Consider the following 72089-nt stretch of genomic DNA (forward strand, 5'->3'; position numbering starts at 1 on the left):
CCGTGGGTGTCCAGTAAGGCATGCAGGGCTACCGAGAGGAGCACAATAATTTTTTATCATTCCGTGGAAGCACAGCATGTACAGAAGCAGGATTTTTCATTACCTTGATGCCCTCCTTCCATATGTAGTCTATAATAGGAATGGCCCTGGACACCTTCCTAGTTTCTTCTTTAAAATCGTGAAGAAAACACTCTGACTGTTCCACTGTTACCGACAGTTGAAATCTACTCACAGCTTACTGCATAAGATTATGAAACCCACCTATGTCTTCAGGTGGTGAATCTGAAGGTTGTGGAGTTGGTGGAGACCGCATGGGGATAACATAATCATCCCACGAATCCAAAGGAGGATTATCTGGCAATTCGCCTTCTTCTACTTCTTTGTCCAAAGAAGTATCTGGAGTTTGAGTAGACAAAGTAGGTTGCTGAGGTTCCGTGACCGGGGACACAGGTGCTGGAATCTCAGGTTGAGGAATAGGGTCCGGAACGGCTGCAGGCTGAAGTGGAGAAATTACCTGCTGCGGTGGAAAGTGTTGTCTATAGTCTGCCAACATGGCCTGTAAGTACTGGATGAGGCTCGGTGGCAGATGGCTGGTCTCTGAAGCCCGCCGCTGCCTCTGGTATGCTGCACAATGAGGAACTACAATGTCCTCTTGATAGTAATGTACTCATCATCCTCCTCATCATCCTGACATTTAATGTTCAATTCCAAAGGATGGTGAGCTATTCCAAATGCTCCTTCATTGTCATGATCATCATAGTCATCCTCCTCTTCACGAGCATAAGTCTCGAGGAGGTGAGATGGCGTAAGCAGTGAGATATAAGAACATCTTTGCCTGTGGAAAGATGTTGGCTGGAAAGTCTTTGATGAAAGAGGCGTAGAAGCAGTGTCTATTGATATCGGTGGCATCGTAGACAATGGAGACAATGGAGATTGAATTGCTGCCATAGGACTCTTGATGGCAGACGTTGTTCCTGGCTTCATCGACGGAGCCATCGTCGACGGATTCAAAGTCGTCAGAATTATCGTCGGCGGATTGGACGTCGACAGAGCTCTCGTCGACAGACTCGACGTCCACAGGACTACCGTCGACGAGATTGTCGTCAGACTCGTCGTCGATGGATTCGTCGTCGACAGACTTGGCTTCTTCGTCAACGAGACGGTCATCGACGGCACCGTAAATGTCTTCGTCAACGTCGATGATGGAGGCTTCGTCGACGGTACCTTTGTTGACGAGTGATTTGACCTCGACGACGAGTCTGTCGTCATCGGATCATCGGCGATTATTTTCTTCGCCACAATAGAAATCCTAGTTGACAGGATAGGAGAGGTGATAGCTGTAGTAGAAATTGTCGCAGTCGACGAAGGAGCTGAAGACGTAATAGAGATGGTAGTCATAGGAAAAGTTGAGGAGACAGAGCAGCTTTTACTCACATTTTATGCTTTTTAGAGTCCTTGAGAACTGAAGCTTCAGAGGAAGATGATGAAGATCACTGCGAAGAGTGTGAGGTTTTGACATGTTTTCTCCCCTCACTTGAAGAACCATCTTGTGATCTTGCTCTTTTACTGGAGGTTGAAGCTCTGTCATCATCATCATCAGCAGAAGAAGATTTAAGCCATAATAGGACTCTGACCTCCCTATCCCATAAGGTCTTAGAAGGGAAGGTGCGGCAGATCTTTCAATTTTTTGCCTCATGCTTTGGATAGAGGCAATAAATACAGTCCTTATATTGATCATCAACATTGACTCTTTTCTTGTCGCATGTTCTGCAAGGACTAAACAAGGCATTCTTGTAAGACATCCTAAAGTAGAGAAAAAACTGAGTAGAGACTCAGGGAGACTCCCTTCCACACGACGTGCGGTGAAAATCTGAGAACTGGCTCTGCAGAGAGGGTTCTAGAGGGTGCTGTAAGATGATTGGCTGGGACAAGGTTCTTGGTCCTTTTAGCATAAGGAGGTAGATAGGCTACTGCAGTTTAGGCCTCAGGCCTTTTTCTTAGGCCTACTACTATAGTTTACTTTTGGCACTGCTCTTTTATATACCGTGGGACTACCGCCTCGGCGACGGGGAATGATTCATGCATGTGAATCTATGAAAGATACCCCAATACTGGATAACTCGGCCTTTTTTTAACGTTTGCAAAGTCCATGCAAACTGCATAACAGAACGCAATTGACTTTGCCCATGATACAATACGGCAACATCTTCCTGCACAATATCAACCACAGATGCTACAATATTATCCAAAGAGTAAATTCGGGAAGAAAGGGTGTTAATGCTATTATCTACAACGGCAAGCACTATTTCTAAGTTGGCCTGATCAATAGCTCTAAGTCTAGAAGCAGCTTCAATTTGTGACAGTTTCCAAATCTCATTGTAAGCAGCATATATCCATCTTTTAGATCTGCCAGCTGCTGGACCTTTCACAAAATCATTCAAGTCGGCAGTGTCAGTGAGTTTGGATAAATGTAGCTTAACAGACGCCAAGGATGAATGTCTGAGCCAACTCTGGCATAATTTGCCTACAGAATAGGTGGTGACTGAATGATGAGTCTGAAAACGGGGATCAACTCTGACCTCTGTATAGCCAGGGGTCTGCACTTTTCTGCCATAGCAACCAGCCTTCAGGATTAATGCTGGAAACATTAAAAGAGGAATTAACAGGGCTTGTGAGTCACTCAGGGAAGTATTGGTATAATTATTCCAATTGGGGGTATTCACCCAAATCAGGAAATGAAGGAGCATTTAATTGTTTAGAAGTAGCCAATCCAAAGCAAGTGGTTTGAGAAATAGTGTCATTCAGAAACAACATATGGTTTGGGATGAGACATGCACGATGCAAAGCCTCAGTGCCTTGCACTTGCCAACTTTTAGAACCCCAAACAGATTTAAGATCAATAGTATCTGTCCATAGTTCATAGCCCCCAACAGTCAACTGGTCAATAAAGGACTTTGAATATAGTAATTTAGTGTGGGTAAGTCTAACCTTGGAAGAGGACTTCTCAGTTATCCTAAAATAAAATGCATCAGGGTTTGATTGATCAAAATCAGTAAAATAGAAAATCTTTTTCAAAAGTATTTTTGAGCTGCCTTCCACTGGGGCGGGATATTGCTCCCACTGTGTGAAATTAACCATATGTCTTAATTAATTTGTCTTATGCAGAAAGTGATTGCCAAAATGCTGGTAACAGTACAAATCACCATAATTCCCAGACTCCAAATACAAATCTTCAGCATCAAAAGCAGCATTGTATTTAAAATCAGAAAATAAAACCTCTGCGGCTTTAACGTCATCAGAGCGAATATTTTGCTTAAACACATCACCCATAGAAACACAGAGTACTTTGGCAACATTAATAACCTCTGTGGGACCACGAATCTGGAACTTTACAGCATCCCATACAATCCCATCTAAAACGGGGCAAGCAGTTATATTCACAAATGTCTGGTCCCTCTTCATGATGTGCGAAGAGGAGTGGGGAGCTAAAGTTCCATCAATCCTTCTAATTGAAGTTCTTTCTTGAACGTAGTGGCCATTGATAAAACTGAAAAAATACACCACAAATCCTATGGACTGAACAATAAAATTGCAATAAGTGCCAGCCAAATGTAAGTCCAAGGAGGAATCAAAAAATGTTTTTTAAACCAGGTAGCAAAAAATAAGAAACTTTTGAAGAGGACTTAGATGTGGAAGAGCCAGTGTCAAATGAAAAACAGGATTGATTAGCCACACGGGTCTCCAAATTAGGCATAGACAAGTCAGTGGGGTAAGTATATTCAGTGTCATGAAGAGGATCACCAGCAGGTAGATTCAGTAAAGGGTTCGTAAGTGGACTAATTTCAATGACAACATCAGGCCCGATGGCAGGATCCGGGGCCAAAACAGAGTGTTGCACCATCGTTGGACATGAAACCGCCGGCGTCATACTATAGAGAATCGGCCACCCTGTGTGGTGTGACATTGTCAATGGAAATGTACCTGTTCCCCTTTCGCCCTGTACCCTGCACACCAAGCACGGCAGCTGGAACTCGATAGGAAGGACTAAATTCTTTCTTGTTGTCGATCTTCTCTCGGACCAGGTCGCCAACTTGGGGTAGCCAGCAGACTACCGGAATCTGCAACGCAACTTCAGAAGTGGAGTGCAAATAATCCTTTGCAAGATTGTCTCTGGTCTTTTGTAGGTTCTGCAAATCATTAGATTGTTGATCTACGTCAAAGGATGCGGCTCCCGCCGCCATGTCTAGAACATCAAGGTCCGGAACAAACACCTTGATGCCAAAGAGCATTTCATATGGGCGTCGCCCACCCAGAGACCTTCTAGGGAGATTATTTAGTGCAGGTTGAACGCAATTGAGTTGGGATAGCCAGTCTCTGCCAGCACCTAAAACCTTTGTTATCTAGGATTGCTTTAAGTCACGGTTCATTTGCTCCACAACACTATTACCCTCAGGCCCGTATGGAGACGAAAATTTGACCTGGACCCCCAATGAAGCCATGGCATCCTTGTACGCCTTAGAGGCAAACGCTGGACCCTGGTCCGAATGGAAGGTACCATGCGCAAAAAATTCTCACAAAGACACGCAAATCCCTTATGACAGTTCTAGAATCAGCTCTCCTTTGAGGTCACACCCAGACAAAGCGCGTCGTGCAAGAGTCTACTGCTACTAAGATGTACTTATACTCAGTATCAGAGGAGAAAGGACCGCAGTGATCCAAATAAACACCCGCAAGTGGTTTATTAGATATATATAATATATAAACTTCTTTATTCTGCTTTTTCACAAAGAAAAACCATAAAAGAACGATTTAAAAAATACAACATACATTTTTACACTAGTATACAAATTTAAAACATCAAATTCTGAGATTTCATACAAAAGCAAAGACCATTTCATTTCATCAGAAGTAAGGTTACGCGATTGTTAATTATACATTTTGTCTATGCTTCATAGTACATTTTAGAAAGTTAAGAACAATGTAGCAAACAGTTTCAGATTCAAGCATTTGAAGTCTAAGAAATGCCGGTCTACATTGTCTAAAACCCCAAGGGGCCGATTCACAGAACTAACTTAAGACAAAATCCTAAACTTGCTACTTTTGGTATTCACAGAAGTTAGGATTTTGTCTTAAGTTTGTCTTAAGACAGACTTAAGACAGACTTAAGACAAAATCCTAACTTAAGTCTGTCTTAAGTCTGTCTTAAGACAAACTTAAGACAAAATCCTAACTTCTGTGAATACCAAAAGTAGTAAGTTTAGGATTCTGTCTTAAGTTAGTTCTGTGAATCGGGCCCCAACTCCTCATTGTTGGAAGTAGCCAAATTTTTCTATGTGAGTGGTGAAATTTGCAGAACATGATCACATGTAAATTAGACTGATTTGATTTTTCGTCGCAGGGGTATGGGGGAAGACTTAAATCCCATGCGTTTTTCAAGGGAAACGCGACCAATCTAAAAAATGTGTTCAGCCTAAATCTTGTCATCAGCATTCTCTCATAGGTTGTTATCTGCAAAGTTAGATACGGGTGAATGCCATATGTTGTTTGGACCATGTTTGCGTGAATGACCGAGGTTTTTGAGGACTAGGATGCCAGTCTCAAGGTCTCTAAATGGCGGAGGGCTTGTTGTTTTAATTCATTCTTCGGGAAGTCGATTATGGACTCTGGATGAAGATAATATTTCTCAAGCCCAAGGTCTTTGAGAAAATTTCTAATATAGGAGAGCCATCTTACTTTAGAAGACTTGTCAAGAGTCATTGTATCCAGTACAATGGACTGGGTCAGCGAGTTTTTGTCGGATATCCAAATGCGCCGCCACAGCATCAGTGGTTGAATACTAATCAAGTCCTCCAGGTAAGGGATTCCTAATTCCAGGTGGGAGGCGTAGGTAGAAGTGCCTTTTGGGGTAGCTAAAAGAAATCTTAGGAAGGCATTTTCTGCTACCTGGATAAGGCTGGTATCCGTGTGTCCCCAGACTCCTGCTCCATACAACGCAATGGCCTGACATTTGGCGCTGTAAATTTTCAATAACTCCACTGGGGCCCTTCTCCCCAGTCTCTGAGAGAAACTCATTAAGGCCGCTATTGATCTTTTAAAAAGATGGCATCTTATCTCTACAGCTGGTTTCCATGTCAATCGATCGTCTATCATGATGCCAAGGTACGGATACTGGGCAGTAACCTCGAGTTTTTGTTTATCGAGGTAGATTTCTTTTACTCCTTTTTTCCTGTTACCTGATATCATGACAAACGTCTTCTTGACGTTTACCTGTAGGTCAAGACCACCCATAAAGGTAGTGTATCTATTCAGGGAGTTCTGAAGCTCTCGCGGGGTACGCGCGAGGAGGACAGCATCATCTGCGTAAAGCAGAGCGGGAATCAGGTGCTGTTTTATATGTGGGAGGTCCTGGGCCCCCCTCAACAACCCCATCTCCAAACCGTTGGCGTAAAGTGAGAAAAGGAAGGGGGCCAGGACACATCCTTATTAGATATGTACAACTGGGTTTGGAACGGGCGTGCAGCAGAGGAAGGTTTAATTTGCTGACATATGCCACATTGAAGGACAAACTCACGTGTCTGGTTGTACAAACCCCACCACCAATATCGTTGCTGGAGAAAAGATACAGTAGCTGACACGCCGGCATGCGCCGAAGCCATCCGGGCGTGGGCTGCTGTAATCAAAGCCTGTCTGCGGTCCGCGTTGGGAATCAACCTGTCTCCAACGTCGTTAATTCTCATATAAGGAACTTTATCAGGACTTAAATGATAAGAGTATTTTGAATGGAAACCCTTAGGGTAATTACCTCCCTTCTCTGTTGCGGCAATAGCTGGCAAGATGTCATCATCAATCTTACTTTTAGAACGTGTAACCACTGCCACTGCATATGTTGCAACTGCTGTCTTCGCGGCCTCATCAGCGAGACAGGTCCCAATAGCGTGAACTCCAACACGCTGGTGACCCAGAGTATGAATTACAAAGACGAGTGGGAGTCGTTCTTTAAGCTCAGCCACTCGAATCCAGATCATTTTATGTTTTATTTTGCGACCCTTGGAGTCACGATAATCATTTTGAGTCCAAAAGGGTAGATTGTCATTGTAAGACTGAACACAGTAATAAGAGTCACTCACAATAAGAGTAGTCACACTGGGATCGACGTACTCCAATCCAAGCATCAGAGCACGGAGTTCTGCCAACTGGGCGGTACAGTCCCCTAATGTCTGCGTGTGCACGACATTGGATTTCATTCACCATCCACCATTGTACCAACCACTTTTGCTCAGGCCGAATAATATGCGTTCCTTGAACCCGTAGCAGCTTGCGCGCTTCCGTCAGTGTAAATGATACAATGGAAATCCTCAAGTGGGCACATCGTCAGAGGGGCAGGATGAACAAATTCATACTGCAAAAACTCTAGAGTCTTCAATAAGGAGTCAAAAATGAATGTTACATCCGGGGAAGTCAAGGATATAGCCCATTGTATCCACCGAGGGTTCAAAGATTTGGAATTCGGTACACTGGCTTTTGTCAGTGCCTCCAAGGCAGGATACGGAGTAACAACCAAAATGCGTTTTCCCTGCGACAGTGCACGTTCCTTAAGAATCACCATTTGCAATGCTGTCAAAACTTTTTCCACAGTGGAAAACCGCAACTCAGAAGAAATGTACAAGTGTGACTTGTAAGCGATAGGGACTGTGTCACCTTCATTAAAAGTGAGGTACTTGAAACACACCGCCCCTGGTACGATTCTTATCACCAGGTTAGTGTGGTTGTCACAAGTCGACAAGAATTTAGATTCAAGTAGGTCAGCCTGCAAATATTACAAGATGGCTGAATGTTCTGGCAGTAGGCACGATTTGGAAAAAGTAGGTTGTATCAACGCATAAAGCGGCTTGATACGCTGGGCATATTCTGGAATGTATGTACGACCAAAATACAAAAAGCCCAGTAAAGATTGCAACTTCTTCAGTGTCGTCGGAGCCCACAAAAGTGCACCTTTCTCTAGGAAAGGAGGAGCCAAACCTTGACCTTCGGTGTTAAGCTCGTAGCCCAGAAACAACACTGTATACTCTGCAATGTGACTCTTCGCAAAGTTAAATTTATAGCCTACGTCCGCAAAACGGCAAATTACGCGGTCTACACGGCACAGATGCGGCCATAACTCATCGTCTGTGAGATAAATATCATCCACATACAAACATGCATCTGCCACGAGTCTCTCCAAGAGAGAAACAATGCGGGCGGCCAAAACGCCTGGACTATTCTTGTATCCCATAGCCAAACGAAGGCAATGGCCCTGTTTGCCACCGCTAGTAAAAGTTGTCCATTGACTACTAAGAGAGGACAGATTGTGGGCAAAAAATACATTGGATATATCAAGTGTGGTTTTAAACCGTTTACGCATGAGACTATCCACTAGAGGAGAACTGTGATTATTCTGCACAGCACACGAACGACAATATGAGTTTAAGTAGCGGTAATCCAATACCGAACGGTACGAGCCATTCGGCTTGGTCACAGTAAAAAGTGGGTTATTCATCGGAGACACAGACGATATTCTAATTGTTTAAGGATTTCGGCAACGGAGGCTTTTGCCTCACGTCACATGGGGTATTGGGGTTGAGGCTGTGGCATCGACCGCAAGGAAATCTCATGTCGAGGGAAAAGTTTGTCCCATCCACAGTGAGTATGGTACAACGCCGGCGCAAGCGCCTTAGCCCAATCTTCTGCATACTGCAGAGTCTGCTCCTTTGGCACTGTGTGCGCGAAAGCGGGGATGATCACCTCCTCCCCCTGAGGAGCAGCTTAGCGAAAGGGTGGGGGCCAATCAACCTCCGCCAACAAAATATCATAGGTAGTTGTAAGATTTTCCCGCAAAAAAACTTTTGTGGTTCGTTCAATGTCACCTTCAATCATTAGGACTATTTCATAAAATCTATCAGGGGGAGCCACTCTGGTGTCAGCTGTCTCGACTACAACAAAAATGTCAGTCGCTGTCACCTTCAGTAGTGGATGCAATGCCTCTCAAATGATGGTAATCTCCGCCGTGCTGTTCAGCAGCGTCAGCGCCCATGTCAGATTCCGAAGCTGCGTTCTCACTATCTGTGGCACATCTCGCTGTTACTGCAGCAACTTTCTTCTTTTGAAACAGGGGTCTTTGACGCGGTGTCTTGTTCTGCTTGCCTTTCCAGTCAGCCTTACGAAGCTGCTCATGGCTATGTTGGGCATCTCGACCTCTGCCGCCGCCTCCTCCACCGGTGGTAGTTACCGATGATTCCTGCGAAGAGTGAGGAGAACGTTGTTCAGGAACCTGAAACCTATCAGGTGACTTAATAGTACTGCGGATGTGCAACTCATAAGTACGCTCAGCAGGGGCAGGTGTAGGTGAAGCAGACCCGGAACACCGTTTCTGTTGCAGTTTACCATGTTTTTTGTTCTTACTCCAATTTTGTTTCTGAACTTTTGGGCGGTCATCTTTATCAGATGATGCTTGTTGAGTTTGCTGCTGTTTTTCTTTTTTAGCGAAAGGCTTAACACCCATACTATTACAGCCAACGGTCTTATAAGCTTCCGTAATAATTGTTCGGTAACTGAAAGGGGTTTGTCGGCATCTGGGACATCGCGCAGAGCATTAGAGACCTGGAAACTTACCGCATCCCCCTTGCATTAGCAAGGACGAGATCGCGTACCATGTTAAACGCTACCACAAGCCACATTCCCAACTCCACAGCTGCCTCTGGTCCGTGTTCATCCTCAACAAGCTTGATCACAGATGGCAGGACAGTCATTGATGGGGTGCCAAAGCACCTAGTATAGACTGCCGCAAAAATTACACCCCAAGCGGAACATTCATTTATGTCTGGCACCAAGTCTTTTAGCAAACTAACGGTGAGGATCCTGTGTTTCTCTACAGGACTAGTATTCGGGAATACTGCTTCCAGTTGGTCAAATTTCTCGCAAGCCAAAAAGGCATTTCTTCCTTATCCTGGGGACGCTTGCCCATGACCGCATTTACCATGACGGGACTAAGCTTCAGCCTGCCACCCCCAACTGGATGCACCGCACCACCTGGGGTCCCTCCTGGGAGGTTGCGGGAAATGTAATGAACAAGACCCCTACTAACCGACACTGCGGAGTCATATAGGGGTCTCAGTTGAATAGCTGTTAATACACCCGCCCGAGGATGCGGGGTGTATGCAGCTAAAACAGGCCAAGTCGCGCCTGGAATCGGCAACGGCCCTTGTCTGACCGCTGTTATAACGTGTGGGAGGGCGTCATTAAACCAAACGGCATGCTGCCAAGCAGAAATCGGAATTTCCACTTTCTGATATGGAGCGTACGCAGCAGGAGTATCAGCAGGGGTGTAAGAATGAAACACACCCGAAACAGCAGACACAGCAGGAAACGTAACCCAGGAGTAGAATAACTCAAACGGGTACTGTGAAAAAGTGGCTCTATATATACTGGACTAGAAGGAAGTACAGGGTGTATAGAGTCCACCAACCCCAGAGGTATAACAGAGGTTAAAGTCAGAACTGACCTTACTCTTCAAAGTGGTAGCTTAGTCGAGCAGTAAGGCAGTACCAGAGGACAGTGTAAAGCATTTGATGTACACACTCAGTCAGCAAAAGGTTTCACACACTCAAGGACTGACCTCCAGGCCAATTGTTTGTATATCCAGAGATATGATTGTTTTATTTTTAGAACCAACAGTTATAAAAATATACTTTTCACATTACGAGTACTCTCATGTAAATACTTTGCAGAGGAGCAATAAGTTTGTACACACATTAATCACAGGTTAGCTAATAAGCAATACAGTTCTGAAACACACTCTAGCATTGAGCTCAATGGGTTTTCATAGGAAAGCACAGTTGATTACTTTATGGATTACTTTGGTAGTCCCAGGACTAGATCTTGGATTCAGTCCTGGGGTCTAAGCTGAAACCAGATTAGCAAAAACGTTTTAGTTACAGTGATGATTTTTCCTGAACATAAAGCTGTTTTAAAAGTTCACACTTAGAAACTTTTCGAGGTCGTTCTCACAATGTTATTCAATGGGAGGAAATTCAGGTTACAGGTAAAGTACAATCGCGTTACTTTTGTAACCCAGCACTAGTCTCCTAGGGCCAGCACTGGGGGATTAACTCAAAACAGGTAGGTAATGGGGTTTCAGTATTTCGTACGATTTTTAAAGACTATTTGCAGTTTTCAAAAGTAGGCACTTAGAAGAATGTTCATAGAAAAGCAGACAATGGGTTCCTATGGAGAAAATACAGGTTACTAGTAAACCCGCGAGGGATTACTTTTGCAGTTCAGTACTGGGTTGAAAGGTACAGTACTGGCTTCTCTCCTGATCACAGCTGAGTGTTTTCGAATTCGGACTTTGGCTGATTTTATAGGAATATTTTCAGTTTTCAAAACTTCACACTGGGTCAATGTTATCCAATGGCAGGTAAGAGAACTACCGGTTTTCAGGTGAGTACTTGGTTGGTGAAGTTAGGGTTCTGGGCATAGACTCAGGGGTCCCCCAGGGTTAGGTGAGTACAGTTGGTTCAGTCCCAGCGGCGCAGGGGCGGCCGGGTGCAGAGGTAGGTAGGCCCAATGTATTCAATGAGGGAAAGGGGGCCTTCGGTTGGTGGCTGCTGGCTAGCAGGCCACGTGGCTCTGGGATCTGGGCTCCTGGTCACTTGCTCTGGGCAAGGGGGGAAGTAGGATAGGGCAAAGAGGTCACAGCCAGCGGCAGTGGGGCGGCTGGGTGCAGGGTGCTTTTGAGCCATCGGGCGCTCAATGTTATCCAATGAGGATCCTGAAAAAGGAACAAAGGCTGCAGGCTAGGGGACGGTGACTCTCCAGGGGCAACCAGCACTTCGAGGGGTAAGTTGGGATGTTGGAGCACAGGTAGGTACCCCAAAGGGAGGTATAGGGGGCTGTAGGGCGCCGGGTGCAGGGTGTGTCTTTGGGTGTCGGAAAAGCTTACCCTCGGCTGGTCGCGGTTGGGGTGGCCCCTGGTTCTGAGTCTGCAGGCGTCAGCTGGTTCGTCGAGGAGGGTCTTTGGGCACTGGACTTCGGGTCCCAGTCGCCGGGGGGGAAGTCCTCGTGGTCTTGGTTCGGGTTGGCCCGGGTTCGGCTGGTGCAGAGAGGGCTGGTCCGGAGCTTCCTGGTGGGCACCAGGCGGGTTGTTGCAGCAGAGCCTCTGCTGATGGGAGTCCCAATCATCAAGAGGGTCAAGGCAGGCAGGTCCTCTAGGTGTCCCAAGGTTGCTGTCCACGGAGGTCGCAGGGTTTAGGCAGGAGCTGGTTCCAGGATCAACAGGCCGGTAGGGCTGGGGCCAAGTCAGTTGTTGTTGTCCTGTTAGCAGCTGCACGGTGGGTCTTCTTCTTCTTGATCTTCTTTCTTCCTTTTGATATCGGTATCTGCGGAAGGAAGGTTTAGGGAGCCCCTAAATACTAAATTTAGGGGCGTTACAGGCAGGGCGAAGACAGGGACCAATGAGTCCCTGTCCAAGGGTGAGTATACTCCGTAGCCTGCTCCACTCCTATGGGAGATGGGGCAGGAGCCTAGCTGGGATTGGGCAGGACTCCCCATCTACAAGATGGCTGGATCCCGGGGTCGTGCTTCACCTCTCCTCCTCCACCTGAGGGGTGAAGTTGGCACAGGTTGGCACCCCCCCTTCATGACATAGCTTTTCCCGCCAGTCTTCCCGCCAGAGTGGGGGTAGGACTGGTGGGGGGCTGGTTGCTGGGTACAGCAAATGGTCTGGGGAAGCTCCCAGAGGCGGTATGCCTTTGAAGCTTCCCCCTTGTCCATCCTGGGGAGGAGACAGAGCACCTCGCTCAGGATGTGCTTTGTTGCAGACCCAGGAGAGCGGAGGGCTCTCCACCCAGAGGTCCAGCAACATGTATGCTGGATGGCAGCCTATGCAGCCACTCAGCCAAGACATGGATTGTAAGTTCGGGTTTTTGGAGGGCATCTCTAAGCCCCCCTGCCCGCCCGCCCCCTCCCCCATTCCCCCCCCCGCCAACAGGGATTTTTTACATCAGAGGGTGCTTCTGTGAGCTGTTTAAACTGTATTTACTGGGGCCTGTGCACTTCGTTTTTTGGCCAGCAGGGGGAGTAAAGCTTTATTCAAACAGTATTATTAGATTTCGAGTTAGTGAAGCCTTTACCTGCTGAAGTCCAAAGTTGTGGATTGAGCCTGTCTGTCTCCTAGGAGATTCTGAACAGGAGCAAGCAGCTGCTCAGACCCCACCCCCAGGCCAGCAGACCATTGGCTATTCAGCTACCAGGCAAGTCGGAGCCCTCCTCTCACACCTGCCCAGGCCCCTTAAGGCCTTGCTGGGTGCACCCCACATCATTCTCCTCCATCTTGTGAGTTGCAGCCCACATGTGCTCCAGATTGCAGTGAGCAGAGTCCAGGAAGTGGTAAGGAGACAGACTAGTGCTGTCTCTTCCCAAGACAAAAAGTTGTTTAAAAACGATTTTCACTTTCTTTCTTTACTGTCTATGCCTGTGGTTGTTACAGGTAAAAATTGTAGTTTTAGCCTGCCTGTAATTGCATATTTTATCACCTGTGTTGTGTTTTAAATGCGTGGTTTTCCCTGCCCATGATTGCCTTCATTTAGTGTGTTGTATTGTGGGATTTGCAGTCCAACCTCTGTAGTTTGTCCCTCTAATTCCTTGGTGACAAATCTGTTTTCCCTCCAAATTTCTCCTTTGCTCTGTGCTTATGCCTGTGCGCTCACACAGTGCACCCCAGCCACCATTTTGTGTTCACAAGCCACTGAGGCCAGCCCCCCTGCCCACCCCCCCACGCAACAGGGATTTTCTACATCAGAGGGTGCTTTTGTGAGCTGTTTAAGCTGTATTTACTGGGGCCTGTGCACTTTGTTTTTTGGCCAGCAGGGGGAGTAAAGCTTTATTCAAACAGTTTTGTTAGATTTCGAGTTAGTGAAGCCTTTATCTGCTGAAGTCCAAAGTTGTGGATTGAGCCCGTCTGTCTCCTAGGAGATTCTGAACAGCAGCAAGCAGCTTCCAACTCCCTGGCCAGCAAACCTTGTCTGAGGTTACTGGGACCTTATATGGTGTGGTAGTGGTTGGCACATGTGTACACTGATTGGTGGTTGTATCTGGTGTTTCTATTGGATTAGGGTTAATGTCCTCATTGGTTGGGTATTTGAGGGTTCTGATTGGTTTCTCGGTCTGTGATTCAATCATTGCAGGGTTGGGACTAGGGCTAGGATTAGGCTTTCTATTGGAAGTAGGGACTAGGGCTACCTGTACCATTGGCTGCTTGGACTTGGGTTGGGACTAATGGTAGGGCTAAGGCCTTTACTGGACGTAGAGATCAGGGTTTTTAAACTGATTGGGTGCTTGGACTAGGGCTAAGATGGGCTGCAAGGTCCTGGTCTCCTATTGGTTCTAGATGTTAGGGCTAGTGTTGTGATTGGATAGTGTTAGGGCTAGGGTTCCCATTGGCTGAAGGGGTCACCTGATTACTAGGGCTACAAAAAAGGCCAGGCTTAGGGCATCTCAGCCCGGGCGTCGAGGCTAAGGGCGGAGAGGACAAGGGTAGTTGCCTGTTTGGGCCTGTTCGAGACTGGTCGATGCTAGGGCCAGAAATGCTGTCCTTTTTCTCAATTAGCAATACCCAACCCACACCATCCACATCCACAAACAGAGCAACACACTCACACCAAATATACACCACGCACAACACTATGCACAGATTAATGTACCAGCATGCACCACCAACCCAACCAAACCATATCTACACACCTTACTGTGACCAGGGTCAACGGACTCGATAATTCTCGCCTCAGTGCCTACTCTAACCAGGGAACACACTCGGTAACTCTGGGCATTAAGCTTGCCTCATCTCTACAACGGCCCCGAACAGACGCCAGGGATGCCTGGTTTCACCCTGGAGATACCCAGAAAGGGACCATCTCACAGGGAAAACCAGGACGGGTTCCCCAGCGGTCTACAGTGCCAGGACACTCGGGTAGAGTAACAGTGCGCTTTACAAGTATCCCACATTTACATTTATCCACCATCACCCACAAACAGTACACAACTCTATCCTATACCACTAACCAATACAGTCATCACATACACAACACCAATCAACACCATAAATAACTACATCCCATTCAGACACACTCCCCCTGCTGTAATTACACCTAACAGTCCACCTTTTATGACTAACAAATATATAATGATCCTTCCATCAGTTGACTTAAAAAAAAATAAAACAAATCCTTCACTCTTTTATCCCTCCACTATCCTTTTTCTATCAAAATTAACAGACTAACATGTTCACTTCTCAAATTCCATATTCCATATTGAACTATACTAATATACTGCCCAAATAACTGAATAACATATCTACTACTCAAATTACTTCATATTTATACTATACTAATTTTCAACACTAATCCTCTATGGGTTCTGGAGTGGCGTGCTACTCGCCAAAAAAGCCCTTCAACACCCATCAGGGGTAACAAGTGCTATATGAATGCAAATCTTTCTTCCCCTTTTATCCATCCGCTATCCTTCTCACTCCAAGTAATAGACTAATATCCACCACTGAAATTACCTCATATTTCACCATATTAATTCACCACTAATCCTTTATAGGCTCCCTGAACAGCATGCGTCAACAAGCGAGCGATAAATAAATACAAACCTTTCTCCTCCTCTATCCTTCTGCTATCATTCCAAATCCAAATAACTGACTAACCTATACACCACTTAAAATGTACTTGCATGTTTCACTATACTAATTCAACACTAATCCACTGTGGGTCCCGGAGTAGCGTGCTACCCACCGAAAAAGCGCTTCGACGCCTCGTCAGGGTTAGTAAGCGCTATATAAATGCAATTACAATACAATACAAATACAATTAAAAAAGCAGCGCTAACCTGACTTAGCCATGATATCCTATAGAAGGTGGATATCATGGCTAAGTTTGTGAGCCCCTATCATCAAGCTAACGCCAAACTTCGAGAGATTATCGTTGATTTTCCAGCGATAATCTCTCATTTGGCAGTTAGCGCGAGGATTTTTATCACTTCTGAGATAAACCTTGCTAATAGCAAGTTATTTCTACGATAATTTCCGGCGCAGCTTAGCGTTAAAAAATTCGTTGCTAAGCCTCGTTAGCGATAAATATCGCTAATCGTTGATAATATGCCCCCTAGTTTCAGTGAGGTGATGAGAATGAACTACTTTAAAGGAGAGATGTCATTTTGGTATTGGGCCTTCTTAGAAACTGATCATGAATTGGAAAATGATTTTACAAAATGTGGGGGTTTGAGCTCGGAGAAGAAGATCTGATAACAATGTGTCGGGACTCCTATGGCATATTGCGAACAGTAGTTAAAACTGCAACACTTTGAAGGAATCACCTGTTTACCACCTACAGAGTGTGTTGGTCACCTGCAAAATTGACTAAGATTACATGTAACCCATATAACTGCCCTAGATGTATGCTGCCAGCGGCAGATAATATCCATTTATTTATGTCATGCCCAAAAATATCTTCCTATTGGAACGCATTTTGTGACTTTATTAGGGAAACAACTATAATGCATATTAATGTTTCTACTCGTCTAATTTATTTTGGATTAAGTTTGGAGAAAGATGCACAGCCTTCAATATGTAACAAACATTTCGGTTTTATGTGATTCTATTGGCCAGGCGGGAGATACGCAGGCTATGGAAGTCAGGAAACCAACCTTTATTTATAAAGTGCCTCCGAAATAAATTTACACTAGTGAGTCGGATTTGGCATGTGACCCCTTGAGCGAGAGGAAAGTTTGGGCTCCGTTGGTGAGGTGGAGAGAAAAGGAAGCATGAGTCCTATGATTAAAGCCATCCTGCTGCGGGCTACCATAATCTCCTATGGGTGGTACCGGTCGGCGCAGGAAAGAGAAAGAGATACAGCGGAATCCTTGTGGGTCACTATCGAAGATCACCTCAATGGTCACCAGTCAAGTTTACCCCCTTTACCCCCCTTTCCGAACAAGAGTGTTGCCAAATGTGGTCAAAGAAAGAAAGAAAGTTAAAATGTACCAATTTTTAGAATTTGTTTTCCATTTTACTAATCTACATAGCTGATGGCACTGTATACTTTCTTGCACTGTGCAATACATGCAAATGGCATTTTACACAAACCAATTATAAGAAATATCTTTACCTGTATATTTCAAAGACCATTACACAAAAGTGAAAGATAAAAGAACAAGCAGTGAGAGAGGTGATGATTTTGGGATCCTCCCGAACCTAGGAAGAGAACCAGGCAGATGCCTTGAAAACAAAAAGCACATCTTATTGAACGATTCGGTGGTGGTCCGATCCTCTTAGGACCACCCCAAGCACAGTTATTGGCAAAAAAACAATCCCAACCAAAGGTCCTGCAAAGCATTATGGGACGAGATTAGCAGTGGGCAGTGAATATTATAGTATCCAATATCAAAATAATTCTACAAAGAGCTGCAGCTCATCTACAGCCTGATTCATCAAGGTACCGTTTTGCGAGTCTCTAATAGTGATTCATAGCGAATCGCTATTGAGGACTCGCAAAACGGTATTCATGTAGGAATTGCTAAATAAATAGCGATTCCTACATATTCCTTATTTGCGAGTAGCAAATTGCTACTCGCAAATAAGGAATAACTCCCCATTCCTTCCTATGGGCCAAAAGGCCCATAGGAAGGAATGGGGAGTATCCCTTATTTGCGAGTAGCAATTTGCTACTCGCAAATAAGATAGCGATTTTAAGGGTGCCAGGGGTGTCCAAAGGACACCTTGTAGCACCCCTGAAATGCTAATTGAAACAGGTGTTGCGCACACACATATCCAAGGGACCTGTGTGTGTGCAACATGCAACTTAGAAAAATGCTTTTAAAGGCATTTTTCTAAGTTTTTGCTATTTACCGAGAGGTCTGACCTCTCGGTAAATAGCGGCCCAAAATTGCTAATTCGCAATTTTGAAATGTGTCATGAATTGCATTTAAGGAATCTCTAATAGAGATTCCTTAAATGCTAATCCTCGCATATTTGCTAATTCTTTATTAGCGATTTTTGCATTTGGGATGATGAATCCCAAATGCAAAAATTGCACTCGCAAAGGGCCAGATTCTGAGAATCTGGCCCATTTGCGAGCACATTTAGCTTCATGAATCCGGCTGCTAGTCCTTACTAGATGTCCCTCACGAGTGAAATGCATAAGCTTCATGTAAGGGTTTCAATGCTTTTGTATTTGACTCGTGAGGGACATCTAGTAACGACTAGTGAAACTGCAGCTCTTTTTAGAATTATTTTGATATTGGATACTATAATATTCACTGCCCACTGCTAATCTCGTCCCATAATGCTTTGCAGGGCCTTTGGTTGAGATTTATTTTTGCCAATAACTGTGCTTGGGGTGGTCCTAAGAGGACGGAACCACCATTGAATCGTTCATCAAGAGGTGCTTTTTGTTTATGCTCTTTGTGTTTAACACCATCAATGCTACAGAGATTCATCCTCCATGCTGATGATTTATGAATCCCATTGTTCATGACGAGCTGACGAGCACACAAGCAGTGTACTGCATGACGAGCTGAGCTCGTCATGAGCATGGAAGGGGTTAAGACATCTGCTTGGTCCTCCCCAAGGGTTAGGGGGGACCCCAAAATCATCACCTCTCTCATAGCTTAATATTTATGTTAAAAAATGTTGCTTTTATGAATTAGTTATATGCTTTTTAGCATTTGTGGATGTTGTTGGTTTAACTGCTATATTACGTGATTAAGCACACAATGTGTGAGTGTGAATTAGTACAGTCTATGCATACTGCTACTCCCAGGGTTACTTAATTCAACCAATAAAAGTGGAATCACAAGCAATTTGTTGTACCTTTTTAGGTTTCGCCTCGTCGAAAGCTGCGTTCTGCGCAACTTTTCGGCGCAGGCGAAAACCTAATGAGAATAATATGTGCTTGGGAATCCGCCCCTCTGTTCCATTGGCTAGCTCCATAAATGGAGGCTAGCCATTGGAACAGAGATCTGTCCGTCATGGCCGGACCAGATTCGTGGGCTCCCCCGCGATTTCTTCCCTCTCCACCCTTTTCGGATCGTCATCGCGGCGGTGGGTGGGTGCTATTTTTTTTTTTTACAGCTTTGTTTTCCACCACCATTCCATTTTCCGCTGTCCGTTCCGCCCCCCCTCCCGCTGTCCGTGTGCCCGTAGGTGCTTGTTATGCTGCTCGGACAGATAAGCTCACTCCACCGGGCGAGGTGCGCGCTTCTCCGGGAAGAAGTGCAGGCCCCCCCCTCCCAGGAAACCCGCCAGAGCACCAGCAACCATCCGGAGCCAGGTGAGTCCCCCTCCATGGCGTGCGAAAACTCGCACCAAACACCCCCCCTCCCCAAAACAACACCCGACCCCAAGGACACACACCCCTGATCACAGGAACGAAGCTCCGCTGTTCGTGTTCCCGCCCCCCTCCCGCTGTCCGTTCCCGCCCCCCTCCCGCTGTTCGTGTGCCCATAGGTGCTTGTTTTAAATTCAGGTCGAGCTAGAAACTTTGTTTTTTTACATCTGCAAATGACGTAATAGCAGATTATTTCTTACATCCGTAAGTATGCTGAAAACACTGCGATTTAAGACTTGCATAGTCCAGTGACCCTGGTACAGATAAACCAAAGCGTGACTAGTAGCAAGTACACCCACCCCGCGGCCAGAGGTGTCCCGCTGCATGAAGCACACACACCACCCCGCGCCCAGAGGTGTCCCGCTGTCTCACACACGATGTAGGAACTATTTCTAACGTGTTTTTGTTATTTTTCCACCTGTACTTTCGACTACTTACAATCGCAGACGTTTAATAGAGAGTATTGTCTGATCATGCCGTCTGTCCTCCTTCTCTTTATTTTTATTTTTTTAATAATATAATTCATGGTTATTTAGCTATCGGATGTGTTGGTGGAATTTGAATGTACCTTGACAGAGCTCCCAGCATGCACGGGTTTGTTAAATGAACGCCCGGGGCTGGAAACACGGTGTTCTGTGGACTTTGGACAACCGTAAGAACGAGGGCTGTGGTGGACCGGGTGGAGGAAGGGGAGGAGGGGGGTTTAGAGAGTACAGTTTGGAAAGGAGAACACAGTCTTCTAATGCATGACTTGCTCTGGACACCGGAGACCTTCGGGTCTATGTACATGCATTTTATTTCTCTCTCTTCCTCTGTCTGACATTCCGGGTCGCCTCACCTCAGCTGTGATTGGCTAACTCAGACTAAATGTATTGCCTGTAGATTCGAGGTGTTTCCGTCTTGTATTCCACATTATAAACGAAAGATTGCAAATTCCAGACTGTAAAGACAATAGAAGCACCTCACGCCTGCCACGAAACAAACTCGTGCTTTGTGTATCATGGGAGGTATTTATTTATGTCTTTTTTTTACAAAAGGAAGTTTTGCAACCCGGAGATTGCAGGGCCGGACTGGGGAACCGAAGCAGCCCTGGGGGGAAATGCTAAAACCAGCCCGGCTCACGTTGTCTCCTCGCTCAGTCTCTTTCCATCCATTCTTTTCCTCTCCATCCCTCTGTAGTCGGGTTCGCTCTACCCCTCTCTGGAGCTTCCACGGTCTCCAGCCAGATGGGGAAGTGCCCGGTTGATGAAAGGCCCGCCCGGTCCTGGCTGATTGCTTCACTGTACCACGTGCTGTGAGGACTTCCATCCTCCAAAGGTTTTGCAGCGCTCGCGGGTTGTTGCTTGTCGTGGAGTGTGGTTTGCACGTTTTCCTTTGCATTGTGGTACTTGCAGTGTTCTGTTTTTACATTGATGAAAAGTAATGACTGTGTCATAAAATGGAGTAATACAACAGGATTGTGTGGGCTGCTAGTGCCTGGCACGGTATGAACTCGAAGAGTGTATGTGATGGGGTGCACCCAGGCGCGCAACACCCATTGGACTCACCGGGCTTCAGCCCTCACCCCCCCCCCCCCACCCCCCCTGTCGTGTGTGGCAGCCCGGGATGAGACAGATCCCGGGCACACACAGAGCCACACCCGAACATTTTGCAGGTCTTTAAAAGACCATTTGAATGTTAATTAGGCCTTGCAGTTGTTTCACCCCCTTCTAAGAGCCTCTGCAGCTCCACTCTGTCTACTGATTAAAGGTTCAGCCCCCCCACCCCGAAATTTGGCTCTAGTTGCGCCTCTGGGTGCACCCTCATACTTATTAATGGACAGTGGCCCGTCTAGTATCTGCACCTGTTGAATAGTACTGGTACAGACCACTCCACGTATCAAAGGCCTCGTCAGAGGCCCGGGTTGTAGGGTGGGAGGCCCGCATAGGGGCCCCTTGCCACGGTACACTTTAGCCAGTCATGACCCTTTCGTTAACAGCTTGTTGCATGCCTGTCACTCCTCTGGACCCCCTAACCTCCCCCCCTCTGAAAATAAGTTACCCTTTGAAGTAAGTGATTGGCTCCCCGATTTCCTGCTTGCAGCATATAATGCATCGAGGGTAGTAGTAACTGAAGGTTAATTCCATTGTGACTACATCACCCCGAGTAAGGCACATCATTTATAATGTGGTGCAGGTATTTGCACATCCGGTCTTGAGGTCCATCAGTTTTGCCATCAAAAGTCCTGTTTTAAATTATTCTTGCTTAACTGCTCTGAACATAGTTTTTTAAAATATTGCAGACTCCAGGCAGTCCCCTCTCCTCGGTATGTGAACTCCTTCCGTATTGCCCACTCCGTCCTCTGTCAGCTCCCTGCATGCCCGGACTCTCCCAATGAACTTCCTGCAGCCTCTCCTTCATTACCCCCCCCCCCGAAGGCTTCCTCGTACTCTAGGGAGCCACCCTTGTTCCACTACAGCCTTGAATGTTATGTAATGTAACTGGTCCTTTTATAAAGCTCTCTTACTCCTTCGGGAACTGAAGTTCGCGCTATATAAAAGCGCATTAAATAAATAAATGTCACTTGTAAAGGGGCCGGGGGAGGAGAAGCGGGCAGCTGCACCATCCAGTCACGGTGGGCCGTGGCTTTGCCTTTTGTGTCTCCCCTGGGTCTGTGGAGACCTGATTAGGGTGGGGGAGGGGGGCCTGTTACTCTGACAAAGGTGCTGAAGGCTGGGGGTTCACAATAGATTCATCACATTGCACCCAGTGAAGAGGTATGGAGAGGGTCCAGTGTGACCATCAAAACGTTTGAGTTCAAATATAATAGTAGGTCATGGGGAGGGCCACTGGAATTATGCGATGCTGTGTTTGCTCCTTCTGCTTTATTTTGCATAACTATCCCTCATCTGACGCATAATCTGTAGATAAATTGTTTCTAACTCAAAAGGATCAAAGCTTACTGAAAACTGTGGCTGTGTGTGTGTGGGTGTGGCTCTGAGTGTGTGGGTGTGGCTGTGTGTGTGTGTGTGGCTGGGTGGGTGTGTGTGGCTCTGTGTGTGTGTGGCTCTCTGTATGTGTGTGTGTGTGTGTGGCTGTGTGTGTGTGGCTCTCTGTATGTATGTGTGTGGCTGTGTGTGTGGCTCTCTGTATGTGGCTGTGTGGCTGTGTGTGTGTGGCTCTCTGTATGTGTGTGTGTGGCTGTGTGTGTGTCGCTCTCTGCATGTGTGTGTGTGGGAGAGACAGGAGTGTGAGAGCGACAGCAGTGTGAGAGACAGCAGTGTGAGTGTTCTAGGGAGAGCATGGTGTGTGGGAGAGCATGGTGTGTGAGAGGCAGCGGTGTGTGAGAGACAGCAGTGTGAGACCTTTTATTTATGTTTTGGTTTTTGAAACATAAATACAACGCATTGTTATCTGCAATATCATTAGCTCAAACTCATGTAAATACGCGACCTATTGCATTGCAAATGCTATAGGTCTCGCATTTGTGAGAGATTAAGCTATTGGCATTGTAAATGACAATGCCATTTATTTTCAAAACCAACACATAAATAAAAAAGTTGTCATTTACAATGCCAATAGCTCAAACTTTTCAAAAGGCGAAACCATTGCATTGTAAATGCTTGTTGAATAAGGGCAGTTCAAACATTAATGGCAAAATATCCAAGTTTGCAAATGTTTCCATGTAATTATGGCTCTGCCATATTTGCTACATAATACATCATATGCTGCATAATCTGACTAATTTAAATAATAAATTGTTTATAGCTCAAATTACTAAAAAAATGTCACTTGCGCTGCTGTGAAGTGAAGGGCCCTTTGCAAAGGTTAATTGGTCACCTTTCTCATTGCTGCATTTATTATTATTATTATTATATACATTTATAACCCGCTACTAAGCCGCAGGGGCATCAAGGCGCCTAATCAGAAATCTAGCGAGGGCAAGTATGCATTATTACAAGTAAGCCTTGATGAACAACCACGTCTTGAGCGCTTTTTTAAAAAGCAAGAAGGATGGTTGGGTTTTAATCATCAGAGGGAGGTAATTCCACAATCTCGGGGCCACACTAGAGAATGCTCTACTGCCCCAGCGGACCTTCCTAATTCTAGGAACCACCAACAGATCTAGTTCCGATGATCTAAGGGTTCTACAGGGTTTATGACGAGTTAACAGGGAGCCCAGGGGACTTGAAGAATCATCCGAAAGAGCTCTAAAAGCCAAACACAAGATCTTAAAAGAGATCCTATGTTGTATCGGAAGCCAATGAAGGCTTTTTCTGGCCATCGTGGCAGAGGATGCATTGGGTAGGGCTAAAACAAAGCGCGCGGCAGCGTTCTGAACCACCTGAAGGCGCTGCGTGAGCCCCTTGTTGATATCTGCATACAAAGCGTTGCAGTAGTCCAACCTGGAACCCACTAACGCAACCCCTATCTGGTTACGTGCTTGAGGAGAAAGATAGTGCAAGATTTTTTTCAGAATCTTAATGACTCCCCAGCAGGTGGCCACTGTTCGATTGACCTGTAGAGTCATAGACAGGGATGTGTCAAACATAACGCCGAGGTTTCTGGCCGATTGGGAGGGAGATGAACATGTTCCCAAAGATGGAGGCCACCACTCACTTGACCAGATATGATACACTGGTACCAATAAGGAAAAATCTTTGCAGAGACTGTTATCATGTGTAAAAATGTCCTAATAATAAAATAAGGGAACATTTACAGTGCTACTAATACCAGTACAGAGTGTCAGAGCACTTTACATCACACATATTGATTTCTATCCAAATGATCCCTTTTTTGCAACGATAGGATAATCAAAGACTTGGGGGAAAAACATTATGCTCTAATTTATACCTTGCATTTTGCATTCAGCTCTTATATGACAGTTAATAGCTCACTGTTCAATGTCAGGATTTTGTCTTATAACCTGTCTCCGACAAAGGCAGTAACCCACTGACCTATTTACATTATTTGCACTTTGTGAGCTGCATGGTACATGTTCTTAGCAGCAGGCATATTAAACCCCTGTGCTTTCTTTCCATGAGTCAAAAGTTCCCCTAGACAAAACACCATGGGGCAGATTTACAAGCCCCTTGCGCCTCTTTTACACCGCCTCCATGAAAAAGGCGTAAGGATTGACGCAGCATTTAAATGGTGGGGCACCCCAGAGCCTTGCTGGAGCTGTGTCGCGCTTGTGCCGCAACTCCAGCAATGAAATGCGGCGCATCTATGGTGGCGGAGCCGTCACGCACAATAACTGGCGCATCCCTGCTGATATGGAGGGATGCGCCAGTTATTTTAAATCTGCCCCATCTCTCTCTACTAAGAACATTAATCACCGGAGTTATCATGGTATTTTTATTCTTGCCGAAAATTGCTGGGGGCCAGGAAGAAGGCAGCAAGTGCTTTTAAAACCATATTATACTTGCAAACATGACGTCCCCACCCGAAGTCAGCGCATGGTGCGGTCACACTGCCCTAGCACCACCTGGCTCAAGGGTCCTGTGACTTCAGTGACAGTCACTGTCACTCTATGGTGTGCTGCTTCACAGGCCTGCCTGCAAGACTGAAGGTGAACTTCAGTATGGATTGTGGTGGACAGGCCTTCAAGGTTAACCCACACTTGCCACTGCTTGGGTCCACCTGCTTGTGCTAAGACACATGGCTTGTAAGGTCTTGAGGGGCCTTCTAAGGTCTAGCATGGGAATACGCTTATTCAGCAAAGTGGTCTGGGGACTGGTCAAGAAGGCTGAACCTGGTTCCCCAGTTCTAAATTCAGCAGTTCTAACCATGGTGCCATATCCTCTTCCCCACTGAACACCATACTGCCCTACTGAGAGAAACTCGCACTACCTTCAACTACAACCCAATTGTGCCCTGATATTAACACCTGGACATGACTCTGGGGCAAATTATCAAGAACCGCGTTAAAATTATCGCTGCTTTAGTGGCAGGAAACTGCAGCTGAAGCAGCGATAAAGGGGTTGGTAATATGCCCTTGTGAATTCCCATAGAAGCCCATGTTCTGGTGTGAACACGGGCTTCACTGGAAAACACTGTAAAGTGACTGTAAAGTGTTTGGGTGTGAATAAAACCAATCTGGCCACTTTGTGACCACTCTGTCTTGCTTAAGTTATTCATTTATTTTTCATATTTTTAATGATTTATTTCACTCCATCCTGAGGCTGCACTTTGAAATTGAATTATATCAGAAAAAGACAACATTTCCAGCAAAAATGTTTTTCTTTTTCGATCCATTTCACAGGGGAACAAATAAACTAAAAAAAGGTAATACTAGTTTCTTGGAGTCTCGGTTTTCAGTGAGTGAGGAGGTGCAAGACAGAAAGAGAGGGAAAAAGAGAAGAAAGGGGGAGCGGCAGAGCAGGAGTGGACTCTGTCCAAGTCATCTCTGGGCAAGAATGAAAAGACTAGGGGGCAGATTTACAAGAAAGTGACGCATCTATAGAGATGCAAAACTTTCCTTGCGCCACCATAAAAATTGCTTGCGCCATCATGGATGCGCCGTATTTACAATACGATACACCATGGCGGAAGGATTGACAACGCGTCAGAAATTCTGATGCATCTTTTGGGGCAAAATTCACGCATTGCTGGAGTTGTGTCGCAAGCATGATGCAACTCCAGCAATGCATTTTGTGACCTATTCCCACTACACTGCATCACTCCTTACACCAGTTTCAAGCAGGCGTAAATTTTTGACGCACTGGCGTCCTAAAAGTGACGCAGTGAAATCTTGTAGATTTCACTGTGTCACTTTTACGAGGCATTACTGTGTAGGAACACCCGCCTGCATACATTATTCCTGACGCAGGTATAATGTGAGGAGGGCTTTAAAACATGATGCACCCCCCTAGATGCGTCACATTGTAAATAGGGCGCATTGTTTGTGCCGCCGTTGCGTCACAAAAAGTGATGCAATGGCGGCGCAAAGAAGCACAAGGGGCTTGTAAATCTACACCAGAGTCCTTTACCTTCTCTGACCACCCTGCCCGTCCATGGACGCCGAGCCTTATCTGTAGGCCTTGACGATTTCTGGAGTCATGGGACGCATGTTTAAAATTTGAAAAGTAGGGGAACGGAACGTAATAAATTAAAGAAGTAGGGGCATGCCGTGCCCTGCCCATCCCGCCCACTTCGACCACTGACTTTAACCATCAAATATTTTCTTACAATTAGGGTGTGTAGACGCATTTTAACCTTCAATTACTGTCTTACAATTAGGTTATCGTAGGCGAACTTTAGCCACCAAAGACTTTCTTACTCTCAGGTTGTCGTAGAAGATTCTGTTTCATCTGACCGGACGGTGCTGCAAGGGCTTTCATAGCTCACTGGGTGTCGCATCTGTTGCAGTGCTTGTGGGGGAGAGAATTTCAGCAGCATCAAACCTGCCTTTCATCTTGGAAGGGAGAGAAAGAGCCTAGAGTCACCGCATGAAATACCACATGTAGCTTTGCTACCTCCTCCTTAACCTAGTGCTTTGAAGCTGCAAGAAGCACTTTAAAACCCGACTCAAAAGCGTCAAATAAATAATATAACTAGACTGCAGTTGTTTCACCATAAGGCTCCGGGGATTATGGATTTGTGATGTGCTTGCATCTCCTTTCCTTAAGTCAGATTTACAAAGCCACGCAAGAGGCAATTTGTAAAGAAATATAATGCAGGGCAGTCCCTTGCGCTGCGCTACATTCTATTTCAAGCTGGGAGACGCATGGGTGAAGCATGAGTGTTCCTGTGCATCCACCAATGGATTTGACGTAAGTCCGAATTTACAAACGTTTGTAAACCTGGGGATCATGTGAAATCGGCAAATGAGTGCGCCTCCCAGAGGATGCCGTAAAGAGCAGAAAATAATCTTTTTCTACTCTTTATTTCCTCCTATGTGTGATGCATTCTGTAGCACACAAAGAAAGAGGAAAAAACCTCTTTATCCTGTCTGCGTCGCGGTGCAAGGGTGCCAGCGCTGACGCTAGGCTGGGCAAGGAAAGAGCAGAAAGGCTCCATATCTTTGTAAATTTGGAGCATTTCTGCCCACTCCCTTTTATGCAACGCAGCACAGTACGCTCCCTTGCTGTATTTTATGATATAATAGTGTGTCCCTTAATATTTAATTGCCAATAGACAAGTGACCCTGATTACGTCTTTGCCAGGTGCTCTTTATGGCACCAGAGAAAACAATATCCTGGGTACAATATTTATCAGGTCTGATAAATATCACCTATTACAAGTTATCGGACAGTGACATGGATTTTGGTTCTTACTGAACCAAAATATGCAGGGTACGCAAAAAAAAAATAATTCCCTGTTTAATTCTGGCAGGTTTGACCTGCCAGAATTAACAAAGGGGGAGATATGCAACGCACTCAGGCCCGTATGTAGTAACATTTTGCACCATGGATGTGCCTTTTTTTTTGGTGCAGCCACAACGCAAAATGTTATGTGTGATTTACAAAGCTGCGTAAATCAGATTTGCGTGGCTTTGCATGGGATTTTTCCCAAAAGTAACACAAAGAAGCATGAAGCGCTGCCTTGTGTTACTTTGCATCAGAGAGGGGTTGCAGCATGGCACAAGGGTACCTGCGTTGGCATTTGGAGACAGCAGAAACGGACCATATTTTAGTAGGTATTTTTCTTCTGTCGACCTTTCATGGAACGCAGCGTAGCAACTTTCCTCGCTGCCCAGCATTCTGTGAAAAGTTAGTAAATATCCCTCTCAGTAGTTACTGGATGCAGTAAATAACAACTAATTCAGACATCTGTGCAAACAGGGCCATACCCAGGGGTCAGAAATAACCAACCCGCTCGTAATCAGGGCCTGCATGTGAAGCTACCGTAATTGTGAACGTTCTTTTTGGTTTAATGAAAAAATAACTCCTAAACAGGCAGGCCAGTGACATACAGACCTCAGTCTATGTCTGTGGATTGTATCAATGCCCAGAACTAAGGGGTCCCATTGACTAATCTTTCATGCAATGCAGGACAGCAAGCAAAGCTGCTGAATGATCTGCGTTGCATAAAACAGAGAGAGCAGAAATGCTCCATATGTACAACGATATAGGGCATTTCTGCTCTCTCCTTGCGCTGGCGCACTGTGTGCAGCCTAGCGCCAACGCAGGGGCATATTACCAACCAATAGAGATAATTTTTGTCTCTAACTTGTTTAGAGACAAAAATTATCGCAGCAAATCGGCGATTTTTATCGCAGGTAAACCTTGCTATTAGCAAGGTTTATCGCAAATGCGATAAAAATCGGCCGCAATGCATGAATATAGCTGAAAAGTCTGCGATATTCATGCATTATCGAGCAAATGCTCTTAGCCATGTTATCCACCTCCCATTGGATAACATGGCTAAGAACTGCTCAGGGCAGGTGTTAGCTTTTGGAGATATTCGCGCTTAGCGCGAATATCTCCAAAAGTTGGTAATAGGAGATAGCGATGTTAGCGACTGTTTTCAGTCGCTAACATCTTGGCACGCCCACTTTGCATGTCATTAGTGATAAATATCACTGACATGCAAAGCGGGGCCCAAGATGGTCACTATCTCCTATTAGCTGTCGCTAACTGGTGTTAGAGACAGCTTGGTAATAGGGAGATAATGTTATCTCCGCTTTCTTGGCTTTTAAAGCCAAAAAAGCGGAGATAAAGCCCCTTGATAATATGCCCCTTAGTCTCCCTTGCACCATAGTGCAAGTGGGCCTGAGTTACAGACAAGGATGTTTCTGAGCAGGAGTTGACACCTTTCTGATCAGTAATAATTCTTAGAGCCATTTTTCTATGTTTTACTGTGCGCTACAGACAGATATTTAAAGATATTTCCTCTTGTTTCACCTCTCGGGGGAAGGTGCAGCAGTTTGATGTATTCCCGGGTTTACTAGCGTTAGGAAATCTGGGAATGCGCCAAAATCCATGGGTGGATGCATAAGAACGCCCATGCCCCATCCATGGAACGCTGCCCAGCTTGAAATGTAACGTAAAGGAGGGCAAGCAGCTGCGTTGCTTTACATTTCTTTACATAGCTATCCAAGGTGGGGCAAATTACCCCTTGTGTGACTTTATAATTATTATTGAAGCCTTTGCATTTTCAATTGTTACCTTGCCCGGCACAGGGATAATGCAAAGCCCGTATGAATCTGGGCCTAAGTGTCACCCCTAGTGCTGGTCCAAGCTAATAGCATCATACTCAATGCACAAAAAACGAAGTGTAAGCATCAATAAAGAACTAGAGCACATGAAGCTAGGGTGGAAGTGAAATCACACATAGAGACCCCTTTTGGCCATCAGTGGAACTGCAGCATTTGGTGCTCGTGTAATCTTGATGGCAGTCATCAGAATACATCTCTTCTGCATGCAAGTTGAGCAGGTACTTAGCCAGAAACTAATTCAGAAAATCTGTTGAGAATATCAGTAAATCCGTACTAAAATGTCACAGGTTTAGACAAAAAATTGAATTAAATTGGATATTGCGAAATTTTAAGATGAAAATGATATCACACAGGGGCGCAACTAGGTCTTCATTTCGGGAGGGCTAACATGGCAAAAGAAGGGGCGTGGCTAATGTTAATCAATGGGGCGGAGCTAAAATGGCAGATAATCAGGATCGGTTAATGCCCCCTCACACCTTAAAACCCATACCCGCCCTGAACTCTAAAATTACCCCCGGCACCCCAAAACCCATACCCATCCTGATCCCTAAAATTATCCCCCCCTGGCACCCCAAAACCCATTACCACCCTGAACCCTAAAATCACCCCCCTGGAGCCCCAAAGCCCATACCCGCCCTGAACCCTTAAATTACCCCTGGCACCCCAAAACCCATACCCACCCTGAACCCTAAAATGACCCCTGGCACCCCAAAACCCATACCCGCAGTGATCCCTAAAATTACACCCTTGCCCCCCAAAACCCATACTCACCCTGAATCTTAAAATTACCCCTGACACACCAAACCACATACCCACGCTGAACCCTAACATTAACACCCTAAAACCCATACCCGCCCTGAACCCTAAAATTACCCCATGCACCCCAAAACCCATACCGATCCCTAAAATTATCCACCCGGCACCCCAAGACCCATACCCACCCCACACCCTAAAATTACCCCCTGGCACCCCAAAACCCATTACCATCCTGAACCCTAAAATCACCCCCCTGGCACCCCAAAACCCATACCCACCCTGAACCCTAAAATGTCCTCTGGCACCCCAAAACCCATACCCGCAGTGATCCCTAAAATTACACCCTTGCCCCCCAAAACCCATACTCACCCTGAATCTTAAAATTACCCCTGACACACCAAAACACATACCCACGCTGAACCCTAACATTAACCCCCTCACACCCAAAACCCATACCCGCCCTGAACCCTAAAATTACCCCTGGCACCCCAAAACCCATACCGATCCCTAAAATTATCCCCCGGCACCCCAAGACCCATACCCACCCCACACCCTAAAATTACCCCCTGGCACCCCAAAACCCATTACCACCCTGAATCCTAAAATCACCCCCCTGAAGCCCGAAAACCCATACCCGCCCTGAACCCTAAATTTACCCCTGGCACCCCAAAACCCATTCCCATGCTGAACCATAAATTCCCCCCGGCACCCCATAACCCATACCCAACCTGAACCCTAAAATTGCCCCCTGACACTCCAAAACCCATTACCACCCTGAACCCTAAAATCACCCCCCTGGAGCCCCAAAACCCATACCCACGCTGAACCCTAAAATTAATCCCATGGCACCCCAAAACCCACACCCACCCTGAACCCTAAAAGTATCCCCCCCTGGCACCCCAAAACCCATACCCACCCCACACCCTAAAATTACCCCCTGGCACCCCAAAACCCATACCCATGCTGAACCATAAATACCCCCGGCACCCCATAATCCATACCCACCCTGAACCCTAAAATTGCCCCCTGACACCCCAAAAGCCATTACCACCCTGAACCCTAAAATCACCCCACTGGAGCCCCAAAACCCATACCCGCCCTGAACCCTAAATTTACCCCTGGCACCGCAAAACCCATATCCACCCTGAACCCTAAAATTACCCCTGGCACCCCAAAATCCATACCCGCAGTGATCCCTAAAATTACACCCTTGCCCCCCAAAACCCATACTCACCCTGAATCTTAAAATTACCCCTGACACACCAAAACACATACCCACTCTGAACCCTAACATTAACCCCCTCACACCCTAAAACCCATACCCGCCCTGAACCCTAAAATTACCCCTGGCACCCCAAAACCCATACCGATCCCTAAAATTATCCACCCGGCACCCCAAGACCCATACCCACCCCACACCCTAAAATTACTCCCTGGCACCCCAAAACCCATTACCATCCTGAACGCTAAAATCACCTCCCTGGCACCCCAAAACCCATACCCACCCTGAACCCTAAAATGACCTCTGGCACCCCAAAACCCATACCCGCGGTGATCCCTAAAATTACACCCTTGCCCCCCAAAACCTATACTCATCCTCAATCTTAAAATTACCCCTGACACACCAAAACACATACCCATGCTGAACCCTAACATTAACCCCCTCACACCCTAAAACCCATACCCGCCCTGAACCCTAAAATTACCCCTGGCACCCCAAAACCCATACCGATCCCTAAAATTATCCCCCGCCACCCCAAGACCCATAACCACCCACACCCTAAAATTACCCCCTGGCACCCCAAAACCCATTACCACCCTGAATCCTAAAATCACCCCCCTGAAGCCCCAAAAACCATACCCGCCCTGAACCCTAAATTTACCCCTGGCACCCCAAAACCCATTCCCATGCTGAACCATAAATTCCCCCCGGCACCCCATAACCCATACCCAACCTGAACCCTAAAATTGCCCCCTGACACTCCAAAACCCATTACCACCCTGAACCCTAAAATCACCCCCCTGGAGCCCCAAAACCCATTCCCACGCTGAACCCTAAAATTAATCCCATGGCACCCCAAAACCCACACCCACCCTGAACCCTAAAAGTATCCCCCCCTGGCACCCCAAAACCCATACCCACCCCACACCCTAAAATTACCCCTTGGCACCCCAAAACCCATACCCATGCTGAACCATAAATACCCCCGGCACCCCATAATCCATACCCACCCTGAACCCTAAAATTGCCCCCTGACACCCCAAAACCCATTACCACCCTGAACCCTAAAATCACCCCCCTGGAGCCCCAAAACCCATACCCGCCCTGAACCCTAAATTTACCCCTGGCACCCCAAGACCCATACCCACCCTGAACCCTAAAATTACCCCTGGCACCCCAAAACCCATACCCGCAGTGATCCCTAAAATTACACCCTTGCCCCCCAAAACCCATACTCACCCTGAATCTTAAAATTACCCCTGACACACCAAAACACATACCCACGCTGAACCCTAACATTAACCCCCTCACACCCTAAAACCCATACCCGCCCTGAACCTTAAAATTACCCCTGGCACCCCAAAACCCATACCGATCCCTAAAATTATCCCCCCGGCACCCCAAGACCCATACCCACCCCACACCCTAAAATTACCCCCTGGCACCCCAAAATCCATTACCACCCTGAATCCTAAAATCACCCCCCTGAAGCCCCAAAACCCATACCCGCCCTGAACCCTAAATTTACCCCTGGCACCCCAAAACCCATTCCCATGCTGAACCATAAATTCCCCCCGGCACCCCATAACCCATACCCAACCTGAACCCTAAAATTGCCCCCTGACACTCCAAAACCCATTACCACCCTGAACCCTAAAATCACCCCCCTGGAGCCCCAAAACCCATACCCACGCTGAACCCTAAAATGAATCCCATGGCACCCCAAAACCCACACCCACCCTGAACCCTAAAAGTATCCCCCCTGGCACCCCAAAACCCATACCCACCCCACACCCTAAAATTACCCCCTGGCACCCCAAAACCCATACCCATGCTGAACCATAAATACCCCCGGCACCCCATAATCCATACCCACCCTGAACCCTAAAATTGCCCCCTGACAATCCAAAACCCATTACCACCCTGAACCCTAAAATCACCCCCCTGGAGCCCCAAAACCCATACCCGCCCTGAACCCTAAATTTACCCCTGGCACCCCAAAACCCATACCCACCCTGAACCCTAAAATTACCCCTGGAACCCCAAAACCCATACCGCAGTGATCCCTAAAATTACACCCTTGCCCCCCAAAACCCATACTCACCCTGAATCTTAAAATTACCCCTGACACACCAAAACACATACCCATGCTGAACCCTAAAATTAACCCCCCTCACACCCTAAAACCCATACCCGCCCTGAACCCTAAAATTACCCCTGGCACCCCAAAACCCATACCCATCCTGATCCCTAAAATTATCCCCCCCCGCGGCACCCCAAAACCCATACCCACCCCACACCCTAAAATTACCCCCTGGCACCCCAAAACCCCTTACCACCCTGAACCTTAAATTACCCCTGGCACCCCAGAAACCATACCCATGCTGAACCATAAATTCCCCCCTTGCCCCCCAAAACCCATACCCACCCTGAACCTTAAAATTACCCCAGGCACCCCAAAACCTATACCCATGCAGAGCCATCAATTCCCCTCTGGCACCCCATAACCCATACCCACCCTGAACCCTAAAATAGCCCCCTGACATCCCAAAACCCACACCTGCCCTAAACCCTAAAATTACCCTTGGCACTATAAAACACATACCCACGCTGAACCCTAAAATTAATCCCATGGCACCCCAAAACCCACACCCACCCTGAACCCTAAAAGTATCCGCCCCCCTGGCACCCCAAAACCCATACCCATCCTGATCCCTAAAATTATCCCCCCCGGCACCCCAAAACCCATACCCACCCCACACCCTAAAATTACCCCCTGGCACCCCAAAACCCATTACCACCCTGAACCTTAAATTACCCCTGGCACCCCAGAAACCATACCCATGCTGAACCATAAATTCCCTCAATGCCCTCCAAAACCCATACCCACCCTGAACCTTAAAATTACCCCAGTCACTCCAAAACCCATACCCATGCAGAACCATAAATTCCCCTCTGGCACCCCATAACCACCCTGAACCTTAAAATAGCCCCCTAACATCCCAAAACCCACACCTGCCCTAAACCCTAAAATTACCCCTGGCACTATAAAACACATACCCACGCTGAACCCTAAAATTAATCCCATGGCACCCCAAAACCCACATCCACCCTGAACCCTAAAAGTATCCCCCCCCACCCCTGGCACCCCAAAACCCATACCCACCCCACACCCTAAAATTACCCTCTGGCACCCAAAAACCCATACCCATGCTGAACCATAAATTCCCCCGGCACCCCATAACCCATACCCACCCTGAACCCTAAAATTGCCCGCTGACACCCCAAAACCCACACCTTCCCTGAACCCTAAAATTTCCCCTGGCACACCAAAACACATACCCACGCTGAACCCTAAAATGACCCCTGGCACCCCAAAACCCATACCCACCCTAAACCCCTAAATTGCCCCCTGGAACCCCAAAACCCATACCCGCTCAGAACCCTAAAATTAACCCCTGGCACCCCAATTTGTAACCCACCATGAACCATAAAATTACTCACTGGCTCCCTAAAACCCACACCCACTCTGAACTCTAAAGTTACCCACTAGCACCCCCAAAAGGTAATGATGTGCTGAAAAATGCATTAAAGTTACTGGAACTTACATAAAAAACTGCTGCCTGCTCCTCTGATACTATACTGTGGAGTCGGTCTGATCAGCAGCACTGCGTCCTGACATCCAGCCCCTCGAAGGTCTCAGAGTAGATAGGTCTCCTGGATTCTCCTTGCCTGGGTCCCCTCTGCTTCTTCGCTGCTGCCCTTGGATGCGAAAATAGAAAGATCCATGGCCCTGTTCACCATTTATCTGGTGAGCAGTACGGTGGATGTGAATTCCATCCAAGTGCACACACAGCAGGGTGAAAGGGATGGCAGTGCAGGTGATGCTTTTCCTTTGAAAATTAATTTCTGCTGGTGTCTTAGCCCAGGGTTTGCTGTCTGTGCACTTGTATGGAATACACATCCTTACAAGTGCACAGACAGCACACCCTGGGCTATGACGCCAGCAGAAATTCCCATACAAAAGAAAAGCGTCACCTGCACTGGCCATGCCTTCCTCCCTGCTGTGCACTTCACACCCCATGCTTATAACCCATCAAGTGCTTAGGTGAAATCCCTGCCTTCAGGCAAGGATTTCACCTTGGCGGCGCCACTCTAAAGGAAATCAAGAGGTGAGGGCAGGGGGGGTTCACTCGAGGAAACTGTTCAGAGGCTGGCTGTCTGCTCGGGCTGCTGGGCCTCTCAGAATGCATAATAAAAATCACATTCTGGGCTCAGATGCGCAGTGTTAGTTAATGATTTCAGTGCGTGTCATCTTAGCCCGGGCAGAGGAGGCGACGGGGGGGGGGGCTGAAGCCCGGTGAGCCCAATGGGTGTTGCGCGCCTGATATCACATGATGTAGCATCACCTCAGCATCGCTTTCACAGTGCACATGGGGGCATATTTACAAAGAAGTGATGGTGCGCAGTGTTAGCCTAACGCTGCGCTCTGCCCCTTCTGAAACGTAGGTCTGCACCATATTCACAACAATATGGTGTAGCCCTGCGTTTTGCCCTGCGTTTCCCCCTGCGCTGCCGCTTAATTTAGCTTCCTCTCGCCAATGCAGGCACCCTTGCACCATATCGCAAGCGTGTCTGCGTTGCAGGGTAAGATTGTTTAGGCCTCATTTATGAAAACATTGTTGTGGGAAAACAGTTGTCACCGCACTCCTTGCGACTCGCAGGATGCACCGAATTTAATGTACGGTGCTCCATGTCACAAGGAGTTACAGATAGGTCAGTATTTCTGATCTATGTGTAGGCACAATATTGATGCATTGCTGGAGTGTCTCGCAAAAGTAACACAACTCCAGTAATGGGCCATTACACATGGGCAAGATCCATGATAAATATGCCTGTGTGCCTGCTGTGTGGCAGGCGTAAGATTTTCATGCAGAGACGTCCTAGAAGTGGCGCAGTGAAATCTGATTGATTTCACTGTGACACTTCTACATGTCTTTTTACGGGGGGAATGCCCACCCTGCATACATTATACCTGAAACAGGTATAATGTAGCACAGGGCTTTACAAGGTGATGGATCTGTTTAGATGTATCACTTTGTAAAGAGGGTGCAACATGGCACATTTTTAAGCCACCAGTGCGTCACAAAAAGTGATGCCACAGCGGCACAAAAGTGTTGCAAGGCCTCATAAATATGCAGGAAGTTGTCCCTTCCTGCACATAAACAATCTCTAAATTGGGTCTTGTAAATTCTATATGTACTGCTTAATGCAGCACACATAGGATTAGCAATTTTTTTTTTTTAATTATTGTTTATGTGCAGGAAGAAAACAAGTTACTTACCTGTAACTTTAGTTCTCCAGTATTGGAATCTTTAATAGATTCACATGCCTGAATCATTCCCCGTCGTCGAGACGGGAGTCTCCGGTATATAAAAAAGCAGTGCTTAGTAGTGTAGCAAACTGAAAATAGGCCTAGGCCCATTTCCCTTTTGCAACCCATAGCCTTTGTTATTTAAAAAAGGCCCAAACTTTTCCCTGAATCAATCAGAGTTCCTCACCCTCTAGAACACTCCTGAGAGTGCCTTCTGCCCCTCAGATTTTTCGCGCACATAACACACTTCTTGTGCTAAATCCGAGGTGAGCCTCTCGGGGGAGGAGGGTGGGTGCATGTGAATCTATGAAAGATTCCAATACTGGAGAACTAAAGTTACAGGTAAGTAACTTGTTTTCTTACTCCAGTATTGGAACTTTCATAGATTAACATGCCTGAATCAGAATAGCGAGCAGTGAAAAACACAAAGCACATTTTCCTGATACATTACATAATCATGCAATACCATTAGAAAATGAAACATAATCTCATAAACATATATACATACTTATATAAAATGTGACTTTGTAAACAAAAGAAATTATGGATGGCGGGATGCAAGAAAGGCTCACCGTTACTGGATGATATTCCGCAGTACCGCCTCTCCCACCGCCGCATCCGATTCTGCGGCTGCCTCCAAGCAAGTAGTGCCTACCCACCTGGCGCCGCAAGAAGGAGGCCACAATATGTAGAGGATGCGGGTTAGCAACTGAAACAATTTTGCACGTGCTCTGCATCTGCCCTACCTTTAACTCTCAACGCAGGCGTCTGCTTAAGCCAGAATGGAACAGGCTGGGGGTTCGGTCCTGTAGGCATGCCATCATTGCTGCTTTGTCTTTGGATAATATTATTTTAAATATAAATGTGGCCAATTTTATTCAGCAAGCATACCGTAACCTAGATAAAATGGATACTGCTGAGGTCTCTGCTCATCGCTAAGTCTGAATATGTATTCTAATAGAACTTGCAAAGACCAGAAGGGCTAATCCACAAATTGTAAAGTTTTAACTGGCATGCTTTCGGCCACATTTACTGTTTGCTTCTTTTTTTATCTTTTTTATTTTAATTTTCACAAAACTGTATACAATGTGATTTGTGCGACCTTTTAAAGATATGTTTTATATCTAAATAAAGGAATTATTATTATTTATTATTAGATGCCCAGGTTGCTGCTCTGCAGATATCCTGGATTGGCACTGCTCCAAACAATGCAGTGGATGTGGCCACTGCCCTCGTGGAATGGGCACGGACTCGTGCATTCAAAGGCTTTCCAGCAGCTTGATGACAGTAGACAATTGCACTGGAAATTCATCTGGCAATTCCCCTTTTTGACAGCGGGAAGCCTTTCCTGGGTGCGCTGAAGGCGAAAAATAACTGGGAAGACTTGCGAAACGCCTTAGTTTCTTTCAAGTAAAATTTCATACATCTCTGAACATCCAGTGAGTGTAATACTCTTTCTGCCGCTGTTGATGGATGAGGAAAGAAACACTTCAGCACCAATGGTTCGTTCAAATGAAAATCAGTTGGCACCTTCGGAATGAACTTCGGGTTTGTCCTGAGAATCATTTTATCCTCTTGAAATTGCAAGAAAGGCTCCCAAATCGTGAGCGCTTGTAGTTCACCTACTCTTCTCGCTGAAGTCAATGCAATGAGAAGAGCCACTTTCCAGGACAAGAACTTCAGGTCTGCCCTGTGTATTGGTTCAAATGGTGACTTCATCAATTGAGAGAGTACAATATTCAGATTCCATAAAGGTGGTGGAGGCTTTACTGGTGGAAAGACTCTGAATATCCCTTTCATGAATTGTTTGATAATCTTTGAGGACCATAAAGATGGGCCTGACGATGACCTCCTGTAGCGGGATAACGCAGCCAAATGCACCTTGATGGAGGCGTGTACTAATCCTGACTTTGCTAACAGCAGATTGTAAGGTATAATTTGATGAGGTGCAGCAGTAAGAGGGTGAACATCATGTCTCTTACACCACAAACAAAACCTCTTCCATTTCATCCTGTAGGTTTTGTTGGTACTCTCCGCTCTGGCCTTGGACAGGATCTCCCTACATTCATGTGAGATGTTCAAATGGCTAAACTCACAGTGTTCAGGAGAAAGGCTGCTAATCGCAAGGATTTCGGGTCCGGATGGCGCACCTGCCCCTTGGACATTGTCTGAAGCGATGGAATCGGGCGCAACCGAATTGGACGGTCCTCCGACAGGAGCAGTAGTTCCGTGAACCAGTGTTGTCTGGGCCACCACGGGGCTACTAGGATCAGCCTGCACTGCTCTTTCTTGATCTTCACCAGTATGCGGGGGAGAAGAGGAATTGGAGGAAAACCGTAGGCAAAGATGCCGGACCATGCCATGAAAAACGCATTCCCCCAAGATCCCTTCTGGGGAAGCCAGCTTGCGAAGTACTGGCATTTTCTGTTTTCCCCTGTAGCGAAGAGGTCCACCATCGGTGTCCCCCATCTCCGAAAGACGCTGTTCAGAATCTCCTGGTCTAGCTCCCATTCGTGGCAGGACGATTTCAGCCTGCTGAGAGTATCTGCCTTGATGTTATGATCCCCCAGGAGGTGTTCTGCTGTCAATGATATTTCCTGCTGAATTGCCCACTCCCATATCTCCTGGGCTTCCTGAGACAGAGAGAGAGATCTTGTTCCCCCTTACTTGTTTACGTAATGCATCGCCGTGGTGTTGTCTGTTCTTATCAACACCGGCGCACCTTTTATCCTTGGCAGAAAAGCCAGTAATGCCAAGCGGATCGCTCTGAGCTCCAGCAGATTTATATGTAATTGCTGCTCCTCTGCCTTCCAACGGCCGCTGACCTGAAGGTCCTGAAGGAAAGCTCCCCATCCTTCCAACGACGCATCCGTCGTTACCACTAGCGGAGCTGCTCTTGCTAGAAAACTCTGTCCTTGAGACACATTTGCCTTTTGCTGCCACCACTTTGCTGCCTGCAGCATGACTGGTGTCACTTTTATTGTGTCGTCGAAGGATCCCTCCGCCTGACGCCATTGGAGATCGATCTGTTCCTGCCATGGTATCATCCTTAGCCTGCAGCAAGGTACCAGTGGAATACAAGAGGACATTGTGCCCAGTAAGGATTTGTACCTGCGGACTGAAAGAGACTTTCTTTTTCCCAAGTCTTGGAAGAGGGACACAATCCTCAGTTGTCTTTCCTCGGAGGGAAACGCTTTGTTGCATTCCGTGTCCAATATTGCTCCCAGGAATGTGATCACTCTTGCTGGGTGGAGGTTTGACTTTCCCTCATTTAGAGTCAATCCTAAATTGGCGAATAAGTCTATGCAAGCTTGCGTTGACGCTCTGGCCTGTGTCTTTGATGGTGCTTTGAATAGCCAGTCGTCGAGGTACGGAAATATTTGATGTCTTTGTTTCCTCAACACAGCCGCCACTGGAGCCAGGCATTTCGTGAAAACTCTTGGCGCTGACTTCAAGCCGAATGGCAGTACCATGAACTGGTAATGTCTTCTGGCTACCCAGAACCGAAGGTACTGCCTGTGTGCAGGATGTATCGGCACGTGGAAATACGCGTCCTGTAGGTCCAATGTGGTCATATGATCTCCTGGGTTTAATAACGGAAGGATGTCTTGCAAGGATACAATCCTGAAAGATTGTTTCATGAGATAGGTGTTCAAGGATCTGAGATCCAGAATGGGGCGCCACTGGAGCTTGTTTTTCTTGATAAGAAAAAAACGGGAGTAAAACCCCTTGTTTTCCTGGCATTTCGGTACCGGTTCTATTGCTCCCTTTCGGAGCATTGTCCGAATCTCCTGCCAGAGTTGATGCAGATGGTTGGCTCTCTGATGCATCGGTGGCGTACAAGGGGGCGTCTGAAGAAATTCTAGGGTGTGACCGAATTGAACAATTTTTAGGACCCATTGGTCCGTTGTTATTTTCCACCAATTTTGAAGATGGTGAGCAATCTTTCCACCCAGGGGAGCATCTGACAGAGCCGGAAGATGGAGGTTGTCATTGCCGATGTGTGTTGTCCTTTCCTTGGCCACCACGTCCTCTTGGAGTTGATTTTGGGTATCCTCCTGACTGACGCTGGTTATATTGCTGACGGTACAGCTGCGATGAGGATGTTGGTATCCTCCTCTATACGAGGATTGACCTCTACCTCTGGAGCCACGAAAAGGGGTTTTTCTGTACTGCAGTGTTCCCAGAGACTTTGCCGTATCAGTATCCTTTTTGATACTTTCCAGCGTATCATCTATATGCTTCCCAAATAATTCTTCTCCATTGAAAGGGAGGTCTAATATTTTGTTTTGTACCTCCGGCCTAAATGCTGTTGCTAGCAGCCAACCCTGCCTGCGCAGGACAGCCGCTCCCCCCAGAGATCTAAACGCCGTGGTCGCTATATCCATAGCGCAGTCTATGACTTCAGCCGAAGTCCTCTCTCCTTCCATGAGAATTTTCTTCGCCTCCTGCTTCTCTGGATCTGGCACCAGGTTAATGTAGGGAGACAGGTCGCACCACATCTGCCTGTCATACCTCCCCAATATTGCAAGGACATTAGCTGCTCTTACAAGCAGGGCAGACATTAATGAGAAACGCTTCCCTGCGTTATCCAACCTTCTGCCCTCCTTGTCTGGAGGTGTTGCAATCGGAGCAGATGGGTTCCTGGATTACTGTTGTGCCGCCTGTGTGATAACAGAATCAGGTTTGGGATGACCTAAAAGGCAAGCTGGAGCATCGACTGGTGATTTATACTTTTTATCCAGTCTGGCCAGAACCGGTATTACCGTCGCTGGCGTCTCCATAACTTTCAAACCTTCCTTCCAGATATGAGACACTAAGGGTAGAGATCGCACAGATCTCCGATATGAGTGTCATATAGAAACCATTCAGTTTTCTCCTCGGTCATGGTCAGTGCAAACCTCTTAGTGGCTCTCTCCATCAAACTATGAAATCCACCAATGTCCTCCGGTGGAGAGCTCACTGGTCTTTGCGGAGGAGTTGCAGGTGATGGGGCGATATAATCATGCCATTCTGCATTTGTGTCCGCAATCTCACCATCCTCCTGATCTTCAACGGAGGTATCGTGGTGTGTTGTCGGTGGTGGTGACCTAACAGTAGGTTCCGGCACAATCTCTCTCCTATGAATTGGAGTTCCTGGAACCGACCGTGGACGTGGAGTAGCCTCCATGGTCTGTTGAGCGACTGGAGCCGCTGGGTATCTATTCCTATAATCCTCCAACATTCCCTGGAGATCCTTCAACAAAGAGGATGGTACACTGGTCATCTCCTCTCGTTGCTGTTGTCTATATCGGTGTTGTTCCTAGGGTTGTTCTTGATAACCCCCATATTCTTCGTCGGAATCGTATTCTTGGCACTTGACCTGTAGTTGCGAAGGGCTACTGGCAATACCATACTCATCATCTTCCTCCGAATTTTCTTCCTCCAGTAAGTGAGACGGTAGCAATGGGGAGACCTTGCTTGGAGATGTAACCTCAGGTGTAATAGGTTTTTTCCAAGGCACCAACCTTTTTTCTGGTGTTTTTTCCCTCGTCGACGAGATTCCCATCGCTGTCGTCGACCAAGTCATTGTCGTCGACGCTACCGTCGACGTGATAGTGACCGTCGATGCTGTCCTCGTCGACGTCGTCGTCCTCGTCGGCGCTGTCGTCTTCGACGCTGCCGTCGTCGACACTGCCTTCGTCGACGGTGAAACCGCCGACGGTATAGTCATCGACGGTGAAATCGTCAACGCTGTTTTCTCACCAGCCTTATCCTTCTTCGTCGACGACGGAGGTGTTTTAGTCGTCGTCGATGATCCCTTTTTAGTCGACGGTCCCGTCGACTGAGCTGATTTCTCCTCAGAAGGCGCAGAAGAAGATCGTTTGATGGTAACCTTGATCTTCTGAGGAGACTGTGGTAGATCTGAGGTGGATTTTGCTCCTTTCACCTCACAAGCAGATCCCTTCTTCCCCTTAGATGAGACTGAAGGGGATTTTGAGGGACTGCGCCCTGAAGACCCTGGAGTGGTGTTTTTTGGGGCCTTCTCAGGTCTTTCCCCTGAGGAATGTGTCTGAGGAGATCTACTTCTCTTCTGAGACCTCTTAGACGCCACAGATTCCTCCTCACCCTCACTTGAGAGGATTTCCTTCCTGGCTTTGACCTTCTGGAGCCAGATCAGTAGCCTTCCCTCACGATCTCTCAAGGTCTTATTTGAAAAGGTACGACATACCTTACAATCTGCTGCCTTATGGGCTGGATAGAGACAGTAGATGCAGTCCTTGTGAGGGTCATCTGTAAACAGCCTCTTATTGGCGCAGGTTGAACAAGCTCTAAATAATCCTTTTTTCTCCTTCTCAGACATGGTTAATATAGAAACCTCAAATTCAAGTCAAAATACTGTATAAGTAAAGAGTTTGAGCAGAGCTCAAAGGAGACTCCCTAGCACAACGTGCGGTAGACAAATCTGAGGGGCAGAACGTTCTCTCAGGAGTGTTCTAGAGGGTGAGGAACTCTGATTGGTTCAGGGAAAAGTTTGGGCCTTTTTTTCATAACAAAGGCTATGGGTTGCAAAAGGGAAATGGGCCTAGGCCTATTTTCAGTTTGCTACACTACTAAGCACTGCTTTTTAGGTCTCGCCTGGATATCGCATCCGAAGGATGCGTCCAGGCTGGAGACTTATAGCGAGCTGACACGGGGGAATGACGGACAAAAAACTGTCACGCGCTTCTCCCCGGCTGGATTCAGCTGCTTGCACGCGCACCAACATTCACGCATGCGCACATCACAGGCACACGCATACACAGCACTCACGCATGCGCACATACACACGCATACACAGGCACACCCCCCGTCGCCGCCGCCGCACCTACACGCATACACAGAGACCCCTTCACACACACCAGCCCCTCTCCTCCCGGCTCCACTCACCGGTGTCTGGCGGGCGCTCCCCGGGTCTCCAGGCTCCTTCCCTTCCTCCGCAGCTGCAGGCTCTCTCTCCGCATGGGAGCCCCGCCTCCTCAGTGCGCCCGCTTCGCCCCACGGGTCTTCACCCGGTCCCCCATCTCGGGACCGGGACTTTAAGGGAAACAGTATCCAGGGCTCCTTTCTGGTCACGGGAGCCCCGGGGCCGCAAAGCTCACGCCACTTCCTGCTGCCGGCTCCTCTTCCTGCACGTCAGGTCCCGGGCCAGCAGCCAATCAGAGCGCGGCCCGGGAATGACGTCACAGAGGTGTCCCGCAGTACCGCCCCCGGCCTGCCTGACTTCCTGGTCGCAGGACAATTCTACTGCTGAACTGGGTGACGAGCCCACAATCACACACCTCTCTGAGCGCTTCGCGCACAGCAGTCACGAACGGGAGCCTGGAGGTCCGATGATTAATGGGCCTGCCTCTGCGCAGGCCGCAGGCACATGATTACCCCGCCCACCCCTCGAGCTGAAGGCAGCCAGGTGTGTACCGTCTCTGTGTGGCACGCATCCATCACTGATTGTGGCCTGCCAATGTGGGGGGACCAGGGGGGCTGCCCGTGATTCGTGTAGCATGCATCTCAGGAGCGGCAAGCAAAGAACTGGTCGGTGCCCGATCGTGCAGCCTGCTTCTGTTGCGGAGGTTCTTCAGGTGCCAGTGTATTCAGGTATGATTAATTTCATTTTGAAGTCCGCTTTTCCTCATCTGCCGTTGTCAGCTGCCCCGTCTCTTTCTGTCTCTCTTGCTGAAACGGTGCTTTTTCCAGGAAGGTATTTTTTTTTCCAGGCAGCATATCACTCTTGTGCATAATTTGAATTGAGCTGCATCAAGGTATATATAGCCGGGCACAACTGGGTTGTAGCTGAAGGCAGTGTGGTTGTCTCAGTGGGATAGTATGGTGTGAAACAAATGTAAAGGGTGTATTTTTATTGTTCCTCTTGTTGAGTGCTTCATTAATATTTTAATGTAGCAAATTAAAAACACAACCGCTAAATTCAAGAAATTCAGACTGACGGAAAAGATCTCCAGGTGTTTTCAGGTTTGCAGCCGGCATGTAGAAGAAGCAATTACTGAGCAAGGAGCAGTAGAAATCTGGTTAGAGCCACTTCAGTCTGCCCTGGCCGGGGGGACCAGTTACACAGAAAATACCACTTTGTTTAGGATCAGTGCGAGCTCGCCAATAACAGCGGCTTTCCAGTAAGAACTGGACGCCGTGGGAAGCTTCTTGAATCCACCACGGTGACGCAGGCACATAAGTGACTGTGGTCTCCTTTCGTGTGCTAGAAATTAAAAAGATTTACTAAGGGATACCACAAATTGCCCGGAGTTCCACTGGGAAGGGCGTGAGGACAGGGGTCATAGGCGCAAAAGGGGGTGGGGCCAAATAGAGTCAGCCTGTTGTTCGCTGTTAAATTGCAAGTATGTTGTTTTGGAAAAAGTGTCCACAAATAATTTGAAACATGAAAAAATATGATTGTTAGGATGTTCTGGCCCGAGGCCCTCCTTCAGTTTTCAGACCCCCCCCACCCCATCCGTTTGCAAATAGAATGTACATATAAAAATTATTTAGGCACATCATTAAAATGTTGAACTTTTCTACAAGAAATATTGTTTATTTGTACTTTTTTATGCAAAGAAAATGTAAATACTGCATAAATGACTTTTCTACAACACATATTTTATATGTACCTTTTTATGCAAAGAAAATTAAAATAGCGCATAAATAAAAATAAAAACATTGCCATTTACAGTACTAGTAGCTCAAACTTAAATAATGCGAGACCTATTGCATTGCAAATGCTTGTTTAGATATAGGAAACTCCCGTCTCGACGACGGGGAATGATTCAGGCATGTGAATCTATGAAAGCTCCAATACTGGAGTAAGGGACACCTTCCTGCACTTAAGCAGTCAATGGCGTTTTGCTGTTTCCATGTGTGCTGCACAACGCAGCACACATGGAAGTAGCATGCGGCGGTTTACCATGGTCTTAATTTTTGCGCTACCCCGTATTTACGCCAGCCTTGTAAATATGGTGTTACAGCAAACCAATTATGGACAGAATGCTGACAATGCAAACATTCTCCCCCAGTTAAAAGATCTGGGTTGAATCCATCGTTCTTTTGCCCACTACGCCACCCCAGTGTGGACCCAGCCATATGCAAATCAGTCTTGACCTTGTGCCTCATGGGAACAGTCCAGACCGAACTGCCGGGCCAGGTCCTCCCTGGACCGGAAACAAGCATCCTGGGACCGGTTTCAGGGTATGTCACCCTCCTTCTGCCAGGCTAGCTTGAATCCAGTGGCACAGTGAGCAAGGGACCCACGTCTGGGCATACCCATCCAACTTAGGGCGAAAATATGGAGCTGGGTTAAAATCAATGGGTGTTGCGGTGGATCGCCCACTGCAACACCCATTACTCTCCTCTTTCACTCTAAGTATATTGTATAAGGGTGCCTCATTTACAAGGCAGCGTTAAGCCACTTTAAGTGGCTTAATCCTGCCTTGCAAATAAGGCAAAGTCTCGATTGCCACCACAACGTCGTGAAAATTGACGTTGTGGTGGTGATAGGATCTTGTAAATATTCCCCCATTGGGACTTTCGGTGCACATATTCGTACGTAGAGGGGGTGAAAGTGGGAAAGCAAGAGGGGTCCTCATCAAGAGCTTGGGGCGAAAGTGAAGTGGCATGGCATTGCAGTCCATATTGGGCTCCCAAGGAGGCCAGACCCGAATAGGTCTGTTCCTTTGATGAGCCTATGCCTCGACTGCTACCGCCACTACTCTACATTTTCGCAGTATCATATACCATGACCTTGGGCCAATGGCATTAAAGTGCTTTACAAAGGAGCCAGACTATAAAAAAGATTTTTGCCACATTGTATTATGCTATTATTAGGTCTTGCATTAGCCAAGACACTTCGGGCATATTTACAAAAGAAGCGACGGAGTGCGGTGTTAACCTTGTTGGCTTTACACTACGCTCCGCCACTTCTGAAACGCAGGGCTGCACTGTATTTACAAAAAAAATGTGTAGCTATGTGTTTCTCACTGCACTGGTGCTAAATTTAGTAGCCTAGATTACTAAGGGCCCGATTCACAGAATGAACTTAAGACTCAATCCTAAACGTACTACTATTTTGGTATTCACAGAATGCATTTACTACTTTTGGCATTCACAGAATGCACTTACTACTTTTGGTATTCACAGAAGTTAGGATTTTGTCTTAAGTTTGTCTTAAGACAAACTTAAGACAGACTTAAGACAAACTTAAGACAGACTTAAGCCAGACTTAAGTTAGAATTTTGTCTTAAGTCTGTCTTAATTCTGTCTTAAGTCTGTCTTAAGTTTGTCTTAAGTTTGTCTTAAGTTTGTCTTAAGTCTGTCTTAAGTCTGTCTTAAGTTTGTCTTAAGACAAACTTAAGACAAAATCCTAACTTCTGTGAATATCAAAAGTAGTAAATTCATTCTGTGAATGCCAAAATAGTAGTAAGTTTAGGATTGAGTCTTAAGTTCATTCTGTGAATCGGGCCCTGATTGTTTATTTTTAGGAATGTGTCCCTTACTGCACATAAACAATCTGAAATGGCGTTTTGCAACTTGTCATTTTTTTTTAAAGATTGTTTATATGAAAGAAGGGATGCCTTCTCTAACATAATCAATCAATGGCGTTTTGCTGTTTCTATATGTGCTGCACATTGCAGCAAAAACGGTGAGAAATAAAGCATTTCTCCTTGTTTCACCAGGGTAAGACCAGGGGACAGATTTATAATCCACCTGTACCAGATCTGGTCTAGAGACGCGGTGAAATATCTGGGAGTGTGGGTGCACCATGACCCGGAAGTTGTTATACGTGAAAACTATGGAAAGACCTGTGCGGCTTTGGTACGTCAAGTAGACAGATGGTCCTCTCTACCAGTATCTCTTGCAGATCGCGTTGCTGTTTTCAAAATGATCGTGCTACCGCGGCTTCTATAACTTTTCAATAATATCCCAATCAGGCTACTGCAACATCTCTTTCACACACTACGGGGCAGATTTATGATGACTGGCGCATTCCCAGGGATGCGCCAGTCATCCTGGGCCGCTGCTCCGCCACCCATGGTGCGCCGCATTTACAATGCGGCGCACCATGGGGCAAAAACGGCACAGATGCGTGGCGCATCTGTTCCGTAAAGGTGGCGCATCGCTGGAGCTGCGTCGCAAGTGCGAAGCAGCTCCAGCAAGGCTCGGGGGTGACCTATCTGACCAATGCTGCGTCAAGACCTACGCCTGCTTCAAGCAGGCGCAGGGTTTTGACGCAGCATTGTCCTGAAAGCGACTGAGTGAAATCTTATAGATTTCACTCAGCCACTTTTAGGAGGCGTTCCTGCGCAGGAACGCCCCCCCCTGCGCAGGAACGCCTCCTCATGGCGCAGGGCTTTTCAACGTGACGCATCTCCTAGATGCGTCACGTTGAAAATAGAGCGCATTGTTTGCGCCGCCGTTGCGTCAAATAAAGTGGCGCACCGGTGGCGCAAGGCCTTCATAAATCTGCCCCTAAGAACCCACTTGCTTAGACTAATGTGGAACGGCAAGCAAACTAGAGTAAGATGGCATACACTCACGCTAGACCATGCTCTAAGCGGATTCTGTACTACCTATGCACACAGGCACAGTACGCCTATCATTGGTATAATCCCTACGCTTTCACACCTCAGGTTGCGGTAGAAGATGATGACGCCCATCCTATTCCACTGACTGGGATACTAATGCACACACACAGGGGTACCCCCCGGACGGAAATAAACACAGTAGACACTACCATTGCCGCTTGGCAAGCTATTGGTAAACTGTCAGCCAAACTACCAATATATGCTCCGGATCTGCCGATAGCACATCATGCATCTCTTTCAGCTGCACAAGAAAAGGGACCTATCGGCTCGCTACAAGCGGTTGGTGTGGAACGCTTGCAGGATCTATCTATTTGCAGATGGGCACTTTCTCACACCTTCAGAACATCACCAATCAGACACCCCTGTTTCAGTTCACTGTTCATCGACTGAAACTTGCGTTAAAGACACATTACGTGGCGTTTCCTCTGAAACCCACTCCGTTGCACTCATTGCAAATGTTACTAGTGACACCCACGAGGCGCAAATTGGTTGCCAAATTATACAGGGCAGTGCGCGCTGAAATGTTGACAGGGGAAGACCATAGCTTGACAGGGTGGAACAGTATATTAGACCCTCCGTTGACTCCGGTGGAATGGGAGAAGGTTTGCACACTGAAGGGTAAACTAACTTCCAACGGAAATCCCAGAATCATCCATTTTAGATATATACACCAGATTTACCACACACCTCAAATTGTACAAAATTGGTTTGCGGGAAACAAGTAACTGCAAAAGATGTGGCCAACCAGTTGCAGATTTCTGGCATTTGGCATGGCACTGTAACCTTGTCGCAAAATACTGGGATGAAGTAATACATTGCTTAAGGGTCATGTGCAATCAGAATGTACAATGCACACCCACGGTCTGTTTGCTCTTTTTGGTGCCTCAGGTAAAAGGTGTTTTGGGGAAATTTATGAGAATTGCTTTGTTGCTAGCAAAACGGCATAGAGCAATAACCTGGGAGAGTTCTAAGGCCCCTGGTACTGCTCACTGGATAAAAGATATGATGTATTGCAAAGAGACTCTTGAGTTGTATGCGGAAGAACTCCCATCTTCGTCTCGGCCCAAAGACATCTGGAAGCTTTTACAGCAATACCTGATAGCCCAAAGTCAAAGCGAATCCATGTCTGACGATTAAAAAACGTAATTGTGTGTAGCGACAATTGCCTTGTGACAAGGGGTAGTATGTGGCAATCATTCTCTCTGTGTACAGTTATACAACAGGATCGATCACATTTGAGCAGTTTTCTTCTGTTTTGCTGACAATTTAGCGTCCAGCGTGGAGGCATTACGACTTGCCTTCCTCGAATTTAATGAAAAGAATTACAACAAGTATAGAGCATCACAGGAATGCGCGTATCAATAAGATACGGTACATTCCTGTGCTCTGTTACTGTACTGGCTCTCCAATCGCTGCCATGCGCCAACGCAGGCACCATTGCACTATGGTGCAAAGTTGTCCGCATTGTTGGGATGATTGCTTTTGTGCGAGAAGAGAAACCTTCCTGTACAAAAAGAATCCGTGGAGGTGATATCCTCTTTCTATGTGTGCTGCTGAATTCAGCACCCATAGAAAGAGGAAAGAATTCGGAGAAATAATGGTTTTCACCTTATTGTGGCCCCCCCTAAGCCTCCTCTGGGGATGCATAGGTTTTTTATGCATTCACAGATTAATGGCGTGTTGTAAATCGGGGAATGTGTTAAATGCCATGGGTGTTACGTGGGCACACCAAACGTAACGCCCATGGCACATCTCCCCATCATAGTGTGCGGCTCATTCTGCCAAAGCTCATGTACCGGCCACCAAATTGGGCTCCCTCCAGGCATGGCTGGTCTGATAGAAGCAGGTCTGACCAATTCTTGGAGCTCGATGCTCCCATCACTCCATTTGAAGTAAAGGAAGACATCTGCGCACTGGCCACCGCCAAGTCACCGGGTCCTCATGGACTGCCAGCTAAATTTTACAAAGCATTTGCCGACCAGTTGGCTTCCCACTTGCTGACCATGTTCAATGAAGCCCGTTTGCCTTCTCGCTTTCTGATGTCTTTTTGTGAGGCCCTGCTGGTGTACCATCCCAAACCAGGCAATGACCCTGCTCTACTTGGCTCCTACAGGCCGCTAGAGTTGCTCAATACAGACTATAAAATATTGGCCAAACTTTTGGCAGATCATCTGGTGCCCCCTGGTTCCTGTGCTAATACACCTGGATCAAAACTGGTTTGTGTTAGGCTGCAATAGATCATTTAATAGGAGGCGTCTTATCTAGGTCCTTGCTTACGCTCCAGGTGCCTACCTTTGTTCTGGGTGCTTGGTTCTGGACCTTGTGTAGGCCTTTAATTCGCTGGAGTGGCCCTTTCTCTTTGCTTTACTGCCACAATGCAGCATAGGGACCCGCTTCCTTGGTATGGTGCTCCTGCTTCACACATCGCCACTGGTGAGGGTCGGCACAGGAACCCTAATCTCCCACCAGGTACATATACACAGGTGCACTAGGCAGGGTTGTCCACTCTCCCCTCTCTTCTTTTCCTTGGCTATTGAGCTGTTGACACCAGCCATACAGGTGAAGCCAGAAACTGGGGTACATCACTAGGTGATGGTCTTAATCCAATCTCTTTATTTGCAGAAGATTTGCTTCTCTATATCAGAGATTTTTATTCTGTCCCACTATTAATAGCGCACACACTTAACAACTTTGCTCACTTATCTGGCCTTCTGGTTAATTGTCCAAAATCCTACCTTTTTACTTTTGAGCCCACAATCTTAGGCCCTACATTAACTATCAATGGTTTCTTGATTTCCTGTGAACTAGCGGTATTCAGATACCTAAGTATTAGGATCTACCATTCTGAATTGAACCTGCTTGACGGGAACCTCATCCGGGTGACCACATCCCTGAGGTCACAGATGGCCTTCTATTCTGGGCCATACTGGGCGTAGTATCATACTCAGTAGGTTAGACTACTGTAACACACTACTTCTAGGAGGCCCTAGCTCTCTGATAAGACAATTGCAGCAGATCCAGAATATGGCCGCCAAGCTGGCTCTTTCACGTGCGCGCTCTGCATCGTCATCTTTGGCACTTAAAGACCTTCATTGGCTGCCTATACATCAGCGAATCTGCTACAAGGCTTCTTGCATTGTCTTCAGAGCACTTCACGGACTGGGACCTATTGCTCTTCAGAATACATTTAAATGGTACTCTGCAGCTAGGCCCTTATGCTCCTCCTCTGCTTTCTTGGTTGTGGTCCCTCGCATTCAGAGGATGCGAATGGGTGGCCGTTCCTTCAGCTTCACTGCCGCTAAATTGTGGAATGCTCTCCCACTCTCTTTAAGGAAGTTGAACGAGCTGACTCATTTCAAAAAGGGTCTGAAGTCCCACCTCTTTCCTAGGGCTGTGTGATCCTCCTCTGCTTGTGCTGTGATTTTGGAGTCAAAGTGCCAGAATACCCTTTGGGTGACAGGACGCGCTATATAAGTATGCTATACAATACAATACAATACTCTGTCAATGTCAGTAGCTGGTTGCAAAGCTCTCTTGAAGATGGTGGCGCTTTATCTCATTTATTAATTTTGGAATATGCCATTATATATCGACCCCCCTTCTTCAGGGCTCTGGAGAAGGTGCTCCAATAATTCATCTTGAGAAAATCGTGCTGCAGTGTGGCATTGACAAAATTATATTTACCTGTGGACCAAGGTGGGCTAGCAGCACCGAATTACGAACATTATTACCTTGCTTACCCACTCCAATGGGTGGTAGTTGTCAAGTATGCAGATTGAGGACACTGCTACGCTGGAGCCGGCAGTAGTGATGGTTGCTATCCTTCATTTCATCCACCCCTGCGCCAAGGCGTTATTTCTGTCATCTAGAATGTTGCGGGTGGCATATCTGTCAATTCATCATAGCCTCTCCCTTGCTAACTCGACCACGCCAAACTCAGGAATGGCAATACTTGGCGCACCCAGAGTTCGTGTGATTTGCCCAGCATCAATGGATGTTGAGCTGATGCCAGAACTCAAATATACATACCCAGTTTCAACGTCAGCAGCTTTGCAACCAAAACGCTACAGTCTATGTTTTTTTCTCTGAGAAAGGTGACCTCACAGAGAGTCCTTTTCTCTTACTCAGCGTATGACCTGGTCATGAAAAGAACCCGGCTTCTGCTGCTCCTCCTCCAGGTGTGCTTAGGTAAGAATTTCCCCCCGTTGAGGCCCCAGAATACTCCCACATTCCCGTCACCCACCATGCCCTTAAACTTAAAGTGATGGCCAGGCCGGCGAATTACACAGCTTCTGGCCCGGGTCGGCCACACGAGGTAGGGGGCCGGAGTAAGAATGCCCTAAGGCCCAGACAACACCTGGCCCCCAGCCTTTGTTTGGCAGCATGGCAGGGGAGTGCCCATGATACTGGTGTCACAATACAGTATACTGGCATGACTGGGAAAGACAATCAGTGCCAGATTTAGTTTGGCGGGTAAGATACTCATCCCATCCGCCATATTAAAAGTGCCACAGGATATAACACATTTGTAATACGGCAGAGGGATATCTGTCACATTTGTGACAGTGTATCCCATCCATCAATCTCTAAATCTGGCCCAAATCTCTGTGGGCGGGTTCACAGAGACCCTAATAAATGGTCCACAGGTGAATCCGAGGCACCAGCCTGACTCCCCGCCTTCCCAATCCTTCCTCTTCTATAACGGGTAAGATATCGCTATTCAAAAAGATCACCCTTCCGATATTCTTATATGTAATTTCCACAGATTATAGCACTATCCTTCTTTGACAAACTGAAAGCCAACAGGTGGAAATACTTATGATTGGGCAAACAACTGAGGGTATTTTAGATCAAATGTACACAAGCCATCTATGAAGGCGAATTGGGCATAGTGGATATCCAAATTTACTACTGCGACATCCACCTCACAATCATAAACGATTGGAGCATTGGAGATAGAGATAATCCTGCCTACTTGCGGGAACTGGAATATTTCTTTACACTAAGCCTCACACCTCCTACACCAGCCCAAGACCCTAAACCACCTTCTGGTGGGATGGAAAGTGCTACTGCACATTCTTTGGTGTAAACGTCTCATGCGTGAGACCCACCTGTGGCAGGGAGACTGGCTTCCATCAGCCAAGATGTCCCCTGAATTCAGGGCCAGGGACCACACTGGGATTTCCAAACGAAACAACATTTGGTGCGGAGAACGCTTGAAATCATTTGCAAACTTGTGCAATGAATTCCAATTACATAAGTCGCAGTTTTTAGATTTCTTTAGCTGAGGCACATGATTGCATCAATACGAGATTGTTTGGTGCATCCCTGCAATTCAATCCCTTGGACGGCACAGTAATATTAGACTATTAAGCAAAGGGGGCATATTCACCATATACCGCTCCCTGCTAATCAATACCCCAGACCCTATGAGCAAGCGGCACTCCAACTGAGAAACAGACCTTGGCTTGAAAACAATGAAACCAAGTAACTGTAATCAATAAACCTACACCTAAGGTGGCCTAGCTGGGTCACATGGACTAGATGAGAGGCGCCAGAGCATCATGGTACCTGCATTGGCACTAGGCAGCACATTGTGCTCCACCACCGACAACCAGCCCACCATCACCACCTGGAAACCGCCTACCACCGAAGACACGGCCACGACCATGAGGAACACCCACTCAGGAGCCCCCACGGAACCCTGCCCACCGCACGTCTACCACAGACCCACCGCCGCCATAGCACCCGAACTGCGCTGTACATTACCACCTCTTTCGAATCCGGCACCTTCCTTGTAGACTGGAAGCGGGCAGAGGTCAAGCCCCTCCTCAAGCAACCCTCGACTGACCCGACAGATCTGAAAAACTACCCGCTCCTCTCTCTCCTTCTCTTCACAGCCAAAGTCACAGAGAGATTCGTCAATACCCAGCTGACCACCTTCATTGAAGAGTACACTAGCCTCGACTCCTCCTACTCCAGACTCCACCGCAATCACAGCACTGAGACCGCCCTCCTCGCCGCCACCGATGTTATCCACAGCGGCCCTCATCCTACTAGACCTCTCAGCAGCCTATGACACCATCACCCACCGCAGACTCCACAAAGCTGGCATACGGGGAACTGCCCTCGACTGGATTCGCTCCTTTCTCACCGGCAGAACCCAAAGGATCAGACTCCCACCTTTCCTCTCCAAACCCACAGAGATCCACTGTGGAGTACCCCAAGGATCTGTGCTTAGCTCCACGGTCTTCAACATCTACATGGCCCCCTTCACCGCCTTCGTCAGACAGCACGGGCTCAGAATACTATCCTACACTGACGACACCCAGCTCATCCTCTCCCTCACAAAGAACCCCGAAGACACCAGACTCAGCTTCGCAGCCTGGATGAACAACAGCTGCCTTAAACTCGATTCGGAGAAGACAGAAGTCATCATCCTTGGACCCTCCTCCACCACCTGGGGCAATACTTCGTGGCCTCTGCCCTAGGAAACCCACCCAATCTGTCAGACCACACCCAAAACCTCTGCATCATTCTAGACTCCTCCCTCACCATGACCCACCAGATCAATGCTGTCGTCTCCACCTGCTTCAACTCCCTCCTCATCCTCCGCAAGACCTTCAAGTGGATCCCCCTGAATGCAGAAAGACAATCACCCACGTAATCATAACCAGCAGACTGGACTACGGTAACACCCTCTATACCGGAATCAACAAAACCCTGCTACACATGCTCCAAACCTTCCAGAACACTGCAGCCAGACTCGTCCTCGTAACCCAACCACACGAGCACATGACCCAGCTCCTACTAGACCTCCACTGGCTCCCAATCAAGAAGAAAGTAACCTTCAAACGACTCACCCATGCCTACAAATCCCTCCACAACATCAGACCCAAATACCTCCACGTACCCAAAAGGAACCTCCACTCTGCCGACCTCGCCCTGGCAGAGACCCTACACATCCACAGAACTAGAGCGGGTGGAAAAGCCTTCTCCTTTGCCGCGGCAAAGACCTGGAAGGAGCTCCCAGGCAACATCAGACGCTCCCTCACTCTGCACACCTTCAGGAAGAGCCTCAAGACCTGGCTCTTCAACTGATGAGGAGCTGCCCCGCCCCCAGTGCTTGAGAACCTCACGGGTGAGTAGCGTGCTTTAAAAAAAAACCTGATTGATTGATTGTGTGCTAGCGCAACGAATGGACAGGAATGCATGCATAATGTTAAATGCTGTGCATTCCAGTCCTTTCACACAGAGCAGCAAGCTGCCTTGTGGCATGAAATAATGATAAATCTACCCCTGAGTTTAAAATATAGCTCAGAACCACCACAGTGACCACCTGCACTTGCCAGATAGACACAAACCCAAGGCAGAGAGGAGCACAAGGAAAGCAGAGTTTGACCAGATGGTGGATAGGAGGACACAACGCTGTGACCAAAGTCCAAATACTGGAACGACACATGACAATGGATATGATTCCTTTCGGCAAGCTGCCAGAAGGGTCTGGACTGTGTTTGAGTCCTGAACCAATCAGGATAAATTATGAATGAGAGCTGAAAGGTCCTGTCGCAGATAACTTCATCAGTCCATGCGTCCCCTGCTGATTGACTCTAGAGACTAATGGATTACGTTGTATCCATTTTTCTTTCATGGGTTAGATTTGAAGTGAGGGCTGGTTACATTTGAAAGTGGTGGGGCATAAAAGTTAGGTATGAATTTTCTATAGTGAGCGATGTGAGCAAGCAAAATGGACAAACGGGGGGCACAGGGTGGGTCCTCCTCCTGAGAAAAAATTTAAAAAAACATTGGCAAATTGTGCATTTTAAAGCAAATGAAGTAATGATAAAACAAGGCATATAAAGCAGTGGAAAAATATAGTCTTGAAATGTTAAACACATTAAATACTGCCCCATAACTTACTGAAATAATGTGGTCAACAGTTATTGTAATGTGCAAATTGTATTGCGCGAAAACCTTGAGCCCTTTAAAGTGTGTGCTTGCCCAGTGCTTTGCACTGCATGCAAACAAAACCACTGGGTCTGGGCTCCCACCGGCATAGCTTTGCCACAAGCATATAATGAACAGAAAAAATGCAAATGCCGCTAATTTCAAACTGACACGTTTGTTTCGTAAACACACGAGTGAAACAATGTGTTTGTTGAATTTAATTCCACTTTGTTTTTTTATTATTTTCTTTATATTTTCAATTGAACACTTCTATTTCAATAGTGATTTATACAAATATTATACAAATATTAAAACCTGGTGTGCACAACAATTATCGTATACAATACTCACAAACTCCTTGTTTATTTACAAATGGTATAACCTAATCAACATTCAATCTTCATTCATACATCAATCGACCCACTACACATAACAATCAACAAAACATAAATGATTTGATAAATGCTGGAATAGTGATATTCACAACAAAGAGCCAATGTTTGTTTCACAATAAATTGAATATGTACAATTTTTTCTACATCAATTATTAGTTTTTGATTTTTGGCTACTAAAAAGTCTACGCGTTTCGAACTACCGTTATTTCGTAGTTCTCATCAGGACCAATCTGTAATGGAAGAACAGAGAATGTTTTTTTAAGATAGGGGTTCATCATTTCTATGCTGCCTGGCCCCAATACTCAAGTGACCTCACCTACCTCGCACTCCGCAGAGCAAGCTGGAAAAGTTGTTAAAATCCCAGTCTAAAAGAATATATCAGAAAATCGCAATCAGAGAAAGACCATTTCATAAGCACATCATCATGCATTCCAAACCATCCACTCCTCTTCCTTACTTACTTGTGGGTGTTCGTTATTCATTTGGATTAACCTGGCTCGCCACCGTCTGTATGGAGAGGAGGCAAATGCACGTTTAAAAATACTAACAAACTCTCTTGTGTTTCTCAAATCCGACAACATCTCAGGTGTATGGGGCGCCGCTTACCTCGTAAGGCGAGTCAGGCGCGTTGTATATTTCTTGAAAAGGTTAGCAGTCACCGGTTTGTATTCTGTTGGATGAGACAAAAGCGGTGTGTTAATATACTGCCTTTGCTGTAAAACCTAGTCATGCGGTGGTCGTGAGTAGTTTAAATGTGGGTGACACTTACTTGGAGGAACAGAGTTGCCTAACGTCTGCACCCGTGGCCGTCCGAACGCTGGCCTGATTGTTTGCACTTCCTGGTCCGCATAGGATTATGGGAAGTGTAGTCCTCGTCCTCTGAGCTGTTTATAGTGTAGAGTTTTCCATGGTATCAAGAAACTTTATTGTTTTGGTGAAGTCATTGGGGTGAAACACTAACAGAGTTTGGAGCTGATGCCGGTTTTAAAAAAATTAATTAAATTAATCGCCACCATTTGTTGAGCTGCATAAGACGGATTCTATGTGCATCAAGCACTCTTTTTTAGATTAGGAAGGTGCATTTTTCGGGGAACCGCGCTGGTACGCATGGAAGGTTGAGTGATGGGTTATCAATGGACTTACAGTTTGAAAATTTCCGTCAATTCATTCAAGCCTGAAAAGGCGGTATTGTATTTGACAAAAAGCATTACCTCTCTCTTGATTAATTTTGCATCCAAATCTCCGCCTCTTACATCATTTTCCACTTTGGAAATTACTGTCCAGAACATTTCGCTTTCTTGATGGTTTTTTTCTTTCCAATGGTTGACCAAGGGGGCGTTTGCAACATTGTTTTTGATTCTGGATTTGTGTTGTTGTATCCTCACGCATACCTCTTGGTTAGTTTTCCCAATGTACAGAAGATTACATGGGCATAGGATTCCGTATACCACATAACGAGTTTTGCAATTCGAAAAGGCATCATGTTTCCAATGGATTGCATTATGCGTAAAAACTTTGCCTTCTTTTGTAGAATCACAGCATGAGCAGTTGCCACATTTGTGATGACCTTGAATAGGGGGCAAACATAACATTGTGCGCAAATCCGTCTTTTTTGTTGGTGGCAATGCATGCGGCATCAACTGTGGAAGAAAATGCTCTAACCAGGCTTCAAGAAGCATCAACAGCCGCTGACTGAAATCAGTACTGAGGAAAGGGGTCCCAGCAATGAGTAACAAATTCAGACAATAAAATAATAATAAGAAAACTCAATTAGCCTGCATTGTTGTTTATTCACAATGTAGGTATATGCTAATTATCATCAGTTTAAATACAAAATCACAACATATTTATAGTGCCCCTGGAAGGGAGGGAAGTGGTATAGTGCAAGGTGGTGTGGGTATAGGATAGTGACAATATAAAAAAACCGACCAAACGGCCTCACTGTACTAGGTATCAAAGTCCAAATATAGACACAACAAAAGACCGTAGGTTCAATAAATCATTTCGTAATAATCATGCTCCACATATCACAATAAATGACCAGATCATGGGGTGAAGCTGAATAAATATAAAAGCTGTCGACGTTTCGACCCTCTAGTAATTGCAGGTGTTAGTTCTATCCTTGCATCGGGGTCTTCATCAGGACGGGGGCGGGCAGGCAACCTATTTAATGAACAATGAGTTTGCATTTTACAAAAAGTTATAATGCATGAGTCAAGGATTTTTAATTCATTAAGCACACTAAAATGGTAGACAAGACATACCAAAGGTTGCTCGTCTCCAGGATGGATGAGGATGAGGACGCTCTCAAAAGAAGAACTTCTTCAGGTCCTATAATGGAGGGCATATTGATTACGACCCTAACAATGAAAATATGTCCAGCAATTGAAAGTAGTGAAAAAATACACTCACATATAATGATGATATAAGGCAGCCTTCAGATCTGAGAAAGAAAGGAGAGGTGGCACATCGTTAATAAAGGGCTGCCACAAAAGAGGAGTTTAAAGGCTACGCCGCATAAGTAAAAAAGGAGGTGACTTACAAAAGTTAGGGCTGTATGAGCCTATCAAGTCCGCCAAGGGTAAGGCCAAATGCGATGGTCCCGCTGCGCGTACTCGCGTCGACGGGAAATTCACCGTCTGTGGATTAAAGACGGGAATTAGGAAACCGCACGATTGAGACGGGGTGTCCGTAGCAGTGCGGGCAATGACACGCTTATCGTGAACCTACCGGGAACAGAGTTAATCCGTCTTGATGCCGACTCGCGTGAAACAATGGCGATCGGCTGTATCTGTTACGAGGGTGGTCTAGGCAACATAGACACGTGACCTCTGACGGTCCGTGTTACTATGGAAGAAAGACTAAAGCTTTGACTCCAAACATGCCGGCCATACGTTCAATGACAGTTCTCCAAGTTGGAGAGGCGGATACGTTATAAATCAATGTCGTTCACAGTAGTGAAAGGACAATGAATGTGTAAAGTACACACCCGTGTTATTGATTGTAAAACTAGGCATATTCACAATAATGTTAACAATTTAATCTCCGAGCATCTCAGGGGTCAAAATTGAACATGCATTGGCAAGAAAAAACTGTGACATTATATGAATTATGCAAAGAATTTAACATGAATCTGGATACACAATGAATGTCATTGGAACAACGCAATGCGGCGTACCTGTCATATGACAGTAAAGGCCACGTCAAATGGAAACAGCACTAGCATAAATCTAGGAACGTTAGTAACATAGAGTCTAGGTCTAGGTATTACATAATTGTCACCGGACAAATCAAGGGTCAAAGATGGAGATACCCCAGCGAGGAAACAATGTGACATTATATAAATATTGGCATTATGTAAATTTGGCAAGGAATCATACATGTACATAAATATCGAGACATTGGGACATAACAAAGCGGCGTACCTGTCATATGACTGTAAGGCCATGTCAAACAGAGACAACATTGTTATAGTTCTGAGACATTAGTGATCAGGTATAGCAGAGATAGATATATTGTTCACCAGTACGCAAATTAAGTAAGCGTGGGCAATTGTGAGAAGGAGCTATCGTTTTCATTCAGGCCATTCTGGATGGAATCAAAATAAAGCATCCCTTTCAACTCCCGTGTGTTTAAGATGTTAATGATGTTACCACCACGGGGTCCATGGGTTGCTTTTTCTAGAATCACCCATTTGAAACTGTCAGGAGGATGTGGGGCAGATTTGAAATGTTCAACAAGAGGTGCGCCATGTACTTCACATCGAATACGACTAGTGTGCTGAAGGATCCTTACTTTAGCCTTCTCTTGAGTCTGGCCAATGTAAATTTGATTGCAAGGACACACTATAGCATAGATTATATTAGATGTATTGCAGTTAGTGTGTGATTTTAATTGCACTTTGCGTTGGTTATGTTTAAATTCCTTGGTTTGCACCGTGTTGCTACAAGCCTTACAATATCCACATCTAAAGTGGCCAATAACAGGTGGAAGATTCCACATAGTTGTGACAGTTGGTTCCGCCTTAGATTGTAAAAGAGATCACACCACGTGGTCCCTGACGCTCTTGGCTTTTCTGAAGGCATGCAGTGGTGTATTCTCTTGTCCCACATCGTCTGCAATCAGTTTCCAGTGTTGGTTGACAATCCGCTTTATTATGTTGCTTTTGGTTGAAAATGTGGTAACACATACCAGTCTCTGATCTTCCTGGCCTGTTCTATCCATGGGACTGAGTAGATGCTCCCGGGGATAGAACCAAGCACGTTTCCTAGCTCTTTTGATAAGTCTTCTGGGATAGCCACGTTGTTGAAGACGGTTCGAGAGATCTTCAGACTCCTCAATGTAATGGTCCTTAATGGAACAGTTACTACGGATTCGACTGGATGAGATATATTGATGACATCCTGATGACATCCTACTCATCTGGAACGGAGATCCGATTGAACTCATGTCTTGCCATTCCTGGTTGAACCAACAATCCCCCCATCTGAATTTCACGATTCATTCAGACAGCAAGAGAGTGTATTTTTTGGACATCACCATCTATGAGAATGCCGGTATCTTACAAGCGACACTATATCGCAAGCCGGCCGAGAGGAATTCACTCCTGCAATATAACAGCCATCATCCCCGAGCCCTACGAGACAATTTGCCCTTTGGGCAGTTCCTACGGATCCGTAGGAACTGTTCCATTAAGGACCATTACATTGAGGAGTCTGAAGATCTCTCGAACCGTCTTCAAGAATGTGGCTATCTCAGAAGACTTATCAAAAGAGCTAGGAAACGTGTTTGGCTCTATCCCCGGGAGCATCTACTCAGTCCCAAGGATAGAACAGGCCAGCAAGATCAGAGACTGGTATGTGTTACCACATTTTCAACCAAAAGCAACATAATAAAGCGGATTGTCAACCAACACTGGAAACTGATTGCAGACGATGTGGGACAAGAGAATACACCACTGCATGCCTTCAGAAAAGCCAAGAGCGTCAGGGACCACGTGGTGAGATCTCTTTTACAATCTAAGGAGGAACCAACTGTCACAACTATGTGGAATCTTCCACCTGTTATTGGCCACTTTAGATGTGGACAGTGTAAGGCTTGTAGCAACACGGTGCAAACCAAGGAATTTGAACATAACCAACGCAAAGTGTAATTAAAATCACACACTAACTGCAATGCATCTAATATAATCTATGCTATAGTGTGTCCTTGCAATCAAATTTACATTGGCCAGACTCAACAGAAGGCTAAAGTAAGGATCCTTCAGCACACTAGTCGTATTCGATGTGAAGTACACGGCGCACCTCTTGTTGAACATTTCAAATCTGCCCCACATCCTCCTGACCGTTTCAAATGGGTGAATCTCGAAAAAGCAACCCTTGGACCCCGTGGTGGTAACATCATTAACATCTTAAACACACGGGAGTTGAAATGGATGCTTTATTTTGATTCCATCCAGAATGGCCTGAATGAAAACGATAGCTCCTTCTCACAATTGGACACGCTTAAATAATTTGCGTACTATTGAACAATATGTCTATCTCTGCTATACCTGGTCACTAATGTCTCAGAACTATGACAATACTGTCTCTGTTTGACGTGGCCTTACCGTCATATGACAGGTACGCCGCTTTGTTATGTCCCAATGTCTCAATATTTATGTACATGTATGATTCCTTGCCAAATTTACATAATGCCAATATTCACATAATGTCACATTGTTTCCTCGCTGGGGTATCTCCATCTTTGATCCTTGATTTGTCCGGTGACAATTATGCAATACCTAGGCCTAGACTCTATGTTACTAACGTTCCTAGATTTATGGTAGTGCTGTTTCCATTTGACGCGGCCTTTACCGTCATATGACAGGTACGCCGCATTGCGTTGTTCCAATGACATTCATTGTGTATCCAGATTCATGTTAAATTCTTTGCATAATTCATATAATGTCACAGTGTTTCCTTGCCAAAGTATGTTCAATTTTGACCCCTGAGATGCTCAGAGATTAAATTGTTAACATTATTGTGAATATCGGCTTCCCTTGCACCAGCCTGTCGCACTCCAAGGCGGGTGCCTGCCAGTCGGGGGTGCACCCGACAACAATGCCAGCTCCGACAATCCCTCCCCACAATCCTTGGGAATTAGGAGGCAGCACTCCAAAGATAGATGCAAAGATTTTAATCTCACAAGCGCTTTTTAATGGAATTGAGTTATTTACATAATAGAAGTTCATACATCCTTATATATATACAGTAAATAAACGTGAAGCAAAGTTACAGTCAATATGAATCAATTCATCCCAGGTGCACGGCTAAGTCCTCATGCATATTCAATCCGGCCGGCGTTTTGCTTAGCAAATCAATTATATATCGAGATTCCAAACGCCTTAATTTCTGGAGTCTGTCGCCACCTCTTACACTCACCGGGACAGAGTCTAAGCAGAAAAATGTCAGCAATTCCCTGTTGCGAGCATGCTCCTTATCAAAATGTCTCGCAACCGGATAAGTTGCATCTGCATTCTGTATTGCTCTTTGGTGCTCCAGTATCCTCAATTTTACTGGGTTGGTGGTACTGCCCACATACCTTCTCCCACAAGGACATGATAGACAGTACACCACGTAAGGCGTGGAACATGTGAGGAATTTCAAAATTCTTTTAGGCTCTTTGACCCCTGGGATGCTGTATTGAGTTACTCGTTTACTTCCCTTGCATGCCTTGCATCTTCCGCAGGGAAAGAAACCCTTCATAGGTTCAATTTTGGATTTAGGTTTGGATTCATCATGGTGACTGTGGACCAAATAGTCCTTCAATGCTCTTGCTTTTCTGAATGTTATCATAGGATAGGAGGGCAGATCATGTTTTATGACATTGTCCGTCATCAAAATGTTCCAATGTTTCCGCAGGATGCGTTTGATGTCATGAGAGTTCCTCGAGTATGTGGTTATTAATCTGAATTGCCCAGTCTGCGATTGTTTGTTCTTATCTTTGTCTTCCAACAATGTACTTCTTTTCAGGGTTTCAACTTTGCTCAATGCTTGCTGTAAAGTTATAGCATTGTATCCCCTTGCTTTAAATCTTTTTATACAATCGCTGGCGGCCTTTTTGAACTCATCGTCCTTAGTATTGTTCCTCCTTATCCTTAAAAGCTCACCATAGGGTATACTGTGAACCAAGCTCTTAGGATGCCCACTGGTAGCATGTAGCGTTGAGTTGCCAGCGGTGGCTTTACGATAGAGCTTGGTATGCAGATTGCCTCCTTCAATGAAAACAGTCAAGTCTAGATAGTTCACTTCCTTTTGGCTGATTTCTCCTGTAAATTTCAAATTATTCTCATTATCATTGAGTACCTCCAGATATTCTTCAGCTTGCTCCACTGATCCTTCAATGATAATGAACAGGTCGTCTATGTAACGATACCAACATTTCACCAGTTCGTTCCATTTTTTGTTGGTATTGGACCAAGCTACCTGCTCTTCCCAATGCCCCACGAATAAATTCGCGAAGCTTGGGGCAGAGCAAGTGCCCATAGCCACGCCTGTAAGCTGTCTGTAGAGGTTGGTTCCAAACAGGAAAATGTTGTTCATGAGGCTAAATCTTAGAAATTCCATTAACATTTTATTGTGCTCGTAATACTTCACTGGTCTACTCCCAAGGAACCAGGAAATGGCCTGTAATCCTTCTTCGTGCTCAATGCACGTATATAGGCTGGCAATGTCAATGACCATCATGGTATACCCTTCTAACCAAACTATATTCTCAATACAGTTCAAAAAATGTTTATTGTGAATATGCCTAGTTTTACAATCGATAACACGGGTGTGTACTTTACACATTCATTGTCCTTTTGAACGACATTGATTTATAACTAGGCTTTCCTGTTTTCAGTTTCTATTTTTGGTAAATTCTGGTGGTGTTTTTTCAGTGTTTTCCAGTCATTTCAATACCTTGAAAAAACAGTGTTTTTCAGTGGTTACTCATTTTCGCGCCACAATAAACAGCAAAAATAATGTTTTACAGGTGTTTATTGAACGCTTTGCTTTTATTATTGCTTACTTTCTTCACTGATGCATGGTATATAGACAGTGTATGTACAGTGTATATGAGGTCCAAATACATTTTTACAAGTCAAACTTATTGTAGTACACCATACAAAATTTCTTCAGTGATTCTATGGTCATGCGCGCTCTCTCTTTCCTTCCCATGTAAACTTTTATTTGTGAAACGTCCATCTCAACATTGGCACTTGAGACTGGCAACGCCAAAACAGCCAGTACACAATTTGCCAACTCTGGCCACTGACGTAGCTTTCCATGCCAATACTGGTGCACCTGAAGGTTGAGATTCTCTGAGACAGGCTCTGCAACATATACGTTGAACTGGGTGCATATGTCCTTAGAGATATTAAAGTGGTCAAAAATGAAGCTGTACTTTTCAAAGTCTGGAGAAAATTCCCCTTTACGGAAGGGATCTATAGCTCGTGCAGAGGACCACAGTGAGGCTTCATTGATATGGGCCATCACCCTCCTAGGATGGCACGTTTCATAGTAGGGTCTACAACTTGCCCCAGGTGAGTGGCTTTTGTTAGGAGCAGGCTCCATTGGAGCTTTTTAGTTGGATGGTGTTCAGGTGGAGTGGGGCTGGTGTGGTAGGAGCTCTACTGCATTATGATCCCATGTCTTCTACCAAGGCCTGTTAAGCTATCCTAGGTGTCAGAAGAGCCACTAGGTTGCCATCACAGAGTTATTTTGGCAGGCATGGGAGCCCTTCACCAAAAGTCAACCTGGCATGATGAGTCACAACAAAATACATTAGGTTTGGGTAAACTATATATCTAAAGTTTATTTATTTGAGAGTTTTATATAGCGCCGGCTAGACCCAAGGGTATCAGAGCGCTTTACAAGGCATAGCATTGACAGAAGGATTCATAATTGACATCCTCTTACAAGAGGGGATGAAAACAGTGTAACATAAAATACATATTTTAAAGAGTAGCTGATTGTGCAACATTGGACGAGGTGTAGACACAGAATTGGGTCAGGTGACCATATTGGATAGTCCTGTGATTCTGGGCAACTCACTTAATCTCCCACTGGTCTGCTTTTGTAAAAACAAGCGCGTTTTATAATCTATCAATGTTCCTAAGGGTTATTGAATGTTTGTTGAACATCACTGTGCACGACTTTCCTGCAAAATCATTAAGAAGGCGATTTCTTACAAAAACATTATCTTAAACAACAAACATTTAATAACAGCTGCGAGCTGGAGGTGGGCAGCAACACGAGACATCAGTAGATCAAGGTAAAGTGTGTACTTTTGAAGACCACACTTCCTGACATGCCTATACATATATTTAGCAAGAGAAAATCACTTTCTAAAATTCTTAACAATTGGCTTTGTTATTGTTGTTAACTAACAAAGCCACTAGTTAAGAATTTAATATAGCGACTTTCAGAAACTTCTGAAATATTCACTAGCATGTGGGCATTTTCAAAAAGATAGTAGGCATGCAGAAAGGTATGTAGAGAGGAAGGGTTAGAATTAGGATGAGTCGGGGCAGAATGCAAGGTGGGTATTGATGTGAAACATTTTGTGCAAGCTCAGACATCTATGGGGGACGCGCTCTGAAAAATAACCCAGTGTAGAAAAGCAGGCATATTTAAATACACAAGACAAAGCCCCGTAAAGAAAAGTCACACAAGTGGATTCATAACCAGCCCACAGAACCTTTCTGCACAGAGATCTATACTAGAAAACAAACGATTCACCATAACGAAAAAGAAGAGCAACCTGAATTGAAAAATGTGGTCATTCTATTTCTACCAATAGAAGGAGTCCAGAAGCTGCTTCTTTTCCCATCAACAGCAGCAATGAGGTGCCTTTTACCAAACAAATGCAAGTTGAACAACACCAGCACAGTAGTCATACATGCATTAGCAGCCTGCTGCATTTGAAAACACAGGGGTATTGGGGGGTTGACAGGAGAGCAACAATGTTTATAGTTTAAATATTTTATCAAATATCAAATATAATTTGGAATGGCTAACATGTTGGCCCTTTATTAATGCAACTTCATAGTAGAGCCAATGCATTATGGAGTTCTGTAAAGCATTACATGAACAGTAAACAGACTTCGAGGTCAGTCAAATTAGCAAGAATCACTTTAAAATGCAGATCAGGTAGCCCTTAAATGGGCAACCGAGAACACTACGACACTATCTGGTATAATATTGTACTCCACTGACGTGTGGGAGACAAGTCTCCTCAGGCAACTGCAGTCCTTGGATATGCTAAAATGCTAACAAAACAATAATAATAAATCCTCCTCCACTCAGGATTACATAAACTAATTTCCGTGCACATATAGGCACCAAGACTTGCCTTAAACCTTCTGAAAAAATTTGAAAAAACAAATGGCCTCATTTCATTCGGGCCTTCCAATACTGCACTTGATCAACACAATGATGGCAAATTAGACAATTTAGCTCTATCTTTCTTTTTAAACTGTTTGTTCCTCGCTCAACGAAACTGGCCCTACAAGTTTGAAAACGACTGCACTGCTCTCATCTAAGTTTGCTTGTGTGGGGGCAGGGGAGACGGGGAGAGTAAAGCAGCGTCCCTTGGGCCATCTTCATGTTACACCCTCCCCCCACATGAGCCAGGGAGGGGCCTGGTGTTGCTCTGACCCTTGGGCCATTCACACCGCGGCTCCCCATATGCAGGACTGGCCCAGGCCCAGAGACCGTGTCACCCCTACCGCCCCCTCCGCGCCAGGCCACCACGTGCAGGCCAATGTGGGTGTGAAAAAATAAGTAGGCTTCACACAGCACTCATACTGAAGGATGTTTCTGTAGTCACTTTAAACTTCCAAAAGGTACAGAGCGTGCACTGACAAAACTTAAAGACATACTGATGGTCTGCGCGAAGCGTCTCGGATATGTTTTTCAGCAGTAAAACAGTAATAAATGAATAATTCCATGAGAATATGAGAACTGTATTTATAGACAGATAGATGAATGGCAGGGAGGGATGAGACGATGGATGAGCAGATGGATGAGTGGGTGGACAACTAGGTGGGCAGAGGGAGGGACGTGGGAGCGGATGAATGACGAGGTCATCGGACGCCTGCTTTGATGGACGAGCTGGTGGCCGGAAGAGCAGGTGGAGCAATGAACGAGTGAGCAGCTGAGTGGATGGATGATGAAGAGATTGGCAAGTGCATGTATAGATAGATGCGAGGGTGAATTAGCGGCTGGGTATTCTCATGGGTTAGATAAGGAATTGAATGTGATTAATCTCCATGGAGTAAGGTTGTAGTAAAGAGCTGTGTGTCAAGGTTATCATGCAGCGTGTTTGTTTAAAGACCCGATTAAGCTGGACAAGAATACAACGGTCTGAGGTGTGAGAGGACAGACATTGCTTTTATCTGGCACGTCAATGTATGTATTGCCCAGTTTCTAGATTATGTTTATTCTGGCAGTTTACATGATCCTAATCACTCTCAGCTGATCGAGGACTTGACACTAGGCGCTTAAACTCGCAGAGTGACGTCAGCAGTCAGATTTCCTGTTGTCCTCCGAGTACTTTTCGTCTGCACAATTTTTGTTTCTGCTGTCTCCACCAGGCAGGCAACTAGAGCCAAATTTAAGGGGGCCGACATATTTCGGGGAGGGCTATTACCAACCATAGACAGAGAAGCTGTAAGAAGGGTTGAAAACACCACAAAAGCCCTAATTTACAAGTAAATGGTCTTTTAAAGACCTTTTAAGTACTCGGGTGCGGCTGGAATCAGACGATCTCCAGCCTGCGAAGCGGACTCTGTCCGGGCTGACACACATGACAGGGGGGGAGGGGGGGGGGCTGAAGCCCCATGAGCCCAATGGGTTTTGCGAACCTGGTCTCCACCGTTACACTCATTAAGTCATGGACCTAGAGCAGGGGTGTCCAACATTTGCCTAGAAAGACACGATCGATCCCACATTTTTTTAGGACAACCACTGACAACATAAATTGTACCTTCTCCTTTCAATGAATTCTCCCGACCCCTGTGCCCATTAGACTGCAGCGCCCATGCAGAGACGGCACAACATTACAGGGAAAAAAAGGGCCTGAAAATGGCTTCTTAGTTCTTTCAGTGAACAGGGAGACTCAAGTTGGCGACATTGCTCTTTTCCTGTAGCATGGACTGAGGCTCCAGCAGACCTCCTAATGAGCTGCTGAAACAAAGAGATGATTTACTCATTTCATTCTATTCAAATGCTAATATTCAGCGTCACTCGAGCTTCTCCCAAAAAACGGTAAATAAAAATGTCACATGCGTCAGGACACCCCGGGCCAACATCTAAAGACCGGAAGTGTCTGCGGAATTACGAGACGTCTGGTCGCCCTGGCACTGCTCCAGCACTTGGGGAGCAAAGGTGGGCACCCCTCATGTAGAAGGTAAGTAAGGGGAGGGAATTCTCTCGCTGTCTGGCAGCCTGCAGGGAGTTCTACAGATTTGCAGCCAGAATTTACCTTCCGGGGCTCGGAGCACTGGCGGTCGTCATCGTCATCTCCTCATCTGAAGTGTGAGGTGGGTGGGGCCATGCAAAGTCCAGACAACAGTTTCAATCGGGCGCACCCACCAACCATGACAACTAATGTGTCTAATTTAATGGGGGTGATTGCCGTTTTGAGCGGTTTATTTCTAGGGCATAAATTGCACTTTGTTTTGCACTGCTTTGGCTCCACCACGTGGCCAAGAGGTGCAATGAATATGAAATTCAGCGACACTCGGTTTAAACCGAGTCAGTTGAATTTCCTTCGGTAGTGTATTCTCGAGGATAGTCGGTTTAAACCGAATTCCGGACAGCCTATGTATAACGTATCCGCCTCTCCAACTTGGAGAACTTTCATTTGACCGGCATGTTTGGAGTCGAAGCTTTAGTCTTTCTTCCACAGTAACACGGACCGTCAGAGGTCACGTGTCTATGTTGCCTAGACCACCCTCGGCAACAGATACAGCCGATCGCCATTGTTTGACGCGAGTCGGCATCAAGACGGATTAACTCTGTTCCCGGTAGGTTCACGATAAGCGTGTCATTGCCCGCACTGCTTCGGACACCCCGTCTCAATCGTGCGGTTTCCTAATTCCCGTCTTTAATCCACAGACGGTGAATTTCTCGACGACGCGAGTACGCGCAGCGGGACCACCGCATTCGGCCTTACCCTTGGCGGACTTGATAGGCTCATACAGCCCTAACTTTTGTAAGTCACCCCCTTTTCTACTTATGCGGTGTAGCCTTTAAACTCCTCTTTTGTGGCAGCCCTTTATTGGCAATGTGCCACCTCTCCTTTCCTTCTCAGATCTGAAGGCTGCCTTATATCATCATTATATGTGAGTGTATTTTTTCACTACTTTCAATTGCTGGACATATTTTCATTGTTAGGGTCGTAATCAATATGCCCTCCATTATAGGACCTGAAGAATTTCTTCTTTTGAGAGCGTCCTCATCCTCATCCATCCTGGAGACGAGCAACCTTTGGTATGTCTTGTCTACCATTTTAGTGTGCTTAATGAATTAAAAATCCTTGACTCATGCATTATAACTTTTTGTAAAATGCAAACTCATTGTTTATTAAATAGGTCGCCTGCCCCGCCCCCGTCCTGATGAAGACCCCGATGCAAGGATAGAACTAACACCTGCAATTACTAGAGGGTCGTAACGTCGACAGCTTTTATGTTTATTCAGCTTCACCCCATGATCTGGTCATTTATTGTGATATGTGGAGCATGAGTATTACTAAATGATTTATTGAACCTATGGTCTTTTGTTGTGTCTATGTTTGGACTTTGATACATAGTACAGTGAGGCCGTTTGGCCGGTTTTTTATATTGTCACTATCCTATACCCACACCACCTTGCACTATACCACTTCCCTCCCTTCCAGGGGCACTATAAATATTTTGTGATTTTGTATTTAATCTGATGATAATTAGCATATATCTACATTATGAATAAGCAACAATGCAGGCTAATTGAGTTTTCTTATTATTATTTTATTGTCTGGATTTGTTACTCATTGCTGGGACCCCTTTCCTCAGTACTTGCGTTACCCAGGTCCCAGTGACTTTGTTTGGGTGAACCCTTTTCTATAGCTGACTGAAATCAGTCATATAGAAATATGTGCAAACAGGTCTTTAAGTAGAATGAAAAAAGTGGGGTCTCTCTGAAATGGAACATGCAAAATAAATTTCTGTAATTCCCACAGTTTGCCACCCGACCAGTATTTTATTTTCTCTCTTAGATGTATTGCATTCAGACATATTTAACACAGCAACTGACATATACCTAAAACCTCTCAGTACAATTGGCTTTGTCAATGGTTGTTAGCTGTTTCAGATAAATGAGTAACAACAATGATTTGTTATAAATAATTAATTCTGAAATTGTGAGTGTGTGAATTAAATAGTATTGAGTCCTGTGGAAGGCGTTTTGACCTTCAGTTATGTGCACTTTTTGTTAGATTTGTATGCTTTTTTTCTCTACATATCTCGTCTATCTTCACATCTTTAACCACCTCTATTTCCTATTCAGCTCCCTCTTTTAACTCTTCTCTGAATAACCTTCCTCGCATCTCCCTCAATTCACCCCTTCCAAACATACACTGCACTCACTCACATTTAAGCAATTTATCTGCTTTTGCCTTGTAACTATTTTGATATCTGTGTACCCCCTTCACACACATTTCCACAGAATTTAAATTGCAACTGGAATACATGACCATTCTTCTGTGTGCTCGGCAGAGTGACCAACTCACTGATAGGAACTTTGTTTTGGCTTTGGCTTCAGCCTCGCCGTCTGGGATCTATTCCTGTGAATGACAGACGGCTGCCCTCATGCAGGACGGAAACTCTGAAACTTGAAACAGTGTCACTGGCCTATGGTGGATACTACCATAGAATACAATGGCAATGAAGGGTTTTAGAAAGATAAGCCCTGTGTAGTGTGTCACAGTTCAGAAAGTTTATTTACTGCCTGTCTTCCGTCTCCTGCTTCAGAGCAGAGCGAGGCAGGCAGCCTGAGACTAGGGGCCCGATTCACAGAATGAACTTAAGACTCAATCCTAAACTTACTACTATTTTGGTATTCACAGAATGCACTTACTACTTTTGGCATTCACAGAATGAACTTACTACTTTTGGTATTCACAAAAGTTAGGATTTTGTCTTAAGTCTGTCTTAAGTCTGTCTTAAG

Source organism: Lissotriton helveticus, chromosome 1_2, assembly GCF_964261635.1.
Source record: "Lissotriton helveticus chromosome 1_2, aLisHel1.1, whole genome shotgun sequence".
In the NCBI taxonomy this organism is placed as follows: Eukaryota; Metazoa; Chordata; class Amphibia; order Caudata; family Salamandridae; genus Lissotriton; species Lissotriton helveticus.